Consider the following 72,089-nt stretch of genomic DNA (forward strand, 5'->3'; position numbering starts at 1 on the left):
TGTTTCGCTATGTGCTTTCACCATTGATCTGTTGGTTATGAGCAATAGCTTTGTGTTAATCGATATGTATCTGAATCTGTGTGTCTGTCTGTCTATCTATCAATCTGTTTATCTATCCTTCTACCTTTCTATCTATGTATCCATCTATCTATCTTCCTATCATCTATCTATCATGTCTATCATCTATCTATAATCTCTCATCTATCTATCTATCTATGAATCAATCATCTTTTTGTCTTCCCATCTATCCTTATGTACAGAACAGTTAACAACATCACCTATGTCACTTCCCCACATTATGCTTCCAAAAATCTTGCCAAGTAACTAGAACGTATGGAGAGCACTGGGTACACTGAGACAGTTGCAGGTCGAGTCTGCCGCGTGTTCTTACAAAACCAGTAAATGGTTGTCCAGGGACTTGAACTCATATCTCTGTCCTCTGTCCTCTTTTACCTCCTTCTCGCCTGCTGACTCTAATTTGCCACAATAATTGACTAAGTCTTCCCTGAAGACCACAAGTATCCTTCCTCTGGGCCTGTTGTAGTCAGAAAAGTATACTTGGTGCTTTGCTCATCACCAAGTATGAAGGACATCGGCGTGATCACCTCTGATAGGAGGAGGGACAAATAAAAATGAACACCTATTTCTAGACAGGAGCAGTTTTGAACAAAGAGTGTGTTGTGGAGTGATGTGTTTATTTGAGTGTCCCACCTTCACTCTTAAGTGGGTATTACTTTTTTACATTCATGAACATAATAAAACGCACTGATTTCAAAAGCCCAGATGCATATTATTACAGCAATTCTGTTATTGAGGTGAGAAAAATTGAGAAGGGCTTTGCTGTACAACGGAATCTATTTCTGGGCACTGCTGAAACCAAACAAAAAAAAATTCATGGTGGCCAGATAGGGCTATTTTCTACTGACTGTCTCTGGGGACTCAAACAGAATCCATTTGTTTGTTTGTTTGTTTCTCAGTTTCACTTTTTTTGGATACCTGCCACCGCCCCTTCAGCTTTTAATTTGTCCGTGTCCTGGGATCTCAAGTGAGTCTCCTGTAAGGGAGTACATACATGATCTTGAGTGAAAGATAGCTTAGTTTAGTATGATGCTTTCCTACCTACCTACCTATCTATCTCTTTACCTATCTATGTAATCTTTCTATCTATCTATCTGTCATCTATCTATGTATGGTCTGTCATCTATCTACTATCATCTGTGTATCTATCTAATTAATCTATCATTTATATGCATGTATATCAGTCGAATCTATGTATCAAACATTTGTCTCTCTATATATCTGTTTTCTCACTTTTGTCAACGTTCTGTCCCTAGGTGCACTTTGATTCCTCTGTGTCCTTCTCAGTCTCAATTCCTTGTGTTTGTTTTTGTGAGTTAGCTGTGTGTTTGGGTCTTGAGAGGAGTGGCCTTGGGTTTGAACTTCTCCTGCGTAGGTGGCACTAGTCTGCTGGGTGTGGATAGTGTGGTTGGTGGGCTGCGCTCTTGAAACTGTGCAGCCCAGTGCCCTCCAGCTGCTCTGCCCCTGGGCCATTCCTGCTGTGGTGGCTGCATGAGCTGCAGGGAATATCCGACGCCCCATGCAGGGAGCGCCCTGGCGGGCCTGCGGTGTCCGTGGTAGGTACATGCCCAGTAGTATGTCTTTTTGCCTGTGCACCGATGTTACCTCGGTGGCCCTGCTTGGTGGCCCATCTTCAGAGAGTATGTGTGTAGTCACTGTTTAAGGGAACTGCCTTTTGGTGACACGCGGGGTTCTTCTGGGCCAGTGCCCATGGACTTGCTGAGGTGGCAGCCCAGCTAGCTTGTGGTGAAACTGCTCCCCTCTGCTGTCAAAGTGAAGGTGGAATTTCAGTGCATTTACGCATTTAGATGTGAGTGAGGTCTATCTGAAATGGAATAGTAGCGTTGAGAGCTATGTTTCCACCCCCTCAACTTGTAGTTCATCTTCGTCCTTGGATCTCAAGTTAGTCTCCTGTAAGGGAGCACGTAGGTGGTCTTGAGTCTTCATCCCTTCTTTTAACCCTGTGTCTTTTCATTGGAGTCCTGAAGAGCCTGTCCTTTTAATCTGAGAATTTAGAGCTATGTCCTTATTGCACTTAAAAAATTTTTTTGTTATCATTAATCCACAATCACGCAAAGAACAATATGATCACCAAGTACACCACGTCCCGTCCAAAAAACCCCGTTACAGTAGCTGTCCATCAGCATAGTTGGATGCTGTAGACCCCTTCACCATGTCCCCCCCACACCCCGTTACAGTCGCTTTCCATCAGCGTGTAGTAAGATGCTGTAGAATCACTGCTGGTCTTCTCTGTGTTGTACAGCCCTCCCCATGCTCCCCCCAACCACACATTATACATGCTAATCCTAATGCCCCCTTTCTTTATCCCCACATTTATCAAACCCTTCCCACCTACCCTGCCTAGTCCCTTTCCCTTTGGTAACTGTTAGTCCACTCTTGGGTTCTGTGAGTCTGCTGCTGTTTTTTACCTTCAGTTTTTCTTTGTTGTTATACTCAACACATGAGTGAAATCATTTGGTACTTGTCTTTCTCCCCATGGCCTTTTTCACTGAGCATAATACCCTCTAGCTCCATCCACGTTTTTCAAATGGTAGGATTTTTTTTCTTCTTACGGCTGCTTACTGTACATTTTAAACTAGATTTCTGTCTTCTCTTTTGTCTGTAGTTTCGCTATTTGCTTTCACCATTGCTCTCCTCGTTATTAACAATAACTTTACGTTAATAAATATGTACCTATATCTATCTATCCATCTGTCTGTCTGTCTATCTATCTATCTATCTATCTATCTATCTATCTATCTATCTATCTTCCTATCATCTATCTATGATGTCTATCATCTATCAATCTATGTACCTATCCATGTATCTTTCATCTGTCATCTGTCTACCTATCTATCTATGAATCAATCATCTTTTTGTCTGCCCATCTATCCTTATGTACAGAACAGTTATCAACATCGCCTTTGTCACTTCCCTACATTATGCTTCCAAAAATCTTTCAAGGTAACTAGGCTGTAGGAAGAGCACTCGGTTCACCGAGACACTTGCAGGTCGAGTCAGCCACGTGTACCTACAAAACCAGTAAATGGTTGTGCAGGGACTTGAACCTGTGTCTATATCCTCTATTATCTTCTTCTCACTGGCTGACTCTATTTAGCCACATTCATTGACTAAGTGCTCTCTGAAGACAACAAGTATTGTTCCTCTGTGCCTGTTGTCCACAGAAAGAAAACTTGGTGCTTTGCTCACCACCATGTTTGAGGGACATCGGCGTGATCACCGCTGATAGGATGGAACGACAAATGAAAAGAAACACCAGTTGCTAGACAGGAGCAGTTGGGAGCAAAGAGTGTGTTGTGGAGTGACGTGTTTATTTCAGTGTCCATACTTCCCTCTTTATATAGTTATTACTTCTTTACATTCATGAACTTCATAAAACCCACTGATTTCAAAGGTCCAGATGTATACTTTTACAGCAATTCAATTGTTGAGATGAGAGAAAATGAGAAAGAAGTTGCTGTACCACTAAATCTATGGCTGGGCAATGCTGAAACCAAACAAAAAGAATTCACGTTGGCCAGATAGGGCTATTTTCTACTGACTGTCTCTGTGGACTCAAACAGAATCCATTCTAGGATTGTTTGATTTTCAGTTTCACTGTGTTGTGTACCAGTTCACACCCCTTCGGCTTTTAGATTGTCTGTGTCCTTGGATCTCAAGAGAGTCTCCTGTAAGGGAGCACGAAGGTGGTCTTGAGATTTCATCCTTACTTTTTACCCTGTGTCATTTGTTTGGAGCACTCAAAGCCTGTCCTTTTATTCTGATGATTCAGAACTGTGCCCTTATTGCACTTAAAAAATTGTTTTTGTTATCATTAATCTACAATCACGTGAAGAACATTATGTTTACTAGACTCCCCCCTTCACCAAGTCCCTCCCATAACCCTCTTACAGATGCTGTCAGTTAGCAGAGATGGATGCTGTAGACCCGTTCACGATGTACCCCCACACACACCCCATTACAGTCGCTGTCCTACAGCGTGTAGTAAGATGCTGTAGAATATCTACTTGTCTTCTCTGTGTTGTTCAGCACTCGCCATGCGACCCCGCCCTCACGCATTATACATGCTTATCCTAATCTCCCTTTTCTTTCTCCCCACCCTTATCCCTCCCTTCCCAACCACCCTTCTCAGTCCTTTTCCCTTTGGTAACTGTTACTACACATTCGGGTTCTGTGAGTCTGCTGCTTTTATTTTTTTCAGTGTTTCTTTGTTGTTATACTCCACACATGAGTGAAATCATTTGGTACTTGTCATTCTCCGCCTGGCCAATTTCACTGAGCATACTACCGTCTCGCTCCATCCACGTCATTGCAAATGGTAGCATTTGTTTTCATCTTATGGCTGCAAACGGCAGTTTTTAAACTGGACTTCATTCTTCCTTTTAGTTTGTAGTTTCGCTATGTGCTTTCACCATTGATCTCCTGTTTATGAGCAATAGCTTTGTGTTATTTAATATGTATCTCTATGTATCATTCTATCTATCTATCTGTCTATCTATCTATCTGTCTATCCTTCTATCTTTCTATTTATCTATCTATCTTTCTATCTATCTATCTATCTATCTATCTATCTATCTATCTATCTGTCTATTAATCTATCTTCTTATCTACCTATCATGTCTATCATCTTTCTATCTATCATCTGTCATCTATCTATCTATCTATCTATGAATCAATCATCTTTTTGTCTGGCCATCTATCCTTATGTACAGGACAGTTAACAACATCGCCTATGTCACTTCCCTACATTATGCTTCCAAAAATATTGCAAAGTAACTAGTCCTTAGGGAGAGCACTGGATTCACTGAGACACTTGCAGGTCGAGTCAGCCGCTTGTGCTTACAAATCCAGTAATTTATGGTGGTGCTGGGACTTGCACCCATATCTCTGTCCTCTGTCCTCTTTTACCTCCTTCTCGCTTGCTGACTGTATTCAGCCACATTCGTTGACTAAGTGCTTCCAGAAGACCACAAGTATCCTTCCTCTGGGCCTGTTTAGACAGAAAAGTATACTTGGTGCTTTGCTCACCACCAAGTTTGAGGGACAATGGCATGATCACCGCTGATTGGAGGAGGGACAAATAAAAAGAACACCTATTTCTAGGCAGCAGCATTTGGGAGCAAAGAGAGTGTTGTGGAGTTACGTGTTTGTTTGAGTGTCCAAACTATCCTCTTTAGGTGGTTATTACTACTTTACTTTCAAGAACATCATAAAATCCACTGACTTCAAAAGCCCAGACACATATTATTACAGCACTTCAGTTGTTGAGGTGAGAAAAAATGAGAAGGACGTTGCTGTACCACTAAATCTATGGCTGGGCACTGCTGAAACCAAACAAAAAGAATTCACGGTGTCTAGATAGGGCTATTTTCTACTGACTGTCTCTTGGGACTCAAACAAAATCCATTTGTTTGTTTGTTTGCTTTTCAGTTACACTTGTGTAGGGTTGCTGTCCCCACCCCTCCGTTTGTAGTTTGTCTGTGTCTTTGGATCTCAAGTGAGTCTCCTAAAGGGGAGCACTTAGGTGATCTTGAGTTTTCAACCCTTTTTTTAACCCTGTGTCTTTTGTTTGAAGCTCTCAAAGCCTGTTTTATTGCTGTGCCCATATTGCACTTAAAAACATTTTTTTTATCATTAATCTACAATCACGTGAAGAACATCATATTTACTAGGCTCCCACCTTCACCAAGTCCCCACCAAAACCTCTTACAGTCGTTGTCCATCAGCATTGTTGTATGCTGTAGACTGCTTCACCATGTCCCCCCACAAACACCCCATTACAGTCGCTGTCCATCAGCATGTAGTAAATGCTGTAGAATCTCTACTTGTCTTCTCTGTGTTGTACATCCCTCCCTTTGCCCCCCCGACCCCACGCATTATACATGTTAATCCTAATGTCCCCTTTCCTCTCCCTGCCCTTATCCCTCCCTTCCCACACAACCTGCCCATTCCCTTTCCCTTTGGTAACTGTTATTGAACTCTCTGGTTCTGTGAGTCTGCTGCTGTTTATTTCCTCCAGTTTTTCTTTGTTGTTATACTCCACACATGAGTGAAATCATTTGCTACTTGTCTTTCTCCACCTGGTATATATCACTGAGCATGCTAACGTCTTGCTCCATCCACGTCATTGCAAATGGTAGGATTTGTTTTCTTCTTATGGCTTCTTACTGCACTTTTTAAACTGGACTTCATTCTTCCTTTTTGTTTGTTGTTTCGCTATGTGCTTTCACCATTGATCTGTTGGTTATGAGCAATAGCTTTGTGTTAATCGATATGTATCTGAATCTGTGTGTCTGTCTGTCTATCTATCAATCTGTTTATCTATCCTTCTACCTTTCTATCTATGTATCCATCTATCTATCTTCCTATCATCTATCTATCATGTCTATCATCTATCTATAATCTCTCATCTATCTATGTATCTATGAATCAATCATCTTTTTGTCTTCCCATCTATCCTTATGTACAGAACAGTTAACAACATCACCTATGTCACTTCCCCACATTATGCTTCCAAAAATCTTGCCAAGTAACTAGAACGTATGGAGAGCACTGGGTACACTGAGACAATTGCAGGTCGAGTCTGCCGCGTGTTCTTACAAAACCAGTAAATGGTTGTCCAGGGACTTGAACTCATATCTCTGTCCTCTGTCCTCTTTTACCTCCTTCTCGCCTGCTGACTCTAATTTGCCACAATAATTGACTAAGTCTTCCCTGAAGACCACAAGTATCCTTCCTCTGGGCCTGTTGTAGTCAGAAAAGTATACTTGGTGCTTTGCTCATCACCAAGTATGAAGGACATCGGCGTGATCACCTCTGATAGGAGGAGGGACAAATAAAAATGAACACCTATTTCTAGACAGGAGCAGTTTTGAACAAAGAGTGTGTTGTGGAGTGACGTGTTTATTTGAGTGTCCCACCTTCACTCTTAAGTGGGTATTACTTTTTTACATTCATGAACATAATAAAACGCACTGATTTCAAAAGCCCAGATGCATATTATTACAGCAATTCTGTTATTGAGGTGAGAAAAATTGAGAAGGGCTTTGCTGTACAACGGAATCTATTTCTGGGCACTGCTGAAACCAAACAAAAAAAAATTCATGGTGGCCAGATAGGGCTATTTTCTACTGACTGTCTCTGGGGACTCAAACAGAATCCATTTGTTTGTTTGTTTGTTTCTCAGTTTCACTTTTTTTGGATACCTGCCACCGCCCCTTCAGCTTTTAATTTGTCCGTGTCCTGGGATCTCAAGTGAGTCTCCTGTAAGGGAGTACATACATGATCTTGAGTGAAAGATAGCTTAGTTTAGTATGATGCTTTCCTACCTACCTACCTATCTATCTCTTTACCTATCTATGTAATCTTTCTATCTATCTATCTGTCATCTATCTATGTATGGTCTGTCATCTATCTACTATCATCTGTGTATCTATCTAATTAATCTATCATTTATATGCATGTATATCAGTCGAATCTATGTATCAAACATTTGTCTCTCTATATATCTGTTTTCTCACTTTTGTCAACGTTCTGTCCCTAGGTGCACTTTGATTCCTCTGTGTCCTTCTCAGTCTCAATTCCTTGTGTTTGTTTTTGTGAGTTAGCTGTGTGTTTGGGTCTTGAGAGGAGTGGCCTTGGGTTTGAACTTCTCCTGCGTAGGTGGCACTAGTCTGCTGGGTGTGGATAGTGTGGTTGGTGGGCTGCGCTCTTGAAACTGTGCAGCCCAGTGCCCTCCAGCTGCTCTGCCCCTGGGCCATTCCTGCTGTGGTGGCTGCATGAGCTGCAGGGAATATCCGACGCCCCATGCAGGGAGCGCCCTGGCGGGCCTGCGGTGTCCATGGTAGGTACATGCCCAGTAGTATGTCTTTTTGCCTGTGCACCGATGTTACCTCGGTGGCCCTGCTTGGTGGCCCATCTTCAGAGAGTATGTGTGTAGTCACTGTTTAAGGGAACTGCCTTTTGGTGACACGCGGGGTTCTTCTGGGCCAGTGCCCATGGACTTGCTGAGGTGGCAGCCCAGCTAGCTTGTGGTGAAACTGCTCCCCTCTGCTGTCAAAGTGAAGGTGGAATTTCAGTGCATTTACGCATTTAGATGTGAGTGAGGTCTATCTGAAATGGAATAGTAGCGTTGAGAGCTATGTTTCCACCCCCTCAACTTGTAGTTCATCTTCGTCCTTGGATCTCAAGTTAGTCTCCTGTAAGGGAGCACGTAGGTGGTCTTGAGTCTTCATCCCTTCTTTTAACCCTGTGTCTTTTCATTGGAGTCCTGAAGAGCCTGTCCTTTTAATCTGAGAATTTAGAGCTATGTCCTTATTGCACTTAAAAAATTTTTTTGTTATCATTAATCCACAATCACGCAAAGAACAATATGATCACCAAGTACACCACGTCCCGTCCAAAAAACCCCGTTACAGTAGCTGTCCATCAGCATAGTTGGATGCTGTAGACCCCTTCACCATGTCCCCCCCACACCCCGTTACAGTCGCTTTCCATCAGCGTGTAGTAAGATGCTGTAGAATCACTGCTGGTCTTCTCTGTGTTGTACAGCCCTCCCCATGCTCCCCCCAACCACACATTATACATGCTAATTATAATGCCCCCTTTCTTTATCCCCACATTTATCAAACCCTTCGCACCTACCCTGCCTAGTCCCTTTCTCTTTGGTAACTGTTAGTCCACTCTTGGGTTCTGTGAGTCTGCTGCTGTTTTTTACTTTCAGTTTTTCTTTGTTGTTATACTCAACACATGAGTGAAATCATTTGGTACTTGTCTTTCTCCCCATGGCCTTTTTCACTGAGCATAATACCCTCTAGCTCCATCCACGTTTTTCAAATGGTAGGATTTTTTTTCTTCTTACGGCTGCTTACTGTACTTTTTAAACTAGATTTCTGTCTTCTCTTTTGTCTGTAGTTTCGCTATTTGCTTTCACCATTGCTCTCCTCGTTATTAACAATAACTTTACGTTAATAAATATGTACCTATATCTATCTATCCATCTGTCTATCTATCTATCTATCTATCTATCTATCTATCTATCTATCTATCTTCCTATCATCTATCTATGATGTCTATCATCTATCAATCTATGTACCTATCCATGTATCTTTCATCTGTCGTCTGTCTACCTATCTATCTATGAATCAATCATCTTTTTGTCTGCCCATCTATCCTTATGTACAGAACAGTTATCAACATCGCCTTTGTCACTTCCCTACATTATGCTTCCAAAAATCTTTCAAGGTAACTAGGCTGTAGGAAGAGCACTCGGTTCACCGAGACACTTGCAGGTCGAGTCAGCCACGTGTACCTACAAAACCAGTAAATGGTTGTGCAGGGACTTGAACCTGTGTATATATCCTCTATTATCTTCTTCTCACTGGCTGACTCTATTTAGCCACATTCATTGACTAAGTGCTCTCTGAAGACAACAAGTATTGTTCCTCTGTGCCTGTTGTCCACAGAAAGAAAACTTGGTGCTTTGCTCACCACCATGTTTGAGGGACATCGGCGTGATCACCGCTGATAGGATGGAACGACAAATGAAAAGAAACACCAGTTGCTAGACAGGAGCAGTTGGGAGCAAAGAGTGTGTTGTGGAGTGACGTGTTTATTTCAGTGTCCATACTTCCCTCTTTATATAGTTATTACTTCTTTACATTCATGAACTTCATAAAACCCACTGATTTCAAAGGTCCAGACGTATACTTTTACAGCAATTCAATTGTTGAGATGAGAGAAAATGAGAAAGAAGTTGCTGTACCACTAAATCTATGGCTGGGCAATGCTGAAACCAAACAAAAAGAATTCACGTTGGCCAGATAGGGCTATTTTCTACTGACTGTCTCTGTGGACTCAAACAGAATCCATTCTAGGATTGTTTGATTTTCAGTTTCACTGTGTTGTGTACCTGTTCACACCCCTTCGGCTTTTAGATTGTCTGTGTCCTTGGATCTCAAGAGAGTCTCCTGTAAGGGAGCACGAAGGTGGTCTTGAGATTTCATCCTTACTTTTTACCCTGTGTCATTTGTTTGGAGCACTCAAAGCCTGTCCTTTTATTCTGATGATTCAGAACTGTGCCCTTATTGCACTTAAAAAATTGTTTTTGTTATCATTAATCTACAATCACGTGAAGAACATTATGTTTACTAGACTCCCCCCTTCACCAAGTCCCTCCCATAACCCTCTTACAGATGCTGTCAGTTAGCAGAGATGGATGCTGTAGACCCGTTCACGATGTACCCCCACACACACCCCATTACAGTCGCTGTCCTACAGCGTGTAGTAAGATGCTGTAGAATATCTACTTGTCTTCTCTGTGTTGTTCAGCACTCGCCATGCGACCCCGCCCTCACGCATTATACATGCTTATCCTAATCTCCCTTTTCTTTCTCCCCACCCTTATCCCTCCCTTCCCAACCACCCTTCTCAGTCCTTTTCCCTTTGGTAACTGTTACTACACATTCGGGTTCTGTGAGTCTGCTGCTTTTATTTTTTTCAGTGTTTCTTTGTTGTTATACTCCACACATGAGTGAAATCATTTGGTACTTGTCATTCTCCGCCTGGCCAATTTCACTGAGCATACTACCGTCTCGCTCCATCCACGTCATTGCAAATGGTAGCATTTGTTTTCATCTTATGGCTGCAAACGGCAGTTTTTAAACTGGACTTCATTCTTCCTTTTAGTTTGTAGTTTCGCTATGTGCTTTCACCATTGATCTCCTGTTTATGAGCAATAGCTTTGTGTTATTTAATATGTATCTCTATGTATCATTCTATCTATCTATCTGTCTATCTATCTATCTGTCTATCCTTCTATCTTTCTATTTATCTATCTATCTTTCTATCTATCTATCTATCTATCTATCTATCTATCTATCATCTCTCTGTCTATTAATCTATCTTCTTATCTACCTATCATGTCTATCATCTTTCTATCTATCATCTGTCATCTATCTATCTATCTATCTATGAATCAATCATCTTTTTGTCTGGCCATCTATCCTTATGTACAGGACAGTTAACAACATCGCCTATGTCACTTCCCTACATTATGCTTCCAAAAATATTGCAAAGTAACTAGTCCTTAGGGAGAGCACTGGGTTCACTGAGACACTTGCAGGTCGAGTCAGCCGCTTGTGCTTACAAATCCAGTAATTTATGGTGGTGCTGGGACTTGCACCCATATCTCTGTCCTCTGTCCTCTTTTACCTCCTTCTCGCTTGCTGACTGTATTCAGCCACATTCGTTGACTAAGTGCTTCCAGAAGACCACAAGTATCCTTCCTCTGGGCCTGTTTAGACAGAAAAGTATACTTGGTGCTTTGCTCACCACCAAGTTTGAGGGACAATGGCATGATCACCGCTGATTGGAGGAGGGACAAATAAAAAGAACACCTATTTCTAGGCAGCAGCATTTGGGAGCAAAGAGAGTGTTGTGGAGTTACGTGTTTGTTTGAGTGTCCAAACTATCCTCTTTAGGTGGTTATTACTACTTTACTTTCAAGAACATCATAAAATCCACTGACTTCAAAAGCCCAGACACATATTATTACAGCACTTCAGTTGTTGAGGTGAGAAAAAATGAGAAGGACGTTGCTGTACCACTAAATCTATGGCTGGGCACTGCTGAAACCAAACAAAAAGAATTCACGGTGTCTAGATAGGGCTATTTTCTACTGACTGTCTCTGGGGACTCAAACAAAATCCATTTGTTTGTTTGTTTGCTTTTCAGTTACACTTGTGTAGGGTTGCTGTTCCCACCCCTCCGTTTGTAGTTTGTCTGTGTCTTTGGATCTCAAGTGAGTCTCCTAAAGGGGAGCACTTAGGTGATCTTGAGTTTTCAACCCTTTTTTTTAACCCTGTGTCTTTTGTTTGAAGCTCGCAAAGCCTGTTTTATTGCTGTGCCCATATTGCACTTAAAAACATTTTTTTTATCATTAATCTACAATCACGTGAAGAACATCATATTTACTAGGCTCCCACCTTCACCAAGTCCCCACCAAAACCTCTTACAGTCGTTGTCCATCAGCATTGTTGTATGCTGTAGACTGCTTCACCATGTCCCCCCACAAACACCCCATTACAGTCGCTGTCCATCAGCATGTAGTAAATGCTGTAGAATTTCTACCTGTCTTCTCTGTGTTGTACATCCCTCCCTTTGCCCCCCCGACCCCACGCATTATACATGTTAATCCTAATGTCCCCTTTCCTCTCCCTGCCCTTATCCCTCCCTTCCCACACAACCTGCCCATTCCCTTTCCCTTTGGTAACTGTTATTGAACTCTCTGGTTCTGTGAGTCTGCTGCTGTTTATTTCCTCCAGTTTTTCTTTGTTGTTATACTCCACACATGAGTGAAATCATTTGCTACTTGTCTTTCTCCACCTGGTATATATCACTGAGCATGCTAACGTCTTGCTCCATCCACGTCATTGCAAATGGTAGGATTTGTTTTCTTCTTATGGCTTCTTACTGTACTTTTTAAACTGGACTTCATTCTTCCTTTTTGTTTGTTGTTTCGCTATGTGCTTTCACCATTGATCTGTTGGTTATGAGCAATAGCTTTGTGTTAATCGATATGTATCTGAATCTGTGTGTCTGTCTGTCTATCTATCAATCTGTTTATCTATCCTTCTACCTTTCTATCTATGTATCCATCTATCTATCTTCCTATCATCTATCTATCATGTCTATCATCTATCTATAATCTCTCATCTATCTATGTATCTATGAATCAATCATCTTTTTGTCTTCCCATCTATCCTTATGTACAGAACAGTTAACAACATCACCTATGTCACTTCCCCACATTATGCTTCCAAAAATCTTGCCAAGTAACTAGAACGTATGGAGAGCACTGGGTACACTGAGACAATTGCAGGTCGAGTCTGCCGCGTGTTCTTACAAAACCAGTAAATGGTTGTCCAGGGACTTGAACTCATATCTCTGTCCTCTGTCCTCTTTTACCTCCTTCTCGCCTGCTGACTCTAATTTGCCACAATAATTGACTAAGTCTTCCCTGAAGACCACAAGTATCCTTCCTCTGGGCCTGTTGTAGTCAGAAAAGTATACTTGGTGCTTTGCTCATCACCAAGTATGAAGGACATCGGCGTGATCACCTCTGATAGGAGGAGGGACAAATAAAAATGAACACCTATTTCTAGACAGGAGCAGTTTTGAACAAAGAGTGTGTTGTGGAGTGACGTGTTTATTTGAGTGTCCCACCTTCACTCTTAAGTGGGTATTACTTTTTTACATTCATGAACATAATAAAACGCACTGATTTCAAAAGCCCAGATGCATATTATTACAGCAATTCTGTTATTGAGGTGAGAAAAATTGAGAAGGGCTTTGCTGTACAACGGAATCTATTTCTGGGCACTGCTGAAACCAAACAAAAAAAAATTCATGGTGGCCAGATAGGGCTATTTTCTACTGACTGTCTCTGGGGACTCAAACAGAATCCATTTGTTTGTTTGTTTGTTTCTCAGTTTCACTTTTTTTGGATACCTGCCACCGCCCCTTCAGCTTTTAATTTGTCCGTGTCCTGGGATCTCAAGTGAGTCTCCTGTAAGGGAGTACATACATGATCTTGAGTGAAAGATAGCTTAGTTTAGTATGATGCTTTCCTACCTACCTACCTATCTATCTCTTTACCTATCTATGTAATCTTTCTATCTATCTATCTGTCATCTATCTATGTATGGTCTGTCATCTATCTACTATCATCTGTGTATCTATCTAATTAATCTATCATTTATATGCATGTATATCAGTCGAATCTATGTATCAAACATTTGTCTCTCTATATATCTGTTTTCTCACTTTTGTCAACGTTCTGTCCCTAGGTGCACTTTGATTCCTCTGTGTCCTTCTCAGTCTCAATTCCTTGTGTTTGTTTTTGTGAGTTAGCTGTGTGTTTGGGTCTTGAGAGGAGTGGCCTTGGGTTTGAACTTCTCCTGCGTAGGTGGCACTAGTCTGCTGGGTGTGGATAGTGTGGTTGGTGGGCTGCGCTCTTGAAACTGTGCAGCCCAGTGCCCTCCAGCTGCTCTGCCCCTGGGCCATTCCTGCTGTGGTGGCTGCATGAGCTGCAGGGAATATCCGACGCCCCATGCAGGGAGCGCCCTGGCGGGCCTGCGGTGTCCATGGTAGGTACATGCCCAGTAGTATGTCTTTTTGCCTGTGCACCGATGTTACCTCGGTGGCCCTGCTTGGTGGCCCATCTTCAGAGAGTATGTGTGTAGTCACTGTTTAAGGGAACTGCCTTTTGGTGACACGCGGGGTTCTTCTGGGCCAGTGCCCATGGACTTGCTGAGGTGGCAGCCCAGCTAGCTTGTGGTGAAACTGCTCCCCTCTGCTGTCAAAGTGAAGGTGGAATTTCAGTGCATTTACGCATTTAGATGTGAGTGAGGTCTATCTGAAATGGAATAGTAGCGTTGAGAGCTATGTTTCCACCCCCTCAACTTGTAGTTCATCTTCGTCCTTGGATCTCAAGTTAGTCTCCTGTAAGGGAGCACGTAGGTGGTCTTGAGTCTTCATCCCTTCTTTTAACCCTGTGTCTTTTCATTGGAGTCCTGAAGAGCCTGTCCTTTTAATCTGAGAATTTAGAGCTATGTCCTTATTGCACTTAAAAAATTTTTTTGTTATCATTAATCCACAATCACGCAAAGAACAATATGATCACCAAGTACACCACGTCCCGTCCAAAAAACCCCGTTACAGTAGCTGTCCATCAGCATAGTTGGATGCTGTAGACCCCTTCACCATGTCCCCCCCACACCCCGTTACAGTCGCTTTCCATCAGCGTGTAGTAAGATGCTGTAGAATCACTGCTGGTCTTCTCTGTGTTGTACAGCCCTCCCCATGCTCCCCCCAACCACACATTATACATGCTAATTATAATGCCCCCTTTCTTTATCCCCACATTTATCAAACCCTTCGCACCTACCCTGCCTAGTCCCTTTCTCTTTGGTAACTGTTAGTCCACTCTTGGGTTCTGTGAGTCTGCTGCTGTTTTTTACTTTCAGTTTTTCTTTGTTGTTATACTCAACACATGAGTGAAATCATTTGGTACTTGTCTTTCTCCCCATGGCCTTTTTCACTGAGCATAATACCCTCTAGCTCCATCCACGTTTTTCAAATGGTAGGATTTTTTTTCTTCTTACGGCTGCTTACTGTACTTTTTAAACTAGATTTCTGTCTTCTCTTTTGTCTGTAGTTTCGCTATTTGCTTTCACCATTGCTCTCCTCGTTATTAACAATAACTTTACGTTAATAAATATGTACCTATATCTATCTATCCATCTGTCTGTCTGTCTATCTATCTATCTATCTATCTATCTATCTATCTTCCTATCATCTATCTATGATGTCTATCATCTATCAATCTATGTACCTATCCATGTATCTTTCATCTGTCGTCTGTCTACCTATCTATCTATGAATCAATCATCTTTTTGTCTGCCCATCTATCCTTATGTACAGAACAGTTATCAACATCGCCTTTGTCACTTCCCTACATTATGCTTCCAAAAATCTTTCAAGGTAACTAGGCTGTAGGAAGAGCACTCGGTTCACCGAGACACTTGCAGGTCGAGTCAGCCACGTGTACCTACAAAACCAGTAAATGGTTGTGCAGGGACTTGAACCTGTGTCTATATCCTCTATTATCTTCTTCTCACTGGCTGACTCTATTTAGCCACATTCATTGACTAAGTGCTCTCTGAAGACAACAAGTATTGTTCCTCTGTGCCTGTTGTCCACAGAAAGAAAACTTGGTGCTTTGCTCACCATCATGTTTGAGGGACATCGGCGTGATCACCGCTGATAGGATGGAACGACAAATGAAAAGAAACACCAGTTGCTAGACAGGAGCAGTTGGGAGCAAAGAGTGTGTTGTGGAGTGACGTGTTTATTTCAGTGTCCATACTTCCCTCTTTATATAGTTATTACTTCTTTACATTCATGAACTTCATAAAACCCACTGATTTCAAAGGTCCAGACGTATACTTTTACAGCAATTCAATTGTTGAGATGAGAGAAAATGAGAAAGAAGTTGCTGTACCACTAAATCTATGGCTGGGCAATGCTGAAACCAAACAAAAAGAATTCACGTTGGCCAGATAGGGCTATTTTCTACTGACTGTCTCTGTGGACTCAAACAGAATCCATTCTAGGATTGTTTGATTTTCAGTTTCACTGTGTTGTGTACCTGTTCACACCCCTTCGGCTTTTAGATTGTCTGTGTCCTTGGATCTCAAGAGAGTCTCCTGTAAGGGAGCACGAAGGTGGTCTTGAGATTTCATCCTTACTTTTTACCCTGTGTCATTTGTTTGGAGCACTCAAAGCCTGTCCTTTTATTCTGATGATTCAGAACTGTGCCCTTATTGCACTTAAAAAATTGTTTTTGTTATCATTAATCTACAATCACGTGAAGAACATTATGTTTACTAGACTCCCCCCTTCACCAAGTCCCTCCCATAACCCTCTTACAGATGCTGTCAGTTAGCAGAGATGGATGCTGTAGACCCGTTCACGATGTACCCCCACACACACCCCATTACAGTCGCTGTCCTACAGCGTGTAGTAAGATGCTGTAGAATATCTACTTGTCTTCTCTGTGTTGTTCAGCACTCGCCATGCGACCCCGCCCTCACGCATTATACATGCTTATCCTAATCTCCCTTTTCTTTCTCCCCACCCTTATCCCTCCCTTCCCAACCACCCTTCTCAGTCCTTTTCCCTTTGGTAACTGTTACTACACATTCGGGTTCTGTGAGTCTGCTGCTTTTATTTTTTTCAGTGTTTCTTTGTTGTTATACTCCACACATGAGTGAAATCATTTGGTACTTGTCATTCTCCGCCTGGCCAATTTCACTGAGCATACTACCGTCTCGCTCCATCCACGTCATTGCAAATGGTAGCATTAGTTTTCATCTTATGGCTGCAAACGGCAGTTTTTAAACTGGACTTCATTCTTCCTTTTAGTTTGTAGTTTCGCTATGTGCTTTCACCATTGATCTCCTGTTTATGAGCAATAGCTTTGTGTTATTTAATATGTATCTCTATGTATCATTCTATCTATCTATCTGTCTATCTATCTATCTGTCTATCCTTCTATCTTTCTATTTATCTATCTATCTTTCTATCTATCTATCTATCTATCTATCTATCTATCTATCATCTATCTGTCTATTAATCTATCTTCTTATCTACCTATCATGTCTATCATCTTTCTATCTATCATCTGTCATCTATCTATCTATCTATCTATGAATCAATCATCTTTTTGTCTGGCCATCTATCCTTATGTACAGGACAGTTAACAACATCGCCTATGTCACTTCCCTACATTATGCTTCCAAAAATATTGCAAAGTAACTAGTCCTTAGGGAGAGCACTGGGTTCACTGAGACACTTGCAGGTCGAGTCAGCCGCTTGTGCTTACAAATCCAGTAATTTATGGTGGTGCTGGGACTTGCACCCATATCTCTGTCCTCTGTCCTCTTTTACCTCCTTCTCGCTTGCTGACTGTATTCAGCCACATTCGTTGACTAAGTGCTTCCAGAAGACCACAAGTATCCTTCCTCTGGGCCTGTTTAGACAGAAAAGTATACTTGGTGCTTTGCTCACCACCAAGTTTGAGGGACAATGGCATGATCACCGCTGATTGGAGGAGGGACAAATAAAAAGAACACCTATTTCTAGGCAGCAGCATTTGGGAGCAAAGAGAGTGTTGTGGAGTTACGTGTTTGTTTGAGTGTCCAAACTATCCTCTTTAGGTGGTTATTACTACTTTACTTTCAAGAACATCATAAAATCCACTGACTTCAAAAGCCCAGACACATATTATTACAGCACTTCAGTTGTTGAGGTGAGAAAAAATGAGAAGGACGTTGCTGTACCACTAAATCTATGGCTGGGCACTGCTGAAACCAAACAAAAAGAATTCACGGTGTCTAGATAGGGCTATTTTCTACTGACTGTCTCTGGGGACTCAAACAAAATCCATTTGTTTGTTTGTTTGCTTTTCAGTTACACTTGTGTAGGGTTGCTGTCCCCACCCCTCCGTTTGTAGTTTGTCTGTGTCTTTGGATCACAAGTGTGTCTCCTAAAGGGGAGCACTTAGGTGATCTTGAGTTTTCAACCCTTTTTTTTAACCCTGTGTCTTTTGTTTGAAGCTCGCAAAGCCTGTTTTATTGCTGTGCCCATATTGCACTTAAAAACATTTTTTTATCATTAATCTACAATCACGTGAAAAACATCATATTTACTAGGCTCCCACCTTCACCAAGTCCCCACCAAAACCTCTTACAGTCGTTGTCCATCAGCATTGTTGTATGCTGTAGACTGCTTCACCATGTCCCCCCACAAACACCCCATTACAGTCGCTGTCCATCAGCATGTAGTAAATGCTGTAGAATCTCTACCTGTCTTCTCTGTGTTGTACATCCCTCCCTTTGCCCCCCCGACCCCACGCATTATACATGTTAATCCTAATGTCCCCTTTCCTCTCCCTGCCCTTATCCCTCCCTTCCCACACAACCTGCCCATTCCCTTTCCCTTTGGTAACTGTTATTGAACTCTCTGGTTCTGTGAGTCTGCTGCTGTTTATTTCCTCCAGTTTTTCTTTGTTGTTATACTCCACACATGAGTGAAATCATTTGCTACTTGTCTTTCTCCACCTGGTATATATCACTGAGCATGCTAACGTCTTGCTCCATCCACGTCATTGCAAATGGTAGGATTTGTTTTCTTCTTATGGCTTCTTACTGCACTTTTTAAACTGGACTTCATTCTTCCTTTTTGTTTGTTGTTTCGCTATGTGCTTTCACCATTGATCTGTTGGTTATGAGCAATAGCTTTGTGTTAATCGATATGTATCTGAATCTGTGTGTCTGTCTGTCTATCTATCAATCTGTTTATCTATCCTTCTACCTTTCTATCTATGTATCCATCTATCTATCTTCCTATCATCTATCTATCATGTCTATCATCTATCTATAATCTCTCATCTATCTATCTATCTATGAATCAATCATCTTTTTGTCTTCCCATCTATCCTTATGTACAGAACAGTTAACAACATCACCTATGTCACTTCCCCACATTATGCTTCCAAAAATCTTGCCAAGTAACTAGAACGTATGGAGAGCACTGGGTACACTGAGACAATTGCAGGTCGAGTCTGCCGCGTGTTCTTACAAAACCAGTAAATGGTTGTCCAGGGACTTGAACTCATATCTCTGTCCTCTGTCCTCTTTTACCTCCTTCTCGCCTGCTGACTCTAATTTGCCACAATAATTGACTAAGTCTTCCCTGAAGACCACAAGTATCCTTCCTCTGGGCCTGTTGTAGTCAGAAAAGCATACTTGGTGCTTTGCTCATCACCAAGTATGAAGGACATCGGCGTGATCACCTCTGATAGGAGGAGGGACAAATAAAAATGAACACCTATTTCTAGACAGGAGCAGTTTTGAACAAAGAGTGTGTTGTGGAGTGACGTGTTTATTTGAGTGTCCCACCTTCACTCTTAAGTGGGTATTACTTTTTTACATTCATGAACATAATAAAACGCACTGATTTCAAAAGCCCAGATGCATATTATTACAGCAATTCTGTTATTGAGGTGAGAAAAATTGAGAAGGGCTTTGCTGTACAACGGAATCTATTTCTGGGCACTGCTGAAACCAAACAAAAAAAAATTCATGGTGGCCAGATAGGGCTATTTTCTACTGACTGTCTCTGGGGACTCAAACAGAATCCATTTGTTTGTTTGTTTGTTTCTCAGTTTCACTTTTTTTGGATACCTGCCACCGCCCCTTCAGCTTTTAATTTGTCCGTGTCCTGGGATCTCAAGTGAGTCTCCTGTAAGGGAGTACATACATGATCTTGAGTGAAAGATAGCTTAGTTTAGTATGATGCTTTCCTACCTACCTACCTATCTATCTCTTTACCTATCTATGTAATCTTTCTATCTATCTATCTGTCATCTATCTATGTATGGTCTGTCATCTATCTATTATCATCTGTGTATCTATCTAATTAATCTATCATTTATATGCATGTATATCAGTCGAATCTATGTATCAAACATTTGTCTCTCTATATATCTGTTTTCTCACTTTTGTCAACGTTCTGTCCCTAGGTGCACTTTGATTCCTCTGTGTCCTTCTCAGTCTCAATTCCTTGTGTTTGTTTTTGTGAGTTAGCTGTGTGTTTGGGTCTTGAGAGGAGTGGCCTTGGGTTTGAACTTCTCCTGCGTAGGTGGCACTAGTCTGCTGGGTGTGGATAGTGTGGTTGGTGGGCTGCGCTCTTGAAACTGTGCAGCCCAGTGCCCTCCAGCTGCTCTGCCCCTGGGCCATTCCTGCTGTGGTGGCTGCATGAGCTGCAGGGAATATCCGACGCCCCATGCAGGGAGCGCCCTGGCGGGCCTGCGGTGTCCGTGGTAGGTACATGCCCAGTAGTATGTCTTTTTGCCTGTGCACCGATGTTACCTCGGTGGCCCTGCTTGGTGGCCCATCTTCAGAGAGTATGTGTGTAGTCACTGTTTAAGGGAACTGCCTTTTGGTGACACGCGGGGTTCTTCTGGGCCAGTGCCCATGGACTTGCTGAGGTGGCAGCCCAGCTAGCTTGTGGTGAAACTGCTCCCCTCTGCTGTCAAAGTGAAGGTGGAATTTCAGTGCATTTACGCATTTAGATGTGAGTGAGGTCTATCTGAAATGGAATAGTAGCGTTGAGAGCTATGTTTCCACCCCCTCAACTTGTAGTTCATCTTCGTCCTTGGATCTCAAGTTAGTCTCCTGTAAGGGAGCACGTAGGTGGTCTTGAGTCTTCATCCCTTCTTTTAACCCTGTGTCTTTTCATTGGAGTCCTGAAGAGCCTGTCCTTTTAATCTGAGAATTTAGAGCTATGTCCTTATTGCACTTAAAAAATTTTTTTGTTATCATTAATCCACAATCACGCAAAGAACAATATGATCACCAAGTACACCACGTCCCGTCCAAAAAACCCCGTTACAGTAGCTGTCCATCAGCATAGTTGGATGCTGTAGACCCCTTCACCATGTCCCCCCCACACCCCGTTACAGTCGCTTTCCATCAGCGTGTAGTAAGATGCTGTAGAATCACTGCTGGTCTTCTCTGTGTTGTACAGCCCTCCCCATGCTCCCCCCAACCACACATTATACATGCTAATCCTAATGCCCCCTTTCTTTATCCCCACATTTATCAAACCCTTCCCACCTACCCTGCCTAGTCCCTTTCCCTTTGGTAACTGTTAGTCCACTCTTGGGTTCTGTGAGTCTGCTGCTGTTTTTTACCTTCAGTTTTTCTTTGTTGTTATACTCAACACATGAGTGAAATCATTTGGTACTTGTCTTTCTCCCCATGGCCTTTTTCACTGAGCATAATACCCTCTAGCTCCATCCACGTTTTTCAAATGGTAGGATTTTTTTTCTTCTTACGGCTGCTTACTGTACTTTTTAAACTAGATTTCTGTCTTCTCTTTTGTCTGTAGTTTCGCTATTTGCTTTCACCATTGCTCTCCTCGTTATTAACAATAACTTTACGTTAATAAATATGTACCTATATCTATCTATCCATCTGTCTGTCTGTCTGTCTATCTATCTATCTATCTATCTATCTATCTATCTATCTATCTATCTATCTTCCTATCATCTATCTATGATGTCTATCATCTATCAATCTATGTACCTATCCATGTATCTTTCATCTGTCATCTGTCTACCTATCTATGAATCAATCATCTTTTTGTCTGCCCATCTATCCTTATGTACAGAACAGTTAACAACATCGCCTTTGTCACTTCCCTACATTATGCTTCCAAAAATCTTTCAAGGTAACTAGGCTGTAGGAAGAGCACTCGGTTCACCGAGACACTTGCAGGTCGAGTCAGCCACGTGTACCTACAAAACCAGTAAATGGTTGTGCAGGGACTTGAACCTGTGTCTATATCCTCTATTATCTTCTTCTCACTGGCTGACTCTATTTAGCCACATTCATTGACTAAGTGCTCTCTGAAGACAACAAGTATTGTTCCTCTGTGCCTGTTGTCCACAGAAAGAAAACTTGGTGCTTTGCTCACCACCATGTTTGAGGGACATCGGCGTGATCACCGCTGATAGGATGGAACGACAAATGAAAAGAAACACCAGTTGCTAGACAGGAGCAGTTGGGAGCAAAGAGTGTGTTGTGGAGTGACGTGTTTATTTCAGTGTCCATACTTCCCTCTTTATATAGTTATTACTCCTTTACATTCATGAACTTCATAAAACCCACTGATTTCAAAGGTCCAGACGTATACTTTTACAGCAATTCAATTGTTGAGATGAGAGAAAATGAGAAAGAAGTTGCTGTACCACTAAATCTATGGCTGGGCAATGCTGAAACCAAACAAAAAGAATTCACGTTGGCCAGATAGGGCTATTTTCTACTGACTGTCTCTGTGGACTCAAACAGAATCCATTCTAGGATTGTTTGTTTTTCAGTTTCACTGTGTTGTGTACCTGTTCACACCCCTTCGGCTTTTAGATTGTCTGTGTCCTTGGATCTCAAGAGAGTCTCCTGTAAGGGAGCACGAAGGTGGTCTTGAGTTTTCATCCTTACTTTTTACCCTGTGTCATTTGTTTGGAGCACTCAAAGCCTGTCCTTTTATTCTGATGATTCAGAACTGTGCCCTTATTGCACTTAAAAAATTGTTTTTGTTATCATTAATCTACAATCACGTGAAGAACATTATGTTTACTAGACTCCCCCCTTCACCAAGTCCCTCCCATAACCCTCTTACAGATGCTGTCAGTTAGCAGAGATGGATGCTGTAGACCCGTTCACGATGTACCCCCACACACACCCCATTACAGTCGCTGTCCTACAGCGTGTAGTAAGATGCTGTAGAATATCTACTTGTCTTCTCTGTGTTGTTCAGCACTCGCCATGCGACCCCGCCCTCACGCATTATACATGCTTATCCTAATCTCCCTTTTCTTTCTCCCCACCCTTATCCCTCCCTTCCCAACCACCCTTCTCAGTCCTTTTCCCTTTGGTAACTGTTACTACACATTCGGGTTCTGTGAGTCTGCTGCTTTTATTTTTTTCAGTGTTTCTTTGTTGTTATACTCCACACATGAGTGAAATCATTTGGTACTTGTCATTCTCCGCCTGGCCAATTTCACTGAGCATACTACCGTCTCGCTCCATCCACGTCATTGCAAATGGTAGCATTAGTTTTCATCTTATGGCTGCAAACGGCAGTTTTTAAACTGGACTTCATTCTTCCTTTTAGTTTGTAGTTTCGCTATGTGCTTTCACCATTGATCTCCTGTTTATGAGCAATAGCTTTGTGTTATTTAATATGTATCTCTATGTATCATTCTATCTATCTATCTGTCTATCTATCTATCTGTCTATCCTTCTATCTTTCTATTTATCTATCTATCTTTCTATCTATCTATCTATCTATCTATCTATCTATCTATCATCTATCTGTCTATTAATCTATCTTCTTATCTACCTATCATGTCTATCATCTTTCTATCTATCATCTGTCATCTATCTATCTATCTATCTATGAATCAATCATCTTTTTGTCTGGCCATCTATCCTTATGTACAGGACAGTTAACAACATCGCCTATGTCACTTCCCTACATTATGCTTCCAAAAATATTGCAAAGTAACTAGTCCTTAGGGAGAGCACTGGGTTCACTGAGACACTTGCAGGTCGAGTCAGCCGCTTGTGCTTACAAATCCAGTAATTTATGGTGGTGCTGGGACTTGCACCCATATCTCTGTCCTCTGTCCTCTTTTACCTCCTTCTCGCTTGCTGACTGTATTCAGCCACATTCGTTGACTAAGTGCTTCCAGAAGACCACAAGTATCCTTCCTCTGGGCCTGTTTAGACAGAAAAGTATACTTGGTGCTTTGCTCACCACCAAGTTTGAGGGACAATGGCATGATCACCGCTGATTGGAGGAGGGACAAATAAAAAGAACACCTATTTCTAGGCAGCAGCATTTGGGAGCAAAGAGAGTGTTGTGGAGTTACGTGTTTGTTTGAGTGTCCAAACTATCCTCTTTAGGTGGTTATTACTACTTTACTTTCAAGAACATCATAAAATCCACTGACTTCAAAAGCCCAGACACATATTATTACAGCACTTCAGTTGTTGAGGTGAGAAAAAATGAGAAGGACGTTGCTGTACCACTAAATCTATGGCTGGGCACTGCTGAAACCAAACAAAAAGAATTCACGGTGTCTAGATAGGGCTATTTTCTACTGACTGTCTCTGGGGACTCAAACAAAATCCATTTGTTTGTTTGTTTGCTTTTCAGTTACACTTGTGTAGGGTTGCTGTCCCCACCCCTCCGTTTGTAGTTTGTCTGTGTCTTTGGATCACAAGTGTGTCTCCTAAAGGGGAGCACTTAGGTGATCTTGAGTTTTCAACCCTTTTTTTTAACCCTGTGTCTTTTGTTTGAAGCTCGCAAAGCCTGTTTTATTGCTGTGCCCATATTGCACTTAAAAACATTTTTTTATCATTAATCTACAATCACGTGAAAAACATCATATTTACTAGGCTCCCACCTTCACCAAGTCCCCACCAAAACCTCTTACAGTCGTTGTCCATCAGCATTGTTGTATGCTGTAGACTGCTTCACCATGTCCCCCCACAAACACCCCATTACAGTCGCTGTCCATCAGCATGTAGTAAATGCTGTAGAATCTCTACCTGTCTTCTCTGTGTTGTACATCCCTCCCTTTGCCCCCCCCGACCCCACGCATTATACATGTTAATCCTAATGTCCCCTTTCCTCTCCCTGCCCTTATCCCTCCCTTCCCACACAACCTGCCCATTCCCTTTCCCTTTGGTAACTGTTATTGAACTCTCTGGTTCTGTGAGTCTGCTGCTGTTTATTTCCTCCAGTTTTTCTTTGTTGTTATACTCCACACATGAGTGAAATCATTTGCTACTTGTCTTTCTCCACCTGGTATATATCACTGAGCATGCTAACGTCTTGCTCCATCCACGTCATTGCAAATGGTAGGATTTGTTTTCTTCTTATGGCTTCTTACTGCACTTTTTAAACTGGACTTCATTCTTCCTTTTTGTTTGTTGTTTCGCTATGTGCTTTCACCATTGATCTGTTGGTTATGAGCAATAGCTTTGTGTTAATCGATATGTATCTGAATCTGTGTGTCTGTCTGTCTATCTATCAATCTGTTTATCTATCCTTCTACCTTTCTATCTATGTATCCATCTATCTATCTTCCTATCATCTATCTATCATGTCTATCATCTATCTATAATCTCTCATCTATCTATCTATCTATGAATCAATCATCTTTTTGTCTTCCCATCTATCCTTATGTACAGAACAGTTAACAACATCACCTATGTCACTTCCCCACATTATGCTTCCAAAAATCTTGCCAAGTAACTAGAACGTATGGAGAGCACTGGGTACACTGAGACAATTGCAGGTCGAGTCTGCCGCGTGTTCTTACAAAACCAGTAAATGGTTGTCCAGGGACTTGAACTCATATCTCTGTCCTCTGTCCTCTTTTACCTCCTTCTCGCCTGCTGACTCTAATTTGCCACAATAATTGACTAAGTCTTCCCTGAAGACCACAAGTATCCTTCCTCTGGGCCTGTTGTAGTCAGAAAAGCATACTTGGTGCTTTGCTCATCACCAAGTATGAAGGACATCGGCGTGATCACCTCTGATAGGAGGAGGGACAAATAAAAATGAACACCTATTTCTAGACAGGAGCAGTTTTGAACAAAGAGTGTGTTGTGGAGTGACGTGTTTATTTGAGTGTCCCACCTTCACTCTTAAGTGGGTATTACTTTTTTACATTCATGAACATAATAAAACGCACTGATTTCAAAAGCCCAGATGCATATTATTACAGCAATTCTGTTATTGAGGTGAGAAAAATTGAGAAGGGCTTTGCTGTACAACGGAATCTATTTCTGGGCACTGCTGAAACCAAACAAAAAAAAATTCATGGTGGCCAGATAGGGCTATTTTCTACTGACTGTCTCTGGGGACTCAAACAGAATCCATTTGTTTGTTTGTTTGTTTCTCAGTTTCACTTTTTTTGGATACCTGCCACCGCCCCTTCAGCTTTTAATTTGTCCGTGTCCTGGGATCTCAAGTGAGTCTCCTGTAAGGGAGTACATACATGATCTTGAGTGAAAGATAGCTTAGTTTAGTATGATGCTTTCCTACCTACCTACCTATCTATCTCTTTACCTATCTATGTAATCTTTCTATCTATCTATCTGTCATCTATCTATGTATGGTCTGTCATCTATCTATTATCATCTGTGTATCTATCTAATTAATCTATCATTTATATGCATGTATATCAGTCGAATCTATGTATCAAACATTTGTCTCTCTATATATCTGTTTTCTCACTTTTGTCAACGTTCTGTCCCTAGGTGCACTTTGATTCCTCTGTGTCCTTCTCAGTCTCAATTCCTTGTGTTTGTTTTTGTGAGTTAGCTGTGTGTTTGGGTCTTGAGAGGAGTGGCCTTGGGTTTGAACTTCTCCTGCGTAGGTGGCACTAGTCTGCTGGGTGTGGATAGTGTGGTTGGTGGGCTGCGCTCTTGAAACTGTGCAGCCCAGTGCCCTCCAGCTGCTCTGCCCCTGGGCCATTCCTGCTGTGGTGGCTGCATGAGCTGCAGGGAATATCCGACGCCCCATGCAGGGAGCGCCCTGGCGGGCCTGCGGTGTCCGTGGTAGGTACATGCCCAGTAGTATGTCTTTTTGCCTGTGCACCGATGTTACCTCGGTGGCCCTGCTTGGTGGCCCATCTTCAGAGAGTATGTGTGTAGTCACTGTTTAAGGGAACTGCCTTTTGGTGACACGCGGGGTTCTTCTGGGCCAGTGCCCATGGACTTGCTGAGGTGGCAGCCCAGCTAGCTTGTGGTGAAACTGCTCCCCTCTGCTGTCAAAGTGAAGGTGGAATTTCAGTGCATTTACGCATTTAGATGTGAGTGAGGTCTATCTGAAATGGAATAGTAGCGTTGAGAGCTATGTTTCCACCCCCTCAACTTGTAGTTCATCTTCGTCCTTGGATCTCAAGTTAGTCTCCTGTAAGGGAGCACGTAGGTGGTCTTGAGTCTTCATCCCTTCTTTTAACCCTGTGTCTTTTCATTGGAGTCCTGAAGAGCCTGTCCTTTTAATCTGAGAATTTAGAGCTATGTCCTTATTGCACTTAAAAAATTTTTTTGTTATCATTAATCCACAATCACGCAAAGAACAATATGATCACCAAGTACACCACGTCCCGTCCAAAAAACCCCGTTACAGTAGCTGTCCATCAGCATAGTTGGATGCTGTAGACCCCTTCACCATGTCCCCCCCACACCCCGTTACAGTCGCTTTCCATCAGCGTGTAGTAAGATGCTGTAGAATCACTGCTGGTCTTCTCTGTGTTGTACAGCCCTCCCCATGCTCCCCCCAACCACACATTATACATGCTAATCCTAATGCCCCCTTTCTTTATCCCCACATTTATCAAACCCTTCCCACCTACCCTGCCTAGTCCCTTTCCCTTTGGTAACTGTTAGTCCACTCTTGGGTTCTGTGAGTCTGCTGCTGTTTTTTACCTTCAGTTTTTCTTTGTTGTTATACTCAACACATGAGTGAAATCATTTGGTACTTGTCTTTCTCCCCATGGCCTTTTTCACTGAGCATAATACCCTCTAGCTCCATCCACGTTTTTCAAATGGTAGGATTTTTTTTCTTCTTACGGCTGCTTACTGTACTTTTTAAACTAGATTTCTGTCTTCTCTTTTGTCTGTAGTTTCGCTATTTGCTTTCACCATTGCTCTCCTCGTTATTAACAATAACTTTACGTTAATAAATATGTACCTATATCTATCTATCCATCTGTCTGTCTGTCTGTCTATCTATCTATCTATCTATCTATCTATCTATCTATCTATCTATCTATCTATCTATCTTCCTATCATCTATCTATGATGTCTATCATCTATCAATCTATGTACCTATCCATGTATCTTTCATCTGTCATCTGTCTACCTATCTATGAATCAATCATCTTTTTGTCTGCCCATCTATCCTTATGTACAGAACAGTTAACAACATCGCCTTTGTCACTTCCCTACATTATGCTTCCAAAAATCTTTCAAGGTAACTAGGCTGTAGGAAGAGCACTCGGTTCACCGAGACACTTGCAGGTCGAGTCAGCCACGTGTACCTACAAAACCAGTAAATGGTTGTGCAGGGACTTGAACCTGTGTCTATATCCTCTATTATCTTCTTCTCACTGGCTGACTCTATTTAGCCACATTCATTGACTAAGTGCTCTCTGAAGACAACAAGTATTGTTCCTCTGTGCCTGTTGTCCACAGAAAGAAAACTTGGTGCTTTGCTCACCACCATGTTTGAGGGACATCGGCGTGATCACCGCTGATAGGATGGAACGACAAATGAAAAGAAACACCAGTTGCTAGACAGGAGCAGTTGGGAGCAAAGAGTGTGTTGTGGAGTGACGTGTTTATTTCAGTGTCCATACTTCCCTCTTTATATAGTTATTACTCCTTTACATTCATGAACTTCATAAAACCCACTGATTTCAAAGGTCCAGACGTATACTTTTACAGCAATTCAATTGTTGAGATGAGAGAAAATGAGAAAGAAGTTGCTGTACCACTAAATCTATGGCTGGGCAATGCTGAAACCAAACAAAAAGAATTCACGTTGGCCAGATAGGGCTATTTTCTACTGACTGTCTCTGTGGACTCAAACAGAATCCATTCTAGGATTGTTTGTTTTTCAGTTTCACTGTGTTGTGTACCTGTTCACACCCCTTCGGCTTTTAGATTGTCTGTGTCCTTGGATCTCAAGAGAGTCTCCTGTAAGGGAGCACGAAGGTGGTCTTGAGTTTTCATCCTTACTTTTTACCCTGTGTCATTTGTTTGGAGCACTCAAAGCCTGTCCTTTTATTCTGATGATTCAGAACTGTGCCCTTATTGCACTTAAAAAATTGTTTTTGTTATCATTAATCTACAATCACGTGAAGAACATTATGTTTACTAGACTCCCCCCTTCACCAAGTCCCTCCCATAACCCTCTTACAGATGCTGTCAGTTAGCAGAGATGGATGCTGTAGACCCGTTCACGATGTACCCCCACACACACCCCATTACAGTCGCTGTCCTACAGCGTGTAGTAAGATGCTGTAGAATATCTACTTGTCTTCTCTGTGTTGTTCAGCACTCGCCATGCGACCCCGCCCTCACGCATTATACATGCTTATCCTAATCTCCCTTTTCTTTCTCCCCACCCTTATCCCTCCCTTCCCAACCACCCTTCTCAGTCCTTTTCCCTTTGGTAACTGTTACTACACATTCGGGTTCTGTGAGTCTGCTGCTTTTATTTTTTTCAGTGTTTCTTTGTTGTTATACTCCACACATGAGTGAAATCATTTGGTACTTGTCATTCTCCGCCTGGCCAATTTCACTGAGCATACTACCGTCTCGCTCCATCCACGTCATTGCAAATGGTAGCATTAGTTTTCATCTTATGGCTGCAAACGGCAGTTTTTAAACTGGACTTCATTCTTCCTTTTAGTTTGTAGTTTCGCTATGTGCTTTCACCATTGATCTCCTGTTTATGAGCAATAGCTTTGTGTTATTTAATATGTATCTCTATGTATCATTCTATCTATCTATCTATCTATCTATCTGTCTATCCTTCTATCTTTCTATTTATCTATCTATCTTTCTATCTATCTATCTATCTATCTATCTATCTATCTATCTATCATCTATCTGTCTATTAATCTATCTTCTTATCTACCTATCATGTCTATCATCTTTCTATCTATCATCTGTCATCTATCTATCTATCTATCTATGAATCAATCATCTTTTTGTCTGGCCATCTATCCTTATGTACAGGACAGTTAACAACATCGCCTATGTCACTTCCCTACATTATGCTTCCAAAAATATTGCAAAGTAACTAGTCCTTAGGGAGAGCACTGGATTCACTGAGACACTTGCAGGTCGAGTCAGCCGCTTGTGCTTACAAATCCAGTAATTTATGGTGGTGCTGGGACTTGCACCCATATCTCTGTCCTCTGTCCTCTTTTACCTCCTTCTCGCTTGCTGACTGTATTCAGCCACATTCGTTGACTAAGTGCTTCCAGAAGACCACAAGTATCCTTCCTCTGGGCCTGTTTAGACAGAAAAGTATACTTGGTGCTTTGCTCACCACCAAGTTTGAGGGACAATGGCATGATCACCGCTGATTGGAGGAGGGACAAATAAAAAGAACACCTATTTCTAGGCAGCAGCATTTGGGAGCAAAGAGAGTGTTGTGGAGTTACGTGTTTGTTTGAGTGTCCAAACTATCCTCTTTAGGTGGTTATTACTACTTTACTTTCAAGAACATCATAAAATCCACTGACTTCAAAAGCCCAGACACATATTATTACAGCACTTCAGTTGTTGAGGTGAGAAAAAATGAGAAGGACGTTGCTGTACCACTAAATCTATGGCTGGGCACTGCTGAAACCAAACAAAAAGAATTCACGGTGTCTAGATAGGGCTATTTTCTACTGACTGTCTCTGGGGACTCAAACAAAATCCATTTGTTTGTTTGTTTGCTTTTCAGTTACACTTGTGTAGGGTTGCTGTCCCCACCCCTCCGTTTGTAGTTTGTCTGTGTCTTTGGATCTCAAGTGAGTCTCCTAAAGGGGAGCACTTAGGTGATCTTGAGTTTTCAACCCTTTTTTTTAACCCTGTGTCTTTTGTTTGAAGCTCGCAAAGCCTGTTTTATTGCTGTGCCCATATTGCACTTAAAAACATTTTTTTTATCATTAATCTACAATCACGTGAAGAACATCATATTTACTAGGCTCCCACCTTCACCAAGTCCCCACCAAAACCTCTTACAGTCGTTGTCCATCAGCATTGTTGTATGCTGTAGACTGCTTCACCATGTCCCCCCACAAACACCCCATTACAGTCGCTGTCCATCAGCATGTAGTAAATGCTGTAGAATCTCTACTTGTCTTCTCTGTGTTGTACATCCCTCCCTTTGCCCCCCCGACCCCACGCATTATACATGTTAATCCTAATGTCCCCTTTCCTCTCCCTGCCCTTATCCCTCCCTTCCCACACAACCTGCCCATTCCCTTTCCCTTTGGTAACTGTTATTGAACTCTCTGGTTCTGTGAGTCTGCTGCTGTTTATTTCCTCCAGTTTTTCTTTGTTGTTATACTCCACACATGAGTGAAATCATTTGCTACTTGTCTTTCTCCACCTGGTATATATCACTGAGCATGCTAACGTCTTGCTCCATCCACGTCATTGCAAATGGTAGGATTTGTTTTCTTCTTATGGCTTCTTACTGCACTTTTTAAACTGGACTTCATTCTTCCTTTTTGTTTGTTGTTTCGCTATGTGCTTTCACCATTGATCTGTTGGTTATGAGCAATAGCTTTGTGTTAATCGATATGTATCTGAATCTGTGTGTCTGTCTGTCTATCTATCAATCTGTTTATCTATCCTTCTACCTTTCTATCTATGTATCCATCTATCTATCTTCCTATCATCTATCTATCATGTCTATCATCTATCTATAATCTCTCATCTATCTATCTATCTATGAATCAATCATCTTTTTGTCTTCCCATCTATCCTTATGTACAGAACAGTTAACAACATCACCTATGTCACTTCCCCACATTATGCTTCCAAAAATCTTGCCAAGTAACTAGAACGTATGGAGAGCACTGGGTACACTGAGACAGTTGCAGGTCGAGTCTGCCGCGTGTTCTTACAAAACCAGTAAATGGTTGTCCAGGGACTTGAACTCATATCTCTGTCCTCTGTCCTCTTTTACCTCCTTCTCGCCTGCTGACTCTAATTTGCCACAATAATTGACTAAGTCTTCCCTGAAGACCACAAGTATCCTTCCTCTGGGCCTGTTGTAGTCAGAAAAGTATACTTGGTGCTTTGCTCATCACCAAGTATGAAGGACATCGGCGTGATCACCTCTGATAGGAGGAGGGACAAATAAAAATGAACACCTATTTCTAGACAGGAGCAGTTTTGAACAAAGAGTGTGTTGTGGAGTGATGTGTTTATTTGAGTGTCCCACCTTCACTCTTAAGTGGGTATTACTTTTTTACATTCATGAACATAATAAAACGCACTGATTTCAAAAGCCCAGATGCATATTATTACAGCAATTCTGTTATTGAGGTGAGAAAAATTGAGAAGGGCTTTGCTGTACAACGGAATCTATTTCTGGGCACTGCTGAAACCAAACAAAAAAAAATTCATGGTGGCCAGATAGGGCTATTTTCTACTGACTGTCTCTGGGGACTCAAACAGAATCCATTTGTTTGTTTGTTTGTTTCTCAGTTTCACTTTTTTTGGATACCTGCCACCGCCCCTTCAGCTTTTAATTTGTCCGTGTCCTGGGATCTCAAGTGAGTCTCCTGTAAGGGAGTACATACATGATCTTGAGTGAAAGATAGCTTAGTTTAGTATGATGCTTTCCTACCTACCTACCTATCTATCTCTTTACCTATCTATGTAATCTTTCTATCTATCTATCTGTCATCTATCTATGTATGGTCTGTCATCTATCTACTATCATCTGTGTATCTATCTAATTAATCTATCATTTATATGCATGTATATCAGTCGAATCTATGTATCAAACATTTGTCTCTCTATATATCTGTTTTCTCACTTTTGTCAACGTTCTGTCCCTAGGTGCACTTTGATTCCTCTGTGTCCTTCTCAGTCTCAATTCCTTGTGTTTGTTTTTGTGAGTTAGCTGTGTGTTTGGGTCTTGAGAGGAGTGGCCTTGGGTTTGAACTTCTCCTGCGTAGGTGGCACTAGTCTGCTGGGTGTGGATAGTGTGGTTGGTGGGCTGCGCTCTTGAAACTGTGCAGCCCAGTGCCCTCCAGCTGCTCTGCCCCTGGGCCATTCCTGCTGTGGTGGCTGCATGAGCTGCAGGGAATATCCGACGCCCCATGCAGGGAGCGCCCTGGCGGGCCTGCGGTGTCCGTGGTAGGTACATGCCCAGTAGTATGTCTTTTTGCCTGTGCACCGATGTTACCTCGGTGGCCCTGCTTGGTGGCCCATCTTCAGAGAGTATGTGTGTAGTCACTGTTTAAGGGAACTGCCTTTTGGTGACACGCGGGGTTCTTCTGGGCCAGTGCCCATGGACTTGCTGAGGTGGCAGCCCAGCTAGCTTGTGGTGAAACTGCTCCCCTCTGCTGTCAAAGTGAAGGTGGAATTTCAGTGCATTTACGCATTTAGATGTGAGTGAGGTCTATCTGAAATGGAATAGTAGCGTTGAGAGCTATGTTTCCACCCCCTCAACTTGTAGTTCATCTTCGTCCTTGGATCTCAAGTTAGTCTCCTGTAAGGGAGCACGTAGGTGGTCTTGAGTCTTCATCCCTTCTTTTAACCCTGTGTCTTTTCATTGGAGTCCTGAAGAGCCTGTCCTTTTAATCTGAGAATTTAGAGCTATGTCCTTATTGCACTTAAAAAATTTTTTTGTTATCATTAATCCACAATCACGCAAAGAACAATATGATCACCAAGTACACCACGTCCCGTCCAAAAAACCCCGTTACAGTAGCTGTCCATCAGCATAGTTGGATGCTGTAGACCCCTTCACCATGTCCCCCCCACACCCCGTTACAGTCGCTTTCCATCAGCGTGTAGTAAGATGCTGTAGAATCACTGCTGGTCTTCTCTGTGTTGTACAGCCCTCCCCATGCTCCCCCCAACCACACATTATACATGCTAATCCTAATGCCCCCTTTCTTTATCCCCACATTTATCAAACCCTTCCCACCTACCCTGCCTAGTCCCTTTCCCTTTGGTAACTGTTAGTCCACTCTTGGGTTCTGTGAGTCTGCTGCTGTTTTTTACCTTCAGTTTTTCTTTGTTGTTATACTCAACACATGAGTGAAATCATTTGGTACTTGTCTTTCTCCCCATGGCCTTTTTCACTGAGCATAATACCCTCTAGCTCCATCCACGTTTTTCAAATGGTAGGATTTTTTTTCTTCTTACGGCTGCTTACTGTACATTTTAAACTAGATTTCTGTCTTCTCTTTTGTCTGTAGTTTCGCTATTTGCTTTCACCATTGCTCTCCTCGTTATTAACAATAACTTTACGTTAATAAATATGTACCTATATCTATCTATCCATCTGTCTGTCTGTCTATCTATCTATCTATCTATCTATCTATCTATCTATCTATCTTCCTATCATCTATCTATGATGTCTATCATCTATCAATCTATGTACCTATCCATGTATCTTTCATCTGTCATCTGTCTACCTATCTATCTATGAATCAATCATCTTTTTGTCTGCCCATCTATCCTTATGTACAGAACAGTTATCAACATCGCCTTTGTCACTTCCCTACATTATGCTTCCAAAAATCTTTCAAGGTAACTAGGCTGTAGGAAGAGCACTCGGTTCACCGAGACACTTGCAGGTCGAGTCAGCCACGTGTACCTACAAAACCAGTAAATGGTTGTGCAGGGACTTGAACCTGTGTCTATATCCTCTATTATCTTCTTCTCACTGGCTGACTCTATTTAGCCACATTCATTGACTAAGTGCTCTCTGAAGACAACAAGTATTGTTCCTCTGTGCCTGTTGTCCACAGAAAGAAAACTTGGTGCTTTGCTCACCACCATGTTTGAGGGACATCGGCGTGATCACCGCTGATAGGATGGAACGACAAATGAAAAGAAACACCAGTTGCTAGACAGGAGCAGTTGGGAGCAAAGAGTGTGTTGTGGAGTGACGTGTTTATTTCAGTGTCCATACTTCCCTCTTTATATAGTTATTACTTCTTTACATTCATGAACTTCATAAAACCCACTGATTTCAAAGGTCCAGATGTATACTTTTACAGCAATTCAATTGTTGAGATGAGAGAAAATGAGAAAGAAGTTGCTGTACCACTAAATCTATGGCTGGGCAATGCTGAAACCAAACAAAAAGAATTCACGTTGGCCAGATAGGGCTATTTTCTACTGACTGTCTCTGTGGACTCAAACAGAATCCATTCTAGGATTGTTTGATTTTCAGTTTCACTGTGTTGTGTACCAGTTCACACCCCTTCGGCTTTTAGATTGTCTGTGTCCTTGGATCTCAAGAGAGTCTCCTGTAAGGGAGCACGAAGGTGGTCTTGAGATTTCATCCTTACTTTTTACCCTGTGTCATTTGTTTGGAGCACTCAAAGCCTGTCCTTTTATTCTGATGATTCAGAACTGTGCCCTTATTGCACTTAAAAAATTGTTTTTGTTATCATTAATCTACAATCACGTGAAGAACATTATGTTTACTAGACTCCCCCCTTCACCAAGTCCCTCCCATAACCCTCTTACAGATGCTGTCAGTTAGCAGAGATGGATGCTGTAGACCCGTTCACGATGTACCCCCACACACACCCCATTACAGTCGCTGTCCTACAGCGTGTAGTAAGATGCTGTAGAATATCTACTTGTCTTCTCTGTGTTGTTCAGCACTCGCCATGCGACCCCGCCCTCACGCATTATACATGCTTATCCTAATCTCCCTTTTCTTTCTCCCCACCCTTATCCCTCCCTTCCCAACCACCCTTCTCAGTCCTTTTCCCTTTGGTAACTGTTACTACACATTCGGGTTCTGTGAGTCTGCTGCTTTTATTTTTTTCAGTGTTTCTTTGTTGTTATACTCCACACATGAGTGAAATCATTTGGTACTTGTCATTCTCCGCCTGGCCAATTTCACTGAGCATACTACCGTCTCGCTCCATCCACGTCATTGCAAATGGTAGCATTTGTTTTCATCTTATGGCTGCAAACGGCAGTTTTTAAACTGGACTTCATTCTTCCTTTTAGTTTGTAGTTTCGCTATGTGCTTTCACCATTGATCTCCTGTTTATGAGCAATAGCTTTGTGTTATTTAATATGTATCTCTATGTATCATTCTATCTATCTATCTGTCTATCTATCTATCTGTCTATCCTTCTATCTTTCTATTTATCTATCTATCTTTCTATCTATCTATCTATCTATCTATCTATCTATCTATCTGTCTATTAATCTATCTTCTTATCTACCTATCATGTCTATCATCTTTCTATCTATCATCTGTCATCTATCTATCTATCTATCTATGAATCAATCATCTTTTTGTCTGGCCATCTATCCTTATGTACAGGACAGTTAACAACATCGCCTATGTCACTTCCCTACATTATGCTTCCAAAAATATTGCAAAGTAACTAGTCCTTAGGGAGAGCACTGGATTCACTGAGACACTTGCAGGTCGAGTCAGCCGCTTGTGCTTACAAATCCAGTAATTTATGGTGGTGCTGGGACTTGCACCCATATCTCTGTCCTCTGTCCTCTTTTACCTCCTTCTCGCTTGCTGACTGTATTCAGCCACATTCGTTGACTAAGTGCTTCCAGAAGACCACAAGTATCCTTCCTCTGGGCCTGTTTAGACAGAAAAGTATACTTGGTGCTTTGCTCACCACCAAGTTTGAGGGACAATGGCATGATCACCGCTGATTGGAGGAGGGACAAATAAAAAGAACACCTATTTCTAGGCAGCAGCATTTGGGAGCAAAGAGAGTGTTGTGGAGTTACGTGTTTGTTTGAGTGTCCAAACTATCCTCTTTAGGTGGTTATTACTACTTTACTTTCAAGAACATCATAAAATCCACTGACTTCAAAAGCCCAGACACATATTATTACAGCACTTCAGTTGTTGAGGTGAGAAAAAATGAGAAGGACGTTGCTGTACCACTAAATCTATGGCTGGGCACTGCTGAAACCAAACAAAAAGAATTCACGGTGTCTAGATAGGGCTATTTTCTACTGACTGTCTCTTGGGACTCAAACAAAATCCATTTGTTTGTTTGTTTGCTTTTCAGTTACACTTGTGTAGGGTTGCTGTCCCCACCCCTCCGTTTGTAGTTTGTCTGTGTCTTTGGATCTCAAGTGAGTCTCCTAAAGGGGAGCACTTAGGTGATCTTGAGTTTTCAACCCTTTTTTTAACCCTGTGTCTTTTGTTTGAAGCTCTCAAAGCCTGTTTTATTGCTGTGCCCATATTGCACTTAAAAACATTTTTTTTATCATTAATCTACAATCACGTGAAGAACATCATATTTACTAGGCTCCCACCTTCACCAAGTCCCCACCAAAACCTCTTACAGTCGTTGTCCATCAGCATTGTTGTATGCTGTAGACTGCTTCACCATGTCCCCCCACAAACACCCCATTACAGTCGCTGTCCATCAGCATGTAGTAAATGCTGTAGAATCTCTACTTGTCTTCTCTGTGTTGTACATCCCTCCCTTTGCCCCCCCGACCCCACGCATTATACATGTTAATCCTAATGTCCCCTTTCCTCTCCCTGCCCTTATCCCTCCCTTCCCACACAACCTGCCCATTCCCTTTCCCTTTGGTAACTGTTATTGAACTCTCTGGTTCTGTGAGTCTGCTGCTGTTTATTTCCTCCAGTTTTTCTTTGTTGTTATACTCCACACATGAGTGAAATCATTTGCTACTTGTCTTTCTCCACCTGGTATATATCACTGAGCATGCTAACGTCTTGCTCCATCCACGTCATTGCAAATGGTAGGATTTGTTTTCTTCTTATGGCTTCTTACTGCACTTTTTAAACTGGACTTCATTCTTCCTTTTTGTTTGTTGTTTCGCTATGTGCTTTCACCATTGATCTGTTGGTTATGAGCAATAGCTTTGTGTTAATCGATATGTATCTGAATCTGTGTGTCTGTCTGTCTATCTATCAATCTGTTTATCTATCCTTCTACCTTTCTATCTATGTATCCATCTATCTATCTTCCTATCATCTATCTATCATGTCTATCATCTATCTATAATCTCTCATCTATCTATGTATCTATGAATCAATCATCTTTTTGTCTTCCCATCTATCCTTATGTACAGAACAGTTAACAACATCACCTATGTCACTTCCCCACATTATGCTTCCAAAAATCTTGCCAAGTAACTAGAACGTATGGAGAGCACTGGGTACACTGAGACAATTGCAGGTCGAGTCTGCCGCGTGTTCTTACAAAACCAGTAAATGGTTGTCCAGGGACTTGAACTCATATCTCTGTCCTCTGTCCTCTTTTACCTCCTTCTCGCCTGCTGACTCTAATTTGCCACAATAATTGACTAAGTCTTCCCTGAAGACCACAAGTATCCTTCCTCTGGGCCTGTTGTAGTCAGAAAAGTATACTTGGTGCTTTGCTCATCACCAAGTATGAAGGACATCGGCGTGATCACCTCTGATAGGAGGAGGGACAAATAAAAATGAACACCTATTTCTAGACAGGAGCAGTTTTGAACAAAGAGTGTGTTGTGGAGTGACGTGTTTATTTGATTGTCCCACCTTCACTCTTAAGTGGGTATTACTTTTTTACATTCATGAACATTATAAAACGCACTGATTTCAAAAGCCCAGATGCATATTATTACAGCAATTCTGTTATTGAGGTGAGAAAAATTGAGAAGGGCTTTGCTGTACAACGGAATCTATTTCTGGGCACTGCTGAAACCAAACAAAAAAAAATTCATGGTGGCCAGATAGGGCTATTTTCTACTGACTGTCTCTGGGGACTCAAACAGAATCCATTTGTTTGTTTGTTTGTTTCTCAGTTTCACTTTTTTTGGATACCTGCCACCGCCCCTTCAGCTTTTAATTTGTCCGTGTCCTGGGATCTCAAGTGAGTCTCCTGTAAGGGAGTACATACATGATCTTGAGTGAAAGATAGCTTAGTTTAGTATGATGCTTTCCTACCTACCTACCTATCTATCTCTTTACCTATCTATGTAATCTTTCTATCTATCTATCTGTCATTTATCTATGTATGGTCTGTCATCTATCTACTATCATCTGTGTATCTATCTAATTAATCTATCATTTATATGCATGTATATCAGTCGAATCTATGTATCAAACATTTGTCTCTCTATATATCTGTTTTCTCACTTTTGTCAACGTTCTGTCCCTAGGTGCACTTTGATTCCTCTGTGTCCTTCTCAGTCTCAATTCCTTGTGTTTGTTTTTGTGAGTTAGCTGTGTGTTTGGGTCTTGAGAGGAGTGGCCTTGGGTTTGAACTTCTCCTGCGTAGGTGGCACTAGTCTGCTGGGTGTGGATAGTGTGGTTGGTGGGCTGCGCTCTTGAAACTGTGCAGCCCAGTGCCCTCCAGCTGCTCTGCCCCTGGGCCATTCCTGCTGTGGTGGCTGCATGAGCTGCAGGGAATATCCGACGCCCCATGCAGGGAGCGCCCTGGCGGGCCTGCGGTGTCCGTGGTAGGTACATGCCCAGTAGTATGTCTTTTTGCCTGTGCACCGATGTTACCTCGGTGGCCCTGCTTGGTGGCCCATCTTCAGAGAGTATGTGTGTAGTCACTGTTTAAGGGAACTGCCTTTTGGTGACACGCGGGGTTCTTCTGGGCCAGTGCCCATGGACTTGCTGAGGTGGCAGCCCAGCTAGCTTGTGGTGAAACTGCTCCCCTCTGCTGTCAAAGTGAAGGTGGAATTTCAGTGCATTTACGCATTTAGATGTGAGTGAGGTCTATCTGAAATGGAATAGTAGCGTTGAGAGCTATGTTTCCACCCCCTCAACTTGTAGTTCATCTTCGTCCTTGGATCTCAAGTTAGTCTCCTGTAAGGGAGCACGTAGGTGGTCTTGAGTCTTCATCCCTTCTTTTAACCCTGTGTCTTTTCATTGGAGTCCTGAAGAGCCTGTCCTTTTAATCTGAGAATTTAGAGCTATGTCCTTATTGCACTTAAAAAATTTTTTTGTTATCATTAATCCACAATCACGCAAAGAACAATATGATCACCAAGTACACCACGTCCCGTCCAAAAAACCCCGTTACAGTAGCTGTCCATCAGCATAGTTGGATGCTGTAGACCCCTTCACCATGTCCCCCCCACACCCCGTTACAGTCGCTTTCCATCAGCGTGTAGTAAGATGCTGTAGAATCACTGCTGGTCTTCTCTGTGTTGTACAGCCCTCCCCATGCTCCCCCCAACCACACATTATACATGCTAATCCTAATGCCCCCTTTCTTTATCCCCACATTTATCAAACCCTTCCCACCTACCCTGCCTAGTCCCTTTCCCTTTGGTAACTGTTAGTCCACTCTTGGGTTCTGTGAGTCTGCTGCTGTTTTTTACCTTCAGTTTTTCTTTGTTGTTATACTCAACACATGAGTGAAATCATTTGGTACTTGTCTTTCTCCCCATGGCCTTTTTCACTGAGCATAATACCCTCTAGCTCCATCCACGTTTTTCAAATGGTAGGATTTTTTTTCTTCTTACGGCTGCTTATTGTACATTTTAAACTAGATTTCTGTCTTCTCTTTTGTCTGTAGTTTCGCTATTTGCTTTCACCATTGCTCTCCTCGTTATTAACAATAACTTTACGTTAATAAATATGTACCTATATCTATCTATCCATCTGTCTGTCTGTCTATCTATCTATCTATCTATCTATCTATCTATCTATCTATCTTCCTATCATCTATCTATGATGTCTATCATCTATCAATCTATGTACCTATCCATGTATCTTTCATCTGTCATCTGTCTACCTATCTATCTATGAATCAATCATCTTTTTGTCTGCCCATCTATCCTTATGTACAGAACAGTTAACAACATCGCCTTTGTCACTTCCCTACTTTATGCTTCCAAAAATCATTCAAGTTAACTAGGCTGTAGGAAGAGCACTCGGTTCACCGAGACACTTGCAGGTCGAGTCAGCCACGTGTACCTACAAAACCAGTAAATGGTTGTGCAGGGACTTGAACCTGTGTCTATATCCTCTATTATCTTCTTCTCACTGGCTGACTCTATTTAGCCACATTCATTGACTAAGTGCTCTCTGAAGACAACAAGTATTGTTCCTCTGTGCCTGTTGTCCACAGAAAGAAAACTTGGTGCTTTGCTCACCACCATGTTTGAGGGACATCGGCGTGATCACCGCTGATAGGATGGAACGACAAATGAAAAGAAACACCAGTTGCTAGACAGGAGCAGTTGGGAGCAAAGAGTGTGTTGTGGAGTGACGTGTTTATTTCAGTGTCCATACTTCCCTCTTTATATAGTTATTACTTCTTTACATTCATGAACTTCATAAAACCCACTGATTTCAAAGGTCCAGACGTATACTTTTACAGCAATTCAATTGTTGAGATGAGAGAAAATGAGAAAGAAGTTGCTGTACCACTAAATCTATGGCTGGGCAATGCTGAAACCAAACAAAAAGAATTCACGTTGGCCAGATAGGGCTATTTTCTACTGACTGTCTCTGTGGACTCAAACAGAATCCATTCTAGGATTGTTTGTTTTTCAGTTTCACTGTGTTGTGTACCTGTTCACACCCCTTCGACTTTTAGATTGTCTGTGTCCTTGGATCTCAAGAGAGTCTCCTGTAAGGGAGCACGAAGGTGGTCTTGAGATTTCATCCTTACTTTTTACCCTGTGTCATTTGTTTGGAGCACTCAAAGCCTGTCCTTTTATTCTGATGATTCAGAACTGTGCCCTTATTGCACTTAAAAAATTGTTTTTGTTATCATTAATCTACAATCACGTGAAGAACATTATGTTTACTAGACTCCCCCCTTCACCAAGTCCCTCCCATAACCCTCTTACAGATGCTGTCAGTTAGCAGAGATGGATGCTGTAGACCCGTTCACGATGTACCCCCACACACACCCCATTACAGTCGCTGTCCTACAGCGTGTAGTAAGATGCTGTAGAATATCTACTTGTCTTCTCTGTGTTGTTCAGCACTCGCCATGCGACCCCGCCCTAACGCATTATACATGCTTATCCTAATCTCCCTTTTCTTTCTCCCCACCCTTATCCCTCCCTTCCCAACCACCCTTCTCAGTCCTTTTCCCTTTGGTAACTGTTACTACACATTCGGGTTCTGTGAGTCTGCTGCTTTTATTTTTTTCAGTGTTTCTTTGTTGTTATACTCCACACATGAGTGAAATCATTTGGTACTTGTCATTCTCTGCCTGGCCAATTTCACTGAGCATACTACCGTCTCGCTCCATCCACGTCATTGCAAATGGTAGCATTAGTTTTCATCTTATGGCTGCAAACGGCAGTTTTTAAACTGGACTTCATTCTTCCTTTTAGTTTGTAGTTTCGCTATGTGCTTTCACCATTGATCTCCTGTTTATGAGCAATAGCTTTGTGTTATTTAATATGTATCTCTATGTATCATTCTATCTATCTATCTGTCTATCTATCTAACTGTCTATCCTTCTATCTTTCTATTTATCTATCTATCTTTCTATCTATCTATCTATCTATCTATCTATCTATCTATCTATCTATCTATCATCTATCTGTCTATTAATCAATCTTCTTATCTACCTATCATGTCTATCATCTTTCTATCTATCATCTGTCATCTATCTATCTATCTATCTATGAATCAATCATCTTTTTGTCTGGCCATCTATCCTTATGTACAGGACAGTTAACAACATCGCCTATGTCACTTCCCTACATTATGCTTCCAAAAATATTGCAAAGTAACTAGTCCTTAGGGAGAGCACTGGGTTCACTGAGACACTTGCAGGTCGAGTCAGCCGCTTGTGCTTACAAATCCAGTAATTTATGGTGGTGCTGGGACTTGCACCCATATCTCTGTCCTCTGTCCTCTTTTACCTCCTTCTCGCTTGCTGACTGTATTCAGCCACATTCGTTGACTAAGTGCTTCCAGAAGACCACAAGTATCCTTCCTCTGGGCCTGTTTAGACAGAAAAGTATACTTGGTGCTTTGCTCACCACCAAGTTTGAGGGACAATGGCATGATCACCGCTGATTGGAGGAGGGACAAATAAAAAGAACACCTATTTCTAGGCAGCAGCATTTGGGAGCAAAGAGAGTGTTGTGGAGTTACGTGTTTGTTTGAGTGTCCAAACTATCCTCTTTAGGTGGTTATTACTACTTTACTTTCAAGAACATCATAAAATCCACTGACTTCAAAAGCCCAGACACATATTATTACAGCACTTCAGTTGTTGAGGTGAGAAAAAATGAGAAGGACGTTGCTGTACCACTAAATCTATGGCTGGGCACTGCTGAAACCAAACAAAAAGAATTCACGGTGTCTAGATAGGGCTATTTTCTACTGACTGTCTCTGGGGACTCAAACAAAATCCATTTGTTTGTTTGTTTTCTTTTCAGTTACACTTGTGTAGGGTTGCTGTCCCCACCCCTCCGTTTGTAGTTTGTCTGTGTCTTTGGATCTCAAGTGAGTCTCCTAAAGGGGAGCACTTAGGTGATCTTGAGTTTTCAACCCTTTTTTTAACCCTGTGTCTTTTGTTTGAAGCTCGCAAAGCCTGTTTTATTGCTGTGCCCATATTGCACTTAAAAACATTTTTTTTATCATTAATCTACAATCACGTGAAGAACATCATATTTACTAGGCTCCCACCTTCACCAAGTCCCCACCAAAACCTCTTACAGTCGTTGTCCATCAGCATTGTTGTATGCTGTAGACTGCTTCACCATGTCCCCCCACAAACACCCCATTACAGTCGCTGTCCATCAGCATGTAGTAAATGCTGTAGAATCTCTACTTGTCTTCTCTGTGTTGTACATCCCTCCCTTTGCCCCCCCGACCCCACGCATTATACATGTTAATCCTAATGTCCCCTTTCCTCTCCCTGCCCTTATCCCTCCCTTCCCACACAACCTGCCCATTCCCTTTCCCTTTGGTAACTGTTATTGAACTCTCTGGTTCTGTGAGTCTGCTGCTGTTTATTTCCTCCAGTTTTTCTTTGTTGTTATACTCCACACATGAGTGAAATCATTTGCTACTTGTCTTTCTCCACCTGGTATATATCACTGAGCATGCTAACGTCTTGCTCCATCCACGTCATTGCAAATGGTAGGATTTGTTTTCTTCTTATGGCTTCTTACTGCACTTTTTAAACTGGACTTCATTCTTCCTTTTTGTTTGTTGTTTCGCTATGTGCTTTCACCATTGATCTGTTGGTTATGAGCAATAGCTTTGTGTTAATCGATATGTATCTGAATCTGTGTGTCTGTCTGTCTATCTATCAATCTGTTTATCTATCCTTCTACCTTTCTATCTATGTATCCATCTATCTATCTTCCTATCATCTATCTATCATGTCTATCATCTATCTATAATCTCTCATCTATCTATGTATCTATGAATCAATCATCTTTTTGTCTTCCCATCTATCCTTATGTACAGAACAGTTAACAACATCACCTATGTCACTTCCCCACATTATGCTTCCAAAAATCTTGCCAAGTAACTAGAACGTATGGAGAGCACTGGGTACACTGAGACAGTTGCAGGTCGAGTCTGCCGCGTGTTCTTACAAAACCAGTAAATGGTTGTCCAGGGACTTGAACTCATATCTCTGTCCTCTGTCCTCTTTTACCTCCTTCTCGCCTGCTGACTCTAATTTGCCACAATAATTGACTAAGTCTTCCCTGAAGACCACAAGTATCCTTCCTCTGGGCCTGTTGTAGTCAGAAAAGTATACTTGGTGCTTTGCTCATCACCAAGTATGAAGGACATCGGCGTGATCACCTCTGATAGGAGGAGGGACAAATAAAAATGAACACCTATTTCTAGACAGGAGCAGTTTTGAACAAATAGTGTGTTGTGGAGTGACGTGTTTATTTGAGTGTCCCACCTTCACTCTTAAGTGGGTATTACTTTTTTACATTCATGAACATAATAAAACGCACTGATTTCAAAAGCCCAGATGCATATTATTACAGCAATTCTGTTATTGAGGTGAGAAAAATTGAGAAGGGCTTTGCTGTACAACGGAATCTATTTCTGGGCACTGCTGAAACCAAACAAAAAAAAATTCATGGTGGCCAGATAGGGCTATTTTCTACTGACTGTCTCTGGGGACTCAAACAGAATCCATTTGTTTGTTTGTTTGTTTCTCAGTTTCACTTTTTTTGGATACCTGCCACCGCCCCTTCAGCTTTTAATTTGTCCGTGTCCTGGGATCTCAAGTGAGTCTCCTGTAAGGGAGTACATACATGATCTTGAGTGAAAGATAGCTTAGTTTAGTATGATGCTTTCCTACCTACCTACCTATCTATCTCTTTACCTATCTATGTAATCTTTCTATCTATCTATCTGTCATCTATCTATGTATGGTCTGTCATCTATCTACTATCATCTGTGTATCTATCTAATTAATCTATCATTTATATGCATGTATATCAGTCGAATCTATGTATCAAACATTTGTCTCTCTATATATCTGTTTTCTCACTTTTGTCAACGTTCTGTCCCTAGGTGCACTTTGATTCCTCTGTGTCCTTCTCAGTCTCAATTCCTTGTGTTTGTTTTTGTGAGTTAGCTGTGTGTTTGGGTCTTGAGAGGAGTGGCCTTGGGTTTGAACTTCTCCTGCGTAGGTGGCACTAGTCTGCTGGGTGTGGATAGTGTGGTTGGTGGGCTGCGCTCTTGAAACTGTGCAGCCCAGTGCCCTCCAGCTGCTCTGCCCCTGGGCCATTCCTGCTGTGGTGGCTGCATGAGCTGCAGGGAATATCCGACGCCCCATGCAGGGAGCGCCCTGGCGGGCCTGCGGTGTCCGTGGTAGGTACATGCCCAGTAGTATGTCTTTTTGCCTGTGCACCGATGTTACCTCGGTGGCCCTGCTTGGTGGCCCATCTTCAGAGAGTATGTGTGTAGTCACTGTTTAAGGGAACTGCCTTTTGGTGACACGCGGGGTTCTTCTGGGCCAGTGCCCATGGACTTGCTGAGGTGGCAGCCCAGCTAGCTTGTGGTGAAACTGCTCCCCTCTGCTGTCAAAGTGAAGGTGGAATTTCAGTGCATTTACGCATTTAGATGTGAGTGAGGTCTATCTGAAATGGAATAGTAGCGTTGAGAGCTATGTTTCCACCCCCTCAACTTGTAGTTCATCTTCGTCCTTGGATCTCAAGTTAGTCTCCTGTAAGGGAGCACGTAGGTGGTCTTGAGTCTTCATCCCTTCTTTTAACCCTGTGTCTTTTCATTGGAGTCCTGAAGAGCCTGTCCTTTTAATCTGAGAATTTAGAGCTATGTCCTTATTGCACTTAAAAAATTTTTTTGTTATCATTAATCCACAATCACGCAAAGAACAATATGATCACCAAGTACACCACGTCCCGTCCAAAAAACCCCGTTACAGTAGCTGTCCATCAGCATAGTTGGATGCTGTAGACCCCTTCACCATGTCCCCCCCACACCCCGTTACAGTCGCTTTCCATCAGCGTGTAGTAAGATGCTGTAGAATCACTGCTGGTCTTCTCTGTGTTGTACAGCCCTCCCCATGCTCCCCCCAACCACACATTATACATGCTAATCCTAATGCCCCCTTTCTTTATCCCCACATTTATCAACCCTTCCCACCTACCCTGCCTAGTCCCTTTCCCTTTGGTAACTGTTAGTCCACTCTTGGGTTCTGTGAGTCTGCTGCTGTTTTTTACCTTCAGTTTTTCTTTGTTGTTATACTCAACACATGAGTGAAATCATTTGGTACTTGTCTTTCTCCCCATGGCCTTTTTCACTGAGCATAATACCCTCTAGCTCCATCCACGTTTTTCAAATGGTAGGATTTTTTTTCTTCTTACGGCTGCTTACTGTACTTTTTAAACTAGATTTCTGTCTTCTCTTTTGTCTGTAGTTTCGCTATTTGCTTTCACCATTGCTCTCCTCGTTATTAACAATAACTTTACGTTAATAAATATGTACCTATATCTATCCATCTGTCTGTCTATCTATCTATCTATCTATCTATCTATCTATCTATCTATCTATCTATCTATCTTCCTATCATCTATCTATGATGTCTATCATCTATCAATCTATGTACCTATCCATGTATCTTTCATCTGTCGTCTGTCTACCTATCTATCTATGAATCAATCATCTTTTTGTCTGCCCATCTATCCTTATGTACAGAACAGTTATCAACATCGCCTTTGTCACTTCCCTACATTATGCTTCCAAAAATCTTTCAAGGTAACTAGGCTGTAGGAAGAGCACTCGGTTCACCGAGACACTTGCAGGTCGAGTCAGCCACGTGTACCTACAAAACCAGTAAATGGTTGTGCAGGGACTTGAACCTGTGTCTATATCCTCTATTATCTTCTTCTCACTGGCTGACTCTATTTAGCCACATTCATTGACTAAGTGCTCTCTGAAGACAACAAGTATTGTTCCTCTGTGCCTGTTGTCCACAGAAAGAAAACTTGGTGCTTTGCTCACCACCATGTTTGAGGGACATCGGCGTGATCACCGCTGATAGGATGGAACGACAAATGAAAAGAAACACCAGTTGCTAGACAGGAGCAGTTGGGAGCAAAGAGTGTGTTGTGGAGTGACGTGTTTATTTCAGTGTCCATACTTCCCTCTTTATATAGTTATTACTTCTTTACATTCATGAACTTCATAAAACCCACTGATTTCAAAGGTCCAGACGTATACTTTTACAGCAATTCAATTGTTGAGATGAGAGAAAATGAGAAAGAAGTTGCTGTACCACTAAATCTATGGCTGGGCAATGCTGAAACCAAACAAAAAGAATTCACGTTGGCCAGATAGGGCTATTTTCTACTGACTGTCTCTGTGGACTCAAACAGAATCCATTCTAGGATTGTTTGATTTTCAGTTTCACTGTGTTGTGTACCTGTTCACACCCCTTCGGCTTTTAGATTGTCTGTGTCCTTGGATCTCAAGAGAGTCTCCTGTAAGGGAGCACGAAGGTGGTCTTGAGATTTCATCCTTACTTTTTACCCTGTGTCATTTGTTTGGAGCACTCAAAGCCTGTCCTTTTATTCTGATGATTCAGAACTGTGCCCTTATTGCACTTAAAAAATTGTTTTTGTTATCATTAATCTACAATCACGTGAAGAACATTATGTTTACTAGACTCCCCCCTTCACCAAGTCCCTCCCATAACCCTCTTACAGATGCTGTCAGTTAGCAGAGATGGATGCTGTAGACCCGTTCACGATGTACCCCCACACACACCCCATTACAGTCGCTGTCCTACAGCGTGTAGTAAGATGCTGTAGAATATCTACTTGTCTTCTCTGTGTTGTTCAGCACTCGCCATGCGACCCCGCCCTCACGCATTATACATGCTTATCCTAATCTCCCTTTTCTTTCTCCCCACCCTTATCCCTCCCTTCCCAACCACCCTTCTCAGTCCTTTTCCCTTTGGTAACTGTTACTACACATTCGGGTTCTGTGAGTCTGCTGCTTTTATTTTTTTCAGTGTTTCTTTGTTGTTATACTCCACACATGAGTGAAATCATTTGGTACTTGTCATTCTCCGCCTGGCCAATTTCACTGAGCATACTACCGTCTCGCTCCATCCACGTCATTGCAAATGGTAGCATTTGTTTTCATCTTATGGCTGCAAACGGCAGTTTTTAAACTGGACTTCATTCTTCCTTTTAGTTTGTAGTTTCGCTATGTGCTTTCACCATTGATCTCCTGTTTATGAGCAATAGCTTTGTGTTATTTAATATGTATCTCTATGTATCATTCTATCTATCTATCTGTCTATCTATCTATCTGTCTATCCTTCTATCTTTCTATTTATCTATCTATCTTTCTATCTATCTATCTATCTATCTATCTATCTATCTATCTGTCTATTAATCAATCTTCTTATCTACCTATCATGTTTATCATCTTTCTATCTATCATCTGTCATCTATCTATCTATCTATCTATGAATCAATCATCTTTTTGTCTGGCCATCTATCCTTATGTACAGGACAGTTAACAACATCGCCTATGTCACTTCCCTACATTATGCTTCCAAAAATATTGCAAAGTAACTAGTCCTTAGGGAGAGCACTGGGTTCACTGAGACACTTGCAGGTCGAGTCAGCCGCTTGTGCTTACAAATCCAGTAATTTATGGTGGTGCTGGGACTTGCACCCATATCTCTGTCCTCTGTCCTCTTTTACCTCCTTCTCGCTTGCTGACTGTATTCAGCCACATTCGTTGACTAAGTGCTTCCAGAAGACCACAAGTATCCTTCCTCTGGGCCTGTTTAGACAGAAAAGTATACTTGGTGCTTTGCTCACCACCAAGTTTGAGGGACAATGGCATGATCACCGCTGATTGGAGGAGGGACAAATAAAAAGAACACCTATTTCTAGGCAGCAGCATTTGGGAGCAAAGAGAGTGTTGTGGAGTTACGTGTTTGTTTGAGTGTCCAAACTATCCTCTTTAGGTGGTTATTACTACTTTACTTTCAAGAACATCATAAAATCCACTGACTTCAAAAGCCCAGACACATATTATTACAGCACTTCAGTTGTTGAGGTGAGAAAAAATGAGAAGGACGTTGCTGTACCACTAAATCTATGGCTGGGCACTGCTGAAACCAAACAAAAAGAATTCACGGTGTCTAGATAGGGCTATTTTCTACTGACTGTCTCTGGGGACTCAAACAAAATCCATTTGTTTGTTTGTTTTCTTTTCAGTTACACTTGTGTAGGGTTGCTGTCCCCACCCCTCCGTTTGTAGTTTGTCTGTGTCTTTGGATCTCAAGTGAGTCTCCTAAAGGGGAGCACTTAGGTGATCTTGAGTTTTCAACCCTTTTTTTAACCCTGTGTCTTTTGTTTGAAGCTCGCAAAGCCTGTTTTATTGCTGTGCCCATATTGCACTTAAAAACATTTTTTTTATCATTAATCTACAATCACGTGAAGAACATCATATTTACTAGGCTCCCACCTTCACCAAGTCCCCACCAAAACCTCTTACAGTCGTTGTCCATCAGCATTGTTGTATGCTGTAGACTGCTTCACCATGTCCCCCCACAAACACCCCATTACAGTCGCTGTCCATCAGCATGTAGTAAATGCTGTAGAATCTCTACTTGTCTTCTCTGTGTTGTACATCCCTCCCTTTGCCCCCCCGACCCCACGCATTATACATGTTAATCCTAATGTCCCCTTTCCTCTCCCTGCCCTTATCCCTCCCTTCCCACACAACCTGCCCATTCCCTTTCCCTTTGGTAACTGTTATTGAACTCTCTGGTTCTGTGAGTCTGCTGCTGTTTATTTCCTCCAGTTTTTCTTTGTTGTTATACTCCACACATGAGTGAAATCATTTGCTACTTGTCTTTCTCCACCTGGTATATATCACTGAGCATGCTAACGTCTTGCTCCATCCACGTCATTGCAAATGGTAGGATTTGTTTTCTTCTTATGGCTTCTTACTGCACTTTTTAAACTGGACTTCATTCTTCCTTTTTGTTTGTTGTTTCGCTATGTGCTTTCACCATTGATCTGTTGGTTATGAGCAATAGCTTTGTGTTAATCGATATGTATCTGAATCTGTGTGTCTGTCTGTCTATCTATCAATCTGTTTATCTATCCTTCTACCTTTCTATCTATGTATCCATCTATCTATCTTCCTATCATCTATCTATCATGTCTATCATCTATCTATAATCTCTCATCTATCTATGTATCTATGAATCAATCATCTTTTTGTCTTCCCATCTATCCTTATGTACAGAACAGTTAACAACATCACCTATGTCACTTCCCCACATTATGCTTCCAAAAATCTTGCCAAGTAACTAGAACGTATGGAGAGCACTGGGTACACTGAGACAGTTGCAGGTCGAGTCTGCCGCGTGTTCTTACAAAACCAGTAAATGGTTGTCCAGGGACTTGAACTCATATCTCTGTCCTCTGTCCTCTTTTACCTCCTTCTCGCCTGCTGACTCTAATTTGCCACAATAATTGACTAAGTCTTCCCTGAAGACCACAAGTATCCTTCCTCTGGGCCTGTTGTAGTCAGAAAAGTATACTTGGTGCTTTGCTCATCACCAAGTATGAAGGACATCGGCGTGATCACCTCTGATAGGAGGAGGGACAAATAAAAATGAACACCTATTTCTAGACAGGAGCAGTTTTGAACAAATAGTGTGTTGTGGAGTGACGTGTTTATTTGAGTGTCCCACCTTCACTCTTAAGTGGGTATTACTTTTTTACATTCATGAACATAATAAAACGCACTGATTTCAAAAGCCCAGATGCATATTATTACAGCAATTCTGTTATTGAGGTGAGAAAAATTGAGAAGGGCTTTGCTGTACAACGGAATCTATTTCTGGGCACTGCTGAAACCAAACAAAAAAAAATTCATGGTGGCCAGATAGGGCTATTTTCTACTGACTGTCTCTGGGGACTCAAACAGAATCCATTTGTTTGTTTGTTTGTTTCTCAGTTTCACTTTTTTTGGATACCTGCCACCGCCCCTTCAGCTTTTAATTTGTCCGTGTCCTGGGATCTCAAGTGAGTCTCCTGTAAGGGAGTACATACATGATCTTGAGTGAAAGATAGCTTAGTTTAGTATGATGCTTTCCTACCTACCTACCTATCTATCTCTTTACCTATCTATGTAATCTTTCTATCTATCTATCTGTCATCTATCTATGTATGGTCTGTCATCTATCTACTATCATCTGTGTATCTATCTAATTAATCTATCATTTATATGCATGTATATCAGTCGAATCTATGTATCAAACATTTGTCTCTCTATATATCTGTTTTCTCACTTTTGTCAACGTTCTGTCCCTAGGTGCACTTTGATTCCTCTGTGTCCTTCTCAGTCTCAATTCCTTGTGTTTGTTTTTGTGAGTTAGCTGTGTGTTTGGGTCTTGAGAGGAGTGGCCTTGGGTTTGAACTTCTCCTGCGTAGGTGGCACTAGTCTGCTGGGTGTGGATAGTGTGGTTGGTGGGCTGCGCTCTTGAAACTGTGCAGCCCAGTGCCCTCCAGCTGCTCTGCCCCTGGGCCATTCCTGCTGTGGTGGCTGCATGAGCTGCAGGGAATATCTGACGCCCCATGCAGGGAGCGCCCTGGCGGGCCTGCGGTGTCCGTGGTAGGTACATGCCCAGTAGTATGTCTTTTTGCCTGTGCACCGATGTTACCTCGGTGGCCCTGCTTGGTGGCCCATCTTCAGAGAGTATGTGTGTAGTCACTGTTTAAGGGAACTGCCTTTTGGTGACACGCGGGGTTCTTCTGGGCCAGTGCCCATGGACTTGCTGAGGTGGCAGCCCAGCTAGCTTGTGGTGAAACTGCTCCCCTCTGCTGTCAAAGTGAAGGTGGAATTTCAGTGCATTTACGCATTTAGATGTGAGTGAGGTCTATCTGAAATGGAATAGTAGCGTTGAGAGCTATGTTTCCACCCCCTCAACTTGTAGTTCATCTTCGTCCTTGGATCTCAAGTTAGTCTCCTGTAAGGGAGCACGTAGGTGGTCTTGAGTCTTCATCCCTTCTTTTAACCCTGTGTCTTTTCATTGGAGTCCTGAAGAGCCTGTCCTTTTAATCTGAGAATTTAGAGCTATGTCCTTATTGCACTTAAAAAATTTTTTTGTTATCATTAATCCACAATCACGCAAAGAACAATATGATCACCAAGTACACCACGTCCCGTCCAAAAAACCCCGTTACAGTAGCTGTCCATCAGCATAGTTGGATGCTGTAGACCCCTTCACCATGTCCCCCCCACACCCCGTTACAGTCGCTTTCCATCAGCGTGTAGTAAGATGCTGTAGAATCACTGCTGGTCTTCTCTGTGTTGTACAGCCCTCCCCATGCTCCCCCCAACCACACATTATACATGCTAATCCTAATGCCCCCTTTCTTTATTCCCACATTTATCAACCCTTCCCACCTACCCTGCCTAGTCCCTTTCCCTTTGGTAACTGTTAGTCCACTCTTGGGTTCTGTGAGTCTGCTGCTGTTTTTTACCTTCAGTTTTTCTTTGTTGTTATACTCAACACATGAGTGAAATCATTTGGTACTTGTCTTTCTCCCCATGGCCTTTTTCACTGAGCATAATACCCTCTAGCTCCATCCACGTTTTTCAAATGGTAGGATTTTTTTTCTTCTTACGGCTGCTTACTGTACTTTTTAAACTAGATTTCTGTCTTCTCTTTTGTCTGTAGTTTCGCTATTTGCTTTCACCATTGCTCTCCTCGTTATTAACAATAACTTTACGTTAATAAATATGTACCTATATCTATCCATCTGTCTGTCTATCTATCTATCTATCTATCTATCTATCTATCTATCTATCTATCTATCTTCCTATCATCTATCTATGATGTCTATCATCTATCAATCTATGTACCTATCCATGTATCTTTCATCTGTCGTCTGTCTACCTATCTATCTATGAATCAATCATCTTTTTGTCTGCCCATCTATCCTTATGTACAGAACAGTTATCAACATCGCCTTTGTCACTTCCCTACATTATGCTTCCAAAAATCTTTCAAGGTAACTAGGCTGTAGGAAGAGCACTCGGTTCACCGAGACACTTGCAGGTCGAGTCAGCCACGTGTACCTACAAAACCAGTAAATGGTTGTGCAGGGACTTGAACCTGTGTCTATATCCTCTATTATCTTCTTCTCACTGGCTGACTCTATTTAGCCACATTCATTGACTAAGTGCTCTCTGAAGACAACAAGTATTGTTCCTCTGTGCCTGTTGTCCACAGAAAGAAAACTTGGTGCTTTGCTCACCACCATGTTTGAGGGACATCGGCGTGATCACCGCTGATAGGATGGAACGACAAATGAAAAGAAACACCAGTTGCTAGACAGGAGCAGTTGGGAGCAAAGAGTGTGTTGTGGAGTGACGTGTTTATTTCAGTGTCCATACTTCCCTCTTTATATAGTTATTACTTCTTTACATTCATGAACTTCATAAAACCCACTGATTTCAAAGGTCCAGACGTATACTTTTACAGCAATTCAATTGTTGAGATGAGAGAAAATGAGAAAGAAGTTGCTGTACCACTAAATCTATGGCTGGGCAATGCTGAAACCAAACAAAAAGAATTCACGTTGGCCAGATAGGGCTATTTTCTACTGACTGTCTCTGTGGACTCAAACAGAATCCATTCTAGGATTGTTTGATTTTCAGTTTCACTGTGTTGTGTACCTGTTCACACCCCTTCGGCTTTTAGATTGTCTGTGTCCTTGGATCTCAAGAGAGTCTCCTGTAAGGGAGCACGAAGGTGGTCTTGAGATTTCATCCTTACTTTTTACCCTGTGTCATTTGTTTGGAGCACTCAAAGCCTGTCCTTTTATTCTGATGATTCAGAACTGTGCCCTTATTGCACTTAAAAAATTGTTTTTGTTATCATTAATCTACAATCACGTGAAGAACATTATGTTTACTAGACTCCCCCCTTCACCAAGTCCCTCCCATAACCCTCTTACAGATGCTGTCAGTTAGCAGAGATGGATGCTGTAGACCCGTTCACGATGTACCCCCACACACACCCCATTACAGTCGCTGTCCTACAGCGTGTAGTAAGATGCTGTAGAATATCTACTTGTCTTCTCTGTGTTGTTCAGCACTCGCCATGCGACCCCGCCCTCACGCATTATACATGCTTATCCTAATCTCCCTTTTCTTTCTCCCCACCCTTATCCCTCCCTTCCCAACCACCCTTCTCAGTCCTTTTCCCTTTGGTAACTGTTACTACACATTCGGGTTCTGTGAGTCTGCTGCTTTTATTTTTTTCAGTGTTTCTTTGTTGTTATACTCCACACATGAGTGAAATCATTTGGTACTTGTCATTCTCCGCCTGGCCAATTTCACTGAGCATACTACCGTCTCGCTCCATCCACGTCATTGCAAATGGTAGCATTTGTTTTCATCTTATGGCTGCAAACGGCAGTTTTTAAACTGGACTTCATTCTTCCTTTTAGTTTGTAGTTTCGCTATGTGCTTTCACCATTGATCTCCTGTTTATGAGCAATAGCTTTGTGTTATTTAATATGTATCTCTATGTATCATTCTATCTATCTATCTGTCTATCTATCTATCTGTCTATCCTTCTATCTTTCTATTTATCTATCTATCTTTCTATCTATCTATCTATCTATCTATCTATCTATCTATCTGTCTATTAATCAATCTTCTTATCTACCTATCATGTTTATCATCTTTCTATCTATCATCTGTCATCTATTTATCTATCTATCTATGAATCAATCATCTTTTTGTCTGGCCATCTATCCTTATGTACAGGACAGTTAACAACATCGCCTATGTCACTTCCCTACATTATGCTTCCAAAAATATTGCAAAGTAACTAGTCCTTAGGGAGAGCACTGGGTTCACTGAGACACTTGCAGGTCGAGTCAGCCGCTTGTGCTTACAAATCCAGTAATTTATGGTGGTGCTGGGACTTGCACCCATATCTCTGTCCTCTGTCCTCTTTTACCTCCTTCTCGCTTGCTGACTGTATTCAGCCACATTCGTTGACTAAGTGCTTCCAGAAGACCACAAGTATCCTTCCTCTGGGCCTGTTTAGACAGAAAAGTATACTTGGTGCTTTGCTCACCACCAAGTTTGAGGGACAATGGCATGATCACCGCTGATTGGAGGAGGGACAAATAAAAAGAACACCTATTTCTAGGCAGCAGCATTTGGGAGCAAAGAGAGTGTTGTGGAGTTACGTGTTTGTTTGAGTGTCCAAACTATCCTCTTTAGGTGGTTATTACTACTTTACTTTCAAGAACATCATAAAATCCACTGACTTCAAAAGCCCAGACACATATTATTACAGCACTTCAGTTGTTGAGGTGAGAAAAAATGAGAAGGACGTTGCTGTACCACTAAATCTATGGCTGGGCACTGCTGAAACCAAACAAAAAGAATTCACGGTGTCTAGATAGGGCTATTTTCTACTGACTGTCTCTGGGGACTCAAACAAAATCCATTTGTTTGTTTGTTTGCTTTTCAGTTACACTTGTGTAGGGTTGCTGTCCCCACCCCTCCGTTTGTAGTTTGTCTGTGTCTTTGGATCACAAGTGTGTCTCCTAAAGGGGAGCACTTAGGTGATCTTGAGTTTTCAACCCTTTTTTTTAACCCTGTGTCTTTTGTTTGAAGCTCGCAAAGCCTGTTTTATTGCTGTGCCCATATTGCACTTAAAAACATTTTTTTATCATTAATCTACAATCACGTGAAAAACATCATATTTACTAGGCTCCCACCTTCACCAAGTCCCCACCAAAACCTCTTACAGTCGTTGTCCATCAGCATTGTTGTATGCTGTAGACTGCTTCACCATGTCCCCCCACAAACACCCCATTACAGTCGCTGTCCATCAGCATGTAGTAAATGCTGTAGAATCTCTACCTGTCTTCTCTGTGTTGTACATCCCTCCCTTTGACCCCCCGACCCCACGCATTATACATGTTAATCCTAATGTCCCCTTTCCTCTCCCTGCCCTTATCCCTCCCTTCCCACACAACCTGCCCATTCCCTTTCCCTTTGGTAACTGTTATTGAACTCTCTGGTTCTGTGAGTCTGCTGCTGTTTATTTCCTCCAGTTTTTCTTTGTTGTTATACTCCACACATGAGTGAAATCATTTGCTACTTGTCTTTCTCCACCTGGTATATATCACTGAGCATGCTAACGTCTTGCTCCATCCACGTCATTGCAAATGGTAGGATTTGTTTTCTTCTTATGGCTTCTTACTGCACTTTTTAAACTGGACTTCATTCTTCCTTTTTGTTTGTTGTTTCGCTATGTGCTTTCACCATTGATCTGTTGGTTATGAGCAATAGCTTTGTGTTAATCGATATGTATCTGAATCTGTGTGTCTGTCTGTCTATCTATCAATCTGTTTATCTATCCTTCTACCTTTCTATCTATGTATCCATCTATCTATCTTCCTATCATCTATCTATCATGTCTATCATCTATCTATAATCTCTCATCTATCTATGTATCTATGAATCAATCATCTTTTTGTCTTCCCATCTATCCTTATGTACAGAACAGTTAACAACATCACCTATGTCACTTCTCCACATTATGCTTCCAAAAATCTTGCCAAGTAACTAGAACGTATGGAGAGCACTGGGTACACTGAGACAATTGCAGGTCGAGTCTGCCGCGTGTTCTTACAAAACCAGTAAATGGTTGTCCAGGGACTTGAACTCATATCTCTGTCCTCTGTCCTCTTTTACCTCCTTCTCGCCTGCTGACTCTAATTTGCCACAATAATTGACTAAGTCTTCCCTGAAGACCACAAGTATCCTTCCTCTGGGCCTGTTGTAGTCAGAAAAGTATACTTGGTGCTTTGCTCATCACCAAGTATGAAGGACATCGGCGTGATCACCTCTGATAGGAGGAGGGACAAATAAAAATGAACACCTATTTCTAGACAGGAGCAGTTTTGAACAAAGAGTGTGTTGTGGAGTGACGTGTTTATTTGAGTGTCCAACCTTCACTCTTAAGTGGGTATTACTTTTTTACATTCATGAACATAATAAAACGCACTGATTTCAAAAGCCCAGATGCATATTATTACAGCAATTCTGTTATTGAGGTGAGAAAAATTGAGAAGGGCTTTGCTGTACAACGGAATCTATTTCTGGGCACTGCTGAAACCAAACAAAAAAAAATTCATGGTGGCCAGATAGGGCTATTTTCTACTGACTGTCTCTGGGGACTCAAACAGAATCCATTTGTTTGTTTGTTTGTTTCTCAGTTTCACTTTTTTTGGATACCTGCCACCGCCCCTTCAGCTTTTAATTTGTCCGTGTCCTGGGATCTCAAGTGAGTCTCCTGTAAGGGAGTACATACATGATCTTGAGTGAAAGATAGCTTAGTTTAGTATGATGCTTTCCTACCTACCTACCTATCTATCTCTTTACCTATCTATGTAATCTTTCTATCTATCTATCTGTCATCTATCTATGTATGGTCTGTCATCTATCTACTATCATCTGTGTATCTATCTAATTAATCTATCATTTATATGCATGTATATCAGTCGAATCTATGTATCAAACATTTGTCTCTCTATATATCTGTTTTCTCACTTTTGTCAACGTTCTGTCCCTAGGTGCACTTTGATTCCTCTGTGTCCTTCTCAGTCTCAATTCCTTGTGTTTGTTTTTGTGAGTTAGCTGTGTGTTTGGGTCTTGAGAGGAGTGGCCTTGGGTTTGAACTTCTCCTGCGTAGGTGGCACTAGTCTGCTGGGTGTGGATAGTGTGGTTGGTGGGCTGCGCTCTTGAAACTGTGCAGCCCAGTGCCCTCCAGCTGCTCTGCCCCTGGGCCATTCCTGCTGTGGTGGCTGCATGAGCTGCAGGGAATATCCGACGCCCCATGCAGGGAGCGCCCTGGCGGGCCTGCGGTGTCCGTGGTAGGTACATGCCCAGTAGTATGTCTTTTTGCCTGTGCACCGATGTTACCTCGGTGGCCCTGCTTGGTGGCCCATCTTCAGAGAGTATGTGTGTAGTCACTGTTTAAGGGAACTGCCTTTTGGTGACACGCGGGGTTCTTCTGGGCCAGTGCCCATGGACTTGCTGAGGTGGCAGCCCAGCTAGCTTGTGGTGAAACTGCTCCCCTCTGCTGTCAAAGTGAAGGTGGAATTTCAGTGCATTTACGCATTTAGATGTGAGTGAGGTCTATCTGAAATGGAATAGTAGCGTTGAGAGCTATGTTTCCACCCCCTCAACTTGTAGTTCATCTTCGTCCTTGGATCTCAAGTTAGTCTCCTGTAAGGGAGCACGTAGGTGGTCTTGAGTCTTCATCCCTTCTTTTAACCCTGTGTCTTTTCATTGGAGTCCTGAAGAGCCTGTCCTTTTAATCTGAGAATTTAGAGCTATGTCCTTATTGCACTTAAAAAATTTTTTTGTTATCATTAATCCACAATCACGCAAAGAACAATATGATCACCAAGTACACCACGTCCCGTCCAAAAAACCCCGTTACAGTAGCTGTCCATCAGCATAGTTGGATGCTGTAGACCCCTTCACCATGTCCCCCCCACACCCCGTTACAGTCGCTTTCCATCAGCGTGTAGTAAGATGCTGTAGAATCACTGCTGGTCTTCTCTGTGTTGTACAGCCCTCCCCATGCTCCCCCCAACCACACATTATACATGCTAATCCTAATGCCCCCTTTCTTTATCCCCACATTTATCAAACCCTTCCCACCTACCCTGCCTAGTCCCTTTCCCTTTGGTAACTGTTAGTCCACTCTTGGGTTCTGTGAGTCTGCTGCTGTTTTTTACCTTCAGTTTTTCTTTGTTGTTATACTCAACACATGAGTGAAATCATTTGGTACTTGTCTTTCTCCCCATGGCCTTTTTCACTGAGCATAATACCCTCTAGCTCCATCCACGTTTTTCAAATGGTAGGATTTTTTTTCTTCTTACGGCTGCTTACTGTACTTTTTAAACTAGATTTCTGTCTTCTCTTTTGTCTGTAGTTTCGCTATTTGCTTTCACCATTGCTCTCCTCGTTATTAACAATAACTTTACGTTAATAAATATGTACCTATATCTATCTATCCATCTGTCTGTCTGTCTATCTATCTATCTATCTATCTATCTATCTATCTATCTATCTATCTTCCTATCATCTATCTATGATGTCTATCATCTATCAATCTATGTACCTATCCATGTATCTTTCATCTGTCATCTGTCTACCTATCTATCTATGAATCAATCATCTTTTTGTCTGCCCATCTATCCTTATGTACAGAACAGTTATCAACATCGCCTTTGTCACTTCCCTACATTATGCTTCCAAAAATCTTTCAAGGTAACTAGGCTGTAGGAAGAGCACTCGGTTCACCGAGACACTTGCAGGTCGAGTCAGCCACGTGTACCTACAAAACCAGTAAATGGTTGTGCAGGGACTTGAACCTGTGTCTATATCCTCTATTATCTTCTTCTCACTGGCTGACTCTATTTAGCCACATTCATTGACTAAGTGCTCTCTGAAGACAACAAGTATTGTTCCTCTGTGCCTGTTGTCCACAGAAAGAAAACTTGGTGCTTTGCTCACCACCATGTTTGAGGGACATCGGCGTGATCACCGCTGATAGGATGGAACGACAAATGAAAAGAAACACCAGTTGCTAGACAGGAGCAGTTGGGAGCAAAGAGTGTGTTGTGGAGTGACGTGTTTATTTCAGTGTCCATACTTCCCTCTTTATATAGTTATTACTTCTTTACATTCATGAACTTCATAAAACCCACTGATTTCAAAGGTCCAGACGTATACTTTTACAGCAATTCAATTGTTGAGATGAGAGAAAATGAGAAAGAAGTTGCTGTACCACTAAATCTATGGCTGGGCAATGCTGAAACCAAACAAAAAGAATTCACGTTGGCCAGATAGGGCTATTTTCTACTGACTGTCTCTGTGGACTCAAACAGAATCCATTCTAGGATTGTTTGATTTTCAGTTTCACTGTGTTGTGTACCTGTTCACACCCCTTCGGCTTTTAGATTGTCTGTGTCCTTGGATCTCAAGAGAGTCTCCTGTAAGGGAGCACGAAGGTGGTCTTGAGATTTCATCCTTACTTTTTACCCTGTGTCATTTGTTTGGAGCACTCAAAGCCTGTCCTTTTATTCTGATGATTCAGAACTGTGCCCTTATTGCACTTAAAAAATTGTTTTTGTTATCATTAATCTACAATCACGTGAAGAACATTATGTTTACTAGACTCCCCCCTTCACCAAGTCCCTCCCATAACCCTCTTACAGATGCTGTCAGTTAGCAGAGATGGATGCTGTAGACCCGTTCACGATGTACCCCCACACACACCCCATTACAGTCGCTGTCCTACAGCGTGTAGTAAGATGCTGTAGAATATCTACTTGTCTTCTCTGTGTTGTTCAGCACTCGCCATGCGACCCCGCCCTCACGCATTATACATGCTTATCCTAATCTCCCTTTTCTTTCTCCCCACCCTTATCCCTCCCTTCCCAACCACCCTTCTCAGTCCTTTTCCCTTTGGTAACTGTTACTACACATTCGGGTTCTGTGAGTCTGCTGCTTTTATTTTTTTCAGTGTTTCTTTGTTGTTATACTCCACACATGAGTGAAATCATTTGGTACTTGTCATTCTCCGCCTGGCCAATTTCACTGAGCATACTACCGTCTCGCTCCATCCACGTCATTGCAAATGGTAGCATTAGTTTTCATCTTATGGCTGCAAACGGCAGTTTTTAAACTGGACTTCATTCTTCCTTTTAGTTTGTAGTTTCGCTATGTGCTTTCACCATTGATCTCCAGTTTATGAGCAATAGCTTTGTGTTATTTAATATGTATCTCTATGTATCATTCTATCTATCTATCTGTCTATCTATCTATCTGTCTATCCTTCTATCTTTCTATTTATCTATCTATCTCTATCTATCTATCTATCTATCTATCTATCTATCTATCTATCTATCTATCTATCTGTCTATTAATCTATCTTCTTATCTACCTATCATGTCTATCATCTTTCTATCTATCATCTGTCATCTATCTATCTATCTATCTATGAATCAATCATCTTTTTGTCTGGCCATCTATCCTTATGTACAGGACAGTTAACAACATCGCCTATGTCACTTCCCTACATTATGCTTCCAAAAATATTGCAAAGTAACTAGTCCTTAGGGAGAGCACTGGGTTCACTGAGACACTTGCAGGTCGAGTCAGCCGCTTGTGCTTACAAATCCAGTAATTTATGGTGGTGCTGGGACTTGCACCCATATCTCTGTCCTCTGTCCTCTTTTACCTCCTTCTCGCTTGCTGACTGTATTCAGCCACATTCGTTGACTAAGTGCTTCCAGAAGACCACAAGTATCCTTCCTCTGGGCCTGTTTAGACAGAAAAGTATACTTGGTGCTTTGCTCACCACCAAGTTTGAGGGACAATGGCATGATCACCGCTGATTGGAGGAGGGACAAATAAAAAGAACACCTATTTCTAGGCAGCAGCATTTGGGAGCAAAGAGAGTGTTGTGGAGTTACGTGTTTGTTTGAGTGTCCAAACTATCCTCTTTAGGTGGTTATTACTACTTTACTTTCAAGAACATCATAAAATCCACTGACTTCAAAAGCCCAGACACATATTATTACAGCACTTCAGTTGTTGAGGTGAGAAAAAATGAGAAGGACGTTGCTGTACCACTAAATCTATGGCTGGGCACTGCTGAAACCAAACAAAAAGAATTCACGGTGTCTAGATAGGGCTATTTTCTACTGACTGTCTCTGGGGACTCAAACAAAATCCATTTGTTTGTTTGTTTGCTTTTCAGTTACACTTGTGTAGGGTTGCTGTCCCCACCCCTCCATTTGTAGTTTGTCTGTGTCTTTGGATCTCAAGTGAGTCTCCTAAAGGGGAGCACTTAGGTGATCTTGAGTTTTCAACCCTTTTTTTAACCCTGTGTCTTTTGTTTGAAGCTCGCAAAGCCTGTTTTATTGCTGTGCCCATATTGCACTTAAAAACATTTTTTTTATCATTAATCTACAATCACGTGAAGAACATCATATTTACTAGGCTCCCACCTTCACCAAGTCCCCACCAAAACCTCTTACAGTCGTTGTCCATCAGCATTGTTGTATGCTGTAGACTGCTTCACCATGTCCCCCCACAAACACCCCATTACAGTCGCTGTCCATCAGCATGTAGTAAATGCTGTAGAATCTCTACTTGTCTTCTCTGTGTTGTACATCCCTCCCTTTGCCCCCCCGACCCCACGCATTATACATGTTAATCCTAATGTCCCCTTTCCTCTCCCTGCCCTTATCCCTCCCTTCCCACACAACCTGCCCATTCCCTTTCCCTTTGGTAACTGTTATTGAACTCTCTGGTTCTGTGAGTCTGCTGCTGTTTATTTCCTCCAGTTTTTCTTTGTTGTTATACTCCACACATGAGTGAAATCATTTGCTACTTGTCTTTCTCCACCTGGTATATATCACTGAGCATGCTAACGTCTTGCTCCATCCACGTCATTGCAAATGGTAGGATTTGTTTTCTTCTTATGGCTTCTTACTGCACTTTTTAAACTGGACTTCATTCTTCCTTTTTGTTTGTTGTTTCGCTATGTGCTTTCACCATTGATCTGTTGGTTATGAGCAATAGCTTTGTGTTAATCGATATGTATCTGAATCTGTGTGTCTGTCTGTCTATCTATCAATCTGTTTATCTATCCTTCTACCTTTCTATCTATGTATCCATCTATCTATCTTCCTATCATCTATCTATCATGTCTATCATCTATCTATAATCTCTCATCTATCTATGTATCTATGAATCAATCATCTTTTTGTCTTCCCATCTATCCTTATGTACAGAACAGTTAACAACATCACCTATGTCACTTCCCCACATTATGCTTCCAAAAATCTTGCCAAGTAACTAGAACGTATGGAGAGCACTGGGTACACTGAGACAGTTGCAGGTCGAGTCTGCCGCGTGTTCTTACAAAACCAGTAAATGGTTGTCCAGGGACTTGAACTCATATCTCTGTCCTCTGTCCTCTTTTACCTCCTTCTCGCCTGCTGACTCTAATTTGCCACAATAATTGACTAAGTCTTCCCTGAAGACCACAAGTATCCTTCCTCTGGGCCTGTTGTAGTCAGAAAAGTATACTTGGTGCTTTGCTCATCACCAAGTATGAAGGACATCGGCGTGATCACCTCTGATAGGAGGAGGGACAAATAAAAATGAACACCTATTTCTAGACAGGAGCAGTTTTGAACAAAGAGTGTGTTGTGGAGTGACGTGTTTATTTGAGTGTCCAACCTTCACTCTTAAGTGGGTATTACTTTTTTACATTCATGAACATAATAAAACGCACTGATTTCAAAAGCCCAGATGCATATTATTACAGCAATTCTGTTATTGAGGTGAGAAAAATTGAGAAGGGCTTTGCTGTACAACGGAATCTATTTCTGGGCACTGCTGAAACCAAACAAAAAAAAATTCATGGTGGCCAGATAGGGCTATTTTCTACTGACTGTCTCTGGGGACTCAAACAGAATCCATTTGTTTGTTTGTTTGTTTCTCAGTTTCACTTTTTTTGGATACCTGCCACCGCCCCTTCAGCTTTTAATTTGTCCGTGTCCTGGGATCTCAAGTGAGTCTCCTGTAAGGGAGTACATACATGATCTTGAGTGAAAGATAGCTTAGTTTAGTATGATGCTTTCCTACCTACCTACCTATCTATCTCTTTACCTATCTATGTAATCTTTCTATCTATCTATCTGTCATCTATCTATGTATGGTCTGTCATCTATCTACTATCATCTGTGTATCTATCTAATTAATCTATCATTTATATGCATGTATATCAGTCGAATCTATGTATCAAACATTTGTCTCTCTATATATCTGTTTTCTCACTTTTGTCAACGTTCTGTCCCTAGGTGCACTTTGATTCCTCTGTGTCCTTCTCAGTCTCAATTCCTTGTGTTTGTTTTTGTGAGTTAGCTGTGTGTTTGGGTCTTGAGAGGAGTGGCCTTGGGTTTGAACTTCTCCTGCATAGGTGGCACTAGTCTGCTGGGTGTGGATAGTGTGGTTGGTGGGCTGCGCTCTTGAAACTGTGCAGCCCAGTGCCCTCCAGCTGCTCTGCCCCTGGGCCATTCCTGCTGTGGTGGCTGCATGAGCTGCAGGGAATATCCGACGCCCCATGCAGGGAGCGCCCTGGCGGGCCTGCGGTGTCCGTGGTAGGTACATGCCCAGTAGTATGTCTTTTTGCCTGTGCACCGATGTTACCTCGGTGGCCCTGCTTGGTGGCCCATCTTCAGAGAGTATGTGTGTAGTCACTGTTTAAGGGAACTGCCTTTTGGTGACACGCGGGGTTCTTCTGGGCCAGTGCCCATGGACTTGCTGAGGTGGCAGCCCAGCTAGCTTGTGGTGAAACTGCTCCCCTCTGCTGTCAAAGTGAAGGTGGAATTTCAGTGCATTTACGCATTTAGATGTGAGTGAGGTCTATCTGAAATGGAATAGTAGCGTTGAGAGCTATGTTTCCACCCCCTCAACTTGTAGTTCATCTTCGTCCTTGGATCTCAAGTTAGTCTCCTGTAAGGGAGCACGTAGGTGGTCTTGAGTCTTCATCCCTTCTTTTAACCCTGTGTCTTTTCATTGGAGTCCTGAAGAGCCTGTCCTTTTAATCTGAGAATTTAGAGCTATGTCCTTATTGCACTTAAAAAATTTTTTTGTTATCATTAATCCACAATCACGCAAAGAACAATATGATCACCAAGTACACCACGTCCCGTCCAAAAAACCCCGTTACAGTAGCTGTCCATCAGCATAGTTGGATGCTGTAGACCCCTTCACCATGTCCCCCCCACACCCCGTTACAGTCGCTTTCCATCAACGTGTAGTAAGATGCTGTAGAATCACTGCTGGTCTTCTCTGTGTTGTACAGCCCTCCCCATGCTCCCCCCAACCACACATTATACATGCTAATCCTAATGCCCCCTTTCTTTATCCCCACATTTATCAAACCCTTCCCACCTACCCTGCCTAGTCCCTTTCCCTTTGGTAACTGTTAGTCCACTCTTGGGTTCTGTGAGTCTGCTGCTGTTTTTTACCTTCAGTTTTTCTTTGTTGTTATACTCAACACATGAGTGAAATCATTTGGTACTTGTCTTTCTCCCCATGGCCTTTTTCACTGAGCATAATACCCTCTAGCTCCATCCACGTTTTTCAAATGGTAGGATTTTTTTTCTTCTTACGGCTGCTTATTGTACATTTTAAACTAGATTTCTGTCTTCTCTTTTGTCTGTAGTTTCGCTATTTGCTTTCACCATTGCTCTCCTCGTTATTAACAATAACTTTACGTTAATAAATATGTACCTATATCTATCTATCCATCTGTCTGTCTGTCTATCTATCTATCTATCTATCTATCTATCTATCTATCTATCTATCTTCCTATCATCTATCTATGATGTCTATCATCTATCAATCTATGTACCTATCCATGTATCTTTCATCTGTCGTCTGTCTACCTATCTATCTATGAATCAATCATCTTTTTGTCTGCCCATCTATCCTTATGTACAGAACAGTTATCAACATCGCCTTTGTCACTTCCCTACATTATGCTTCCAAAAATCTTTCAAGGTAACTAGGCTGTAGGAAGAGCACTCGGTTCACCGAGACACTTGCAGGTCGAGTCAGCCACGTGTACCTACAAAACCAGTAAATGGTTGTGCAGGGACTTGAACCTGTGTCTATATCCTCTATTATCTTCTTCTCACTGGCTGACTCTATTTAGCCACATTCATTGACTAAGTGCTCTCTGAAGACAACAAGTATTGTTCCTCTGTGCCTGTTGTCCACAGAAAGAAAACTTGGTGCTTTGCTCACCACCATGTTTGAGGGACATCGGCGTGATCACCGCTGATAGGATGGAACGACAAATGAAAAGAAACACCAGTTGCTAGACAGGAGCAGTTGGGAGCAAAGAGTGTGTTGTGGAGTGACGTGTTTATTTCAGTGTCCATACTTCCCTCTTTATATAGTTATTACTTCTTTACATTCATGAACTTCATAAAACCCACTGATTTCAAAGGTCCAGACGTATACTTTTACAGCAATTCAATTGTTGAGATGAGAGAAAATGAGAAAGAAGTTGCTGTACCACTAAATCTATGGCTGGGCAATGCTGAAACCAAACAAAAAGAATTCACGTTGGCCAGATAGGGCTATTTTCTACTGACTGTCTCTGTGGACTCAAACAGAATCCATTCTAGGATTGTTTGATTTTCAGTTTCACTGTGTTGTGTTCCTGTTCACACCCCTTCGGCTTTTAGATTGTCTGTGTCCTTGGATCTCAAGAGAGTCTCCTGTAAGGGAGCACGAAGGTGGTCTTGAGATTTCATCCTTACTTTTTACCCTGTGTCATTTGTTTGGAGCACTCAAAGCCTGTCCTTTTATTCTGATGATTCAGAACTGTGCCCTTATTGCACTTAAAAAATTGTTTTTGTTATCATTAATCTACAATCACGTGAAGAACATTATGTTTACTAGACTCCCCCCTTCACCAAGTCCCTCCCATAACCCTCTTACAGATGCTGTCAGTTAGCAGAGATGGATGCTGTAGACCCGTTCACGATGTACCCCCACACACACCCCATTACAGTCGCTGTCCTACAGCGTGTAGTAAGATGCTGTAGAATATCTACTTGTCTTCTCTGTGTTGTTCAGCACTCGCCATGCGACCCCGCCCTCACGCATTATACATGCTTATCCTAATCTCCCTTTTCTTTCTCCCCACCCTTATCCCTCCCTTCCCAACCACCCTTCTCAGTCCTTTTCCCTTTGGTAACTGTTACTACACATTCGGGTTCTGTGAGTCTGCTGCTTTTATTTTTTTCAGTGTTTCTTTGTTGTTATACTCCACACATGAGTGAAATCATTTGGTACTTGTCATTCTCCGCCTGGCCAATTTCACTGAGCATACTACCGTCTCGCTCCATCCACGTCATTGCAAATGGTAGCATTAGTTTTCATCTTATGGCTGCAAACGGCAGTTTTTAAACTGGACTTCATTCTTCCTTTTAGTTTGTAGTTTCGCTATGTGCTTTCACCATTGATCTCCTGTTTATGAGCAATAGCTTTGTGTTATTTAATATGTATCTCTATGTATCATTCTATCTATCTATCTGTCTATCTATCTATCTGTCTATCCTTCTATCTTTCTATTTATCTATCTATCTTTCTATCTATCTATCTATCTATCTATCTATCTATCTATCTATCATCTATCTGTCTATTAATCTATCTTCTTATCTACCTATCATGTCTATCATCTTTCTATCTATCATCTGTCATCTATCTATCTATCTATCTATGAATCAATCATCTTTTTGTCTGGCCATCTATCCTTATGTACAGGACAGTTAACAACATCGCCTATGTCACTTCCCTACATTATGCTTCCAAAAATATTGCAAAGTAACTAGTCCTTAGGGAGAGCACTGGGTTCACTGAGACACTTGCAGGTCGAGTCAGCCGCTTGTGCTTACAAATCCAGTAATTTATGGTGGTGCTGGGACTTGCACCCATATCTCTGTCCTCTGTCCTCTTTTACCTCCTTCTCGCTTGCTGACTGTATTCAGCCACATTCGTTGACTAAGTGCTTCCAGAAGACCACAAGTATCCTTCCTCTGGGCCTGTTTAGACAGAAAAGTATACTTGGTGCTTTGCTCACCACCAAGTTTGAGGGACAATGGCATGATCACCGCTGATTGGAGGAGGGTCAAATAAAAAGAACACCTATTTCTAGGCAGCAGCATTTGGGAGCAAAGAGAGTGTTGTGGAGTTACGTGTTTGTTTGAGTGTCCAAACTATCCTCTTTAGGTGGTTATTACTACTTTACTTTCAAGAACATCATAAAATCCACTGACTTCAAAAGCCCAGACACATATTATTACAGCACTTCAGTTGTTGAGGTGAGAAAAAATGAGAAGGACGTTGCTGTACCACTAAATCTATGGCTGGGCACTGCTGAAACCAAACAAAAAGAATTCACGGTGTCTAGATAGGGCTATTTTCTACTGACTGTCTCTGGGGACTCAAACAAAATCCATTTGTTTGTTTGTTTGCTTTTCAGTTACACTTGTGTAGGGTTGCTGTCCCCACCCCTCCGTTTGTAGTTTGTCTGTGTCTTTGGATCTCAAGTGAGTCTCCTAAAGGGGAGCACTTAGGTGATCTTGAGTTTTCAACCCTTTTTTTAACCCTGTGTCTTTTGTTTGAAGCTCGCAAAGCCTGTTTTATTGCTGTGCCCATATTGCACTTAAAAACATTTTTTTTATCATTAATCTACAATCACGTGAAGAACATCATATTTACTAGGCTCCCACCTTCACCAAGTCCCCACCAAAACCTCTTAGAGTCGTTGTCCATCAGCATTGTTGTATGCTGTAGACTGCTTCACCATGTCCCCCCACAAACACCCCATTACAGTCGCTGTCCATCAGCATGTAGTAAATGCTGTAGAATCTCTACTTGTCTTCTCTGTGTTGTACATCCCTCCCTTTGCCCCCCCGACCCCACGCATTATACATGTTAATCCTAATGTCCCCTTTCCTCTCCCTGCCCTTATCCCTCCCTTCCCACACAACCTGCCCATTCCCTTTCCCTTTGGTAACTGTTATTGAACTCTCTGGTTCTGTGAGTCTGCTGCTGTTTATTTCCTCCAGTTTTTCTTTGTTGTTATACTCCACACATGAGTGAAATCATTTGCTACTTGTCTTTCTCCACCTGGTATATATCACTGAGCATGCTAACGTCTTGCTCCATCCACGTCATTGCAAATGGTAGGATTTGTTTTCTTCTTATGGCTTCTTACTGCACTTTTTAAACTGGACTTCATTCTTCCTTTTTGTTTGTTGTTTCGCTATGTGCTTTCACCATTGATCTGTTGGTTATGAGCAATAGCTTTGTGTTAATCGATATGTATCTGAATCTGTGTGTCTGTCTGTCTATCTATCAATCTGTTTATCTATCCTTCTACCTTTCTATCTATGTATCCATCTATCTTCCTATCATCTATCTATCATGTCTATCATCTATCTATAATCTCTCATCTATCTATGTATCTATGAATCAATCATCTTTTTGTCTTCCCATCTATCCTTATGTACAGAACAGTTAACAACATCACCTATGTCACTTCCCCACATTATGCTTCCAAAAAACTTGCCAAGTAACTAGAACGTATGGAGAGCACTGGGTACACTGAGACAGTTGCAGGTCGAGTCTGCCGCGTGTTCTTACAAAACCAGTAAATGGTTGTCCAGGGACTTGAACTCATATCTCTGTCCTCTGTCCTCTTTTACCTCCTTCTCGCCTGCTGACTCTAATTTGCCACAATAATTGACTAAGTCTTCCCTGAAGACCACAAGTATCCTTCCTCTGGGCCTGTTGTAGTCAGAAAAGTATACTTGGTGCTTTGCTCATCACCAAGTATGAAGGACATCGGCGTGATCACCTCTGATAGGAGGAGGGACAAATAAAAATGAACACCTATTTCTAGACAGGAGCAGTTTTGAACAAAGAGTGTGTTGTGGAGTGACGTGTTTATTTGAGTGTCCAACCTTCACTCTTAAGTGGGTATTACTTTTTTACATTCATGAACATAATAAAACGCACTGATTTCAAAAGCCCAGATGCATATTATTACAGCAATTCTGTTATTGAGGTGAGAAAAATTGAGAAGGGCTTTGCTGTACAACGGAATCTATTTCTGGGCACTGCTGAAACCAAACAAAAAAAAATTCATGGTGGCCAGATAGGGCTATTTTCTACTGACTGTCTCTGGGGACTCAAACAGAATCCATTTGTTTGTTTGTTTGTTTCTCAGTTTCACTTTTTTTGGATACCTGCCACCGCCCCTTCAGCTTTTAATTTGTCCGTGTCCTGGGATCTCAAGTGAGTCTCCTGTAAGGGAGTACATACATGATCTTGAGTGAAAGATAGCTTAGTTTAGTATGATGCTTTCCTACCTACCTACCTATCTATCTCTTTACCTATCTATGTAATCTTTCTATCTATCTATCTGTCATCTATCTATGTATGGTCTGTCATCTATCTACTATCATCTGTGTATCTATCTAATTAATCTATCATTTATATGCATGTATATCAGTCGAATCTATGTATCAAACATTTGTCTCTCTATATATCTGTTTTCTCACTTTTGTCAACGTTCTGTCCCTAGGTGCACTTTGATTCCTCTGTGTCCTTCTCAGTCTCAATTCCTTGTGTTTGTTTTTGTGAGTTAGCTGTGTGTTTGGGTCTTGAGAGGAGTGGCCTTGGGTTTGAACTTCTCCTGCATAGGTGGCACTAGTCTGCTGGGTGTGGATAGTGTGGTTGGTGGGCTGCGCTCTTGAAACTGTGCAGCCCAGTGCCCTCCAGCTGCTCTGCCCCTGGGCCATTCCTGCTGTGGTGGCTGCATGAGCTGCAGGGAATATCCGACGCCCCATGCAGGGAGCGCCCTGGCGGGCCTGCGGTGTCCGTGGTAGGTACATGCCCAGTAGTATGTCTTTTTGCCTGTGCACCGATGTTACCTCGGTGGCCCTGCTTGGTGGCCCATCTTCAGAGAGTATGTGTGTAGTCACTGTTTAAGGGAACTGCCTTTTGGTGACACGCGGGGTTCTTCTGGGCCAGTGCCCATGGACTTGCTGAGGTGGCAGCCCAGCTAGCTTGTGGTGAAACTGCTCCCCTCTGCTGTCAAAGTGAAGGTGGAATTTCAGTGCATTTACGCATTTAGATGTGAGTGAGGTCTATCTGAAATGGAATAGTAGCGTTGAGAGCTATGTTTCCACCCCCTCAACTTGTAGTTCATCTTCGTCCTTGGATCTCAAGTTAGTCTCCTGTAAGGGAGCACGTAGGTGGTCTTGAGTCTTCATCCCTTCTTTTAACCCTGTGTCTTTTCATTGGAGTCCTGAAGAGCCTGTCCTTTTAATCTGAGAATTTAGAGCTATGTCCTTATTGCACTTAAAAAATTTTTTTGTTATCATTAATCCACAATCACGCAAAGAACAATATGATCACCAAGTACACCACGTCCCGTCCAAAAAACCCCGTTACAGTAGCTGTCCATCAGCATAGTTGGATGCTGTAGACCCCTTCACCATGTCCCCCCCACACCCCGTTACAGTCGCTTTCCATCAACGTGTAGTAAGATGCTGTAGAATCACTGCTGGTCTTCTCTGTGTTGTACAGCCCTCCCCATGCTCCCCCCAACCACACATTATACATGCTAATCCTAATGCCCCCTTTCTTTATCCCCACATTTATCAAACCCTTCCCACCTACCCTGCCTAGTCCCTTTCCCTTTGGTAACTGTTAGTCCACTCTTGGGTTCTGTGAGTCTGCTGCTGTTTTTTACCTTCAGTTTTTCTTTGTTGTTATACTCAACACATGAGTGAAATCATTTGGTACTTGTCTTTCTCCCCATGGCCTTTTTCACTGAGCATAATACCCTCTAGCTCCATCCACGTTTTTCAAATGGTAGGATTTTTTTTCTTCTTACGGCTGCTTACTGTACTTTTTAAACTAGATTTCTGTCT

The sequence above is a fragment of the Manis pentadactyla genome, chromosome X (genome assembly GCF_030020395.1).
Source record: "Manis pentadactyla isolate mManPen7 chromosome X, mManPen7.hap1, whole genome shotgun sequence".
NCBI classification, from domain to species: domain Eukaryota; kingdom Metazoa; phylum Chordata; class Mammalia; order Pholidota; family Manidae; genus Manis; species Manis pentadactyla.